This window comes from Chrysemys picta, chromosome 7 (assembly GCF_011386835.1).
Source record: "Chrysemys picta bellii isolate R12L10 chromosome 7, ASM1138683v2, whole genome shotgun sequence".
In the NCBI taxonomy this organism is placed as follows: domain Eukaryota; kingdom Metazoa; phylum Chordata; order Testudines; family Emydidae; genus Chrysemys; species Chrysemys picta.
In genome coordinates this window covers 15,798,477-15,870,565 of record NC_088797.1, presented here as the reverse complement: position 1 = coordinate 15,870,565, position 72,089 = coordinate 15,798,477, and the positions used below count along the sequence as shown (strand labels likewise).

Here is a 72,089-nt window from a genome sequence, read left to right as displayed (position 1 = left end):
ATTTGACAAAGTTTTCCTTATATTGGCTGTATAAATTATTCACAAACCACTCCCACTATTTGATATTCTACAGATCCCAAAAGTGGGAAAAAATGGCAAAGTATTTTATGTGGATATTAACTCGGTCTTGTAACTGATCATCTAGGTTATGAGTGAGTTGGCTACACATATTTGATGTTAAACATGAGAAGATTTGGGGGAGATAGTGTGGTCTAGAGGTTAGGATGTCAGAGACCTAGGATCTATTCCCAGATTGCCACTGATTTAGGTGAAGTGATCTGACAAGGACCCACACAACTCAGTTTCCCCCCCACCCTATGTTGAAGTCAGTGGCATTAATCAGACATAGGACAGTGGTAATTTAGCTCAGAAGCTGATCCTTAGATTCTAAAGTTACCAAAACTATGGTCCGATGCTCTGGCATGCCTGCCAGTTATGAACAGCAAAGTTTCAAATTGCAAAGTCAAATTAATCAAAAGATTTAGAAAGAAGAATCATCATTCTGTGGGGTTTTTTCAATCCCTCAACCTGTCAAATTAGATATAGCCAATAATGATGCTGGTCACAATGACACATTCACGAAGAATGACATTTTATCATTTAAATGAATGATGACACACTGCATTCCTTTCTCCTGAACATCATACATTCAGTTTTAACCTACAATCACATCGGCAGTAAATATTTCTGTCTTTCTTCCTTTAATGGAAGCTGTTACAACTTAGAAACCTGGCAGAAGTTGACTCCATGTGAAGTAAACAACAACAACAAAAGAAATACTAAATTACTGCAGTTTATAACAGCCACTAGGAAAGTGAAAATCCCTAGTCCTATTTGCATTAGCATTAAGAAGAGGATGGCGCAATACAATTTGCTGATTAGGGGTTTAACACCTACTGCAGGGCTCTATCAAGTTCTTAAATACATGCCATATATCTGACATCATGGTATTTTATGCAAAGGCAATGATTAAATTGGCTCCCTGATGTAAATCACCATGCTAGTAAGTTTTGCCATTAGGAAACCTAGTCACAAATCAGTAGCCACACCCGGATTACGAGGACAGTGCAATTCTCCCCCCAAAAAGTGATAATATTGAGGAGAAAGAGAAGAACCATGGAACTCCAATTATGTATCTTGCCTCATCCTACAAGACCGATTCACGTGTGCATTGAATAAGGTAGGGCTACCTTATTTTATATCCACCTTTGGGTATCATGCAGAACAAAGCAGGGATCTTCCTTCATCTGTACACACTTAGCAACTGACTCAATTTAGAGAGAAACAATGCATGGAAATATAGTGTGCAGAATGTTCATTAGCCTAAAGGGAATTTCTGAAGTATTTTAAAGTGATCATGGGCTCTATTTCTTCTTCATTGTTTTTTATTGGTTCCCTTTTCAGGGGGGCCAAACAATTCCTATTGGTAAACTCCTCCGTTGCCAGGGGACTGTGCCATTATTACATTTCTGGATAGCCGAGAAATTAATGTGGCATTTAAGTGCACCAGAAATGAAGTATCTTGTATAGTAACTCCATCTTTCTTGTTTAAGTAACCATTGCCCAGCTAAGGGTCATATGCCCTGATTTCAGATGGCCTCAGATGACCTGGCAGCCAAAGCCTTTAAGTTAATGTATTTGGAGGAGTTTGGAGAGGAGTGGTACTAGTGACTAATATTGCATCTGTTCCTCTGGTAACAGACATAAAACCACAAAAATTTAATGATTTTTCTACATCGTGTATGGAAAATAAGACAAGTTCAACAACTTTTGGATCAGCTGGGGAAAATTAGCTTAGAGAGACCTGTCTTTGGAAGTAGTCCTTCAATTAAAAAGTTAATGAGACTAGTGTTTAGTAATCATTATTCATTTTGTGTACTGCAGTAGGGCCTACACTGTCATACTTGTTACCAGGATACCATTGCACCAAGCATTTGACAAACACATAGGAAGTTTCTGGCCCAAAGAGTTTACAATTTAATTTAATAGAAGCTGTGCTCAAGTCTGTCATACTAACAACAGGAGGTAGAATGAAGGTCACAAGTTCATGTGGCTACATGGGACAGCACACCGCTAGATTGTTATGATTAATTAAAAATAAGTGGGGTTTTGGTTTATTTTTGCCCCAGTCATTTCTGTTTCATTGTAGGTGGCATAGCGAAGTAAGTCTATCCAGAAGTGAGAGCAGAGGACAAAGAAGGTGTTCTGCTATTGACTCAGTGAGACAAAGAGGACAAAAAATGAAACTCTGAAGTGTGATACACCTCTACCCCGATAGAACGCTGTCCTCTGGAGCCAAAAAATTCTTACCGCGTTATAGGTGAAACCACGTTATATCGAACTTGCTTTGATCCACTGGAGTGTACGCCCCCCCCCCCCCCCCCCGGAGCACTGCTTTACCGCGTTATATCCGAATTCGTGTTATATTGGGTCGCGTTATATCGGGGTAGAGGTGTACTTGGTTTAGGATTGAAAGTGTTAGCACCTGTTAAGCGATGGGCTGGGGAACACTAGCTATTAGTTAATGCGGAGACGATTAATGTGCTGTGCCTTTTAGTGTAGCTGAAAAATGATAATTCAAAAACTGACATCTTCACCCATGAAAGTGTTTTCAAAATTATAGGGCTACTAGGCCCTGGGCTGTAGTCTAGCACCTGCAATAATCCTTCTGAATTTTGTGAGTGGCATGGAGAAAGGGGGATTAAAGGAACTATCTACCATCAGAACTATGCAGGATAGCAGTTCCCTTATCATGTTTGCCTGCTTAAAGACAAACAGCAGCAAAACCATAATTGATCCCAGATGTTGCAGTCAAGTTCTCAGTCCTATCCAGTAACGCATATTGTGGCCTGATTCTCCACGCCTTGTACGTTGTGTAGTCACTCAGACCTGTGCAAAATGAGTGCAGAGGGGGCATGAAGTGATACTATTGATTCAAAAGGATATTTTCAATGGTGCAATATGAGCATAAAGTGCTTCCAAATAAAAAAACAGTAGTAATTTGCAGAGGTGCAAGGCATTGGAGAGTCAAATCTTTTATGTATTCTGTGGGGAGTTTCTGCTTCATGAGTTGAGACCATTATCAGATGAAAGCAGCAGAGAATAGGAATCCAGCCAATTGTGTAACATTCCCTCTCAAAATTCCCATTGATATTGATAGAGCCAGGATAATTTGACCCACTACTTTTTTTTAATAAAACTGAAGTAAAGTTCAAAGCAGAAAGGCATTCTAAATTTAAAAAAAAAAACATTCATTTAAAAAATGTTGAAATAAAACGTTTCTATATTTTGGGTAGGGACAGTTGGGGGACTGAAACTATTCAGTGAATTCAACCCAAATTTGTAAATTTCTTCAGTTAGTCAACCCAAATCTGCATTTTTCAGTGAAAAAAAAAAAAGTATTTGACCAAAAATTTCACCCAGCTCTAGTTCCTATGCATGGCTGCATGCACAGAGATTTGTAACTAATAGAAAAAAGTGATTTTTTTCATAAAGAGTTCAGGTAGGTTCTCATGGAATTTCACCGTTTTGGAATCAGATAAGCATTCATGAGTTAAAAGACAACAGAAACATACTAATACTAGACATTAGTTTGCCTATTAAAAACATTCAGTTAGAACAAAAGAATCAACATCTCTGAAATTTAGATAAGAGAAAAACCAAAGGACATGGAAATCTTTAAAATCGGACAATCTTTAGTTTCAGCATCCATACTTCACTATATAGTGAGCTTAAGATCTAAGCAGAATTTTTTTTTTTAAATGGGACCACTCAGTGGTCTAGGAAGTAATACTGGAGGTTCATATGAATCACTACTGAAGAAGTGCTCTAGCATTTTGGTAGGGAGTGCTGTGTTGTTGAAGATATAAATTCTTTATGAAGGAAAATTATACTTTATGAAGGAAAATTATACACGCTGTTATAACTGGACACTGAGAAGGTCCAGGAATCAGGTTAGGGAGGGTTTACAATAGTATCCCACTCAAGATCTGTAAATAATTCCAGAGTAACTGAAGGTTTCTGCCAAAACTATCAGAATTGACATTTAAGTGGTCATCAATAGGCTTCAGAGACAACACCAATACAGGTGAAGGGTGCAGTTCACTCCTTTTAAAGCTAATGGGTCAGGTTTTCAGCTTTAGCACACACAATGTAGCCTAACTCAGCATGTGCACATGAGCGCACATCAAGTTTTTTTTAAATGAACAGTTACAAGCAAACATGTCCAACAGCGTACACCTAAGTTAACCAAAAAGAAACAACGGGGGAGATTTTCAAACTCAGAAGGTTACCTTTACAACAGTTTGTGTTTGAAATTTGTTTCAGTGAAATTCTTCAGATAAGTCCCAATGTCATTTATCACTGATATCGTCTCTCTCTCATTCCTGGGTATATCAAGACAAACTCATTTGGATTACGAAGCAATATTAATTAAACTAAGAGCAGGTAGCATGTAAAATGTCCTAGGGACTGGATAGGTCTATACATCAAGAATTAATAACTGTATATGCAATACTGAGTGATATATTTTAATGTAACTACTGCATTACTTTGTCGGTTCTATATGTCCCCCTAAATCAAGGTCCGTATAATAATTGGTCCAAACATGAGAAACTAACTCTCCTCAAATTCATAATTCAGAAATTGTCTAGACATTTGAAATTTAGGACTCAACTTAGTAAATATGCAGCCTCGTGAGTTTCTGGAGCTCTGATTTTACAGCTCAGATATTTATATACTGTGAAATTTGGTTTATCTGTGATAGAGTGGAAAACTCCTGAATTTCTTTGACTGGCAGTTTTATGCCACCTAGGGGGTGAAGCCAATGGTAGAAAAATTATCTCGATTCCAAATTATCGCTGAGATTTGCAGTCCTGGTGTGCTAAAATCAAACCGTCAAATATGCTTCACTAAGTCAAATTCAATGCTCAAAGGTGGAAAGTAAAAATAAATATGCAGTCCCCTAGTTGGAAAGAAACTAGTGAGGCATACAACAAACACAATACATCCAAAAGCTGTTTGACAAGCTGGAAGAAAGTAAGTTGGCATTGTGTAAAAGGTACAAATTAATTCCTGGATTATTATCAGTCTTCTGGATCATGGCTCTAAGATTAGAAAAAATAAATAGATGTAGTTTGGGTAGACACTTTGTATTTTCTCAGTGCTCTCCATAAAACATTTTATGGCTGCCCCTGCTATTTGGGTAGTTATCAGTGGGCAGCTGGTGCATGTAGACATACTGCATGATAGAGGTGAAGCAATGTCATTCATAATTTATGACTAAAGTATTATCTCTTCTAAGGAACCTACAAGATATGAGAAAGGAGAGTAAATTAAATTTCTTAAATGTCACTTGATTTTTGTATTGGCATCTTAAATATTCACTAGTCTTTTCTCAAAGAGTTTAAGTAATTTTCTTTACAGACCACAATACTTTCCTTGACCATTTTTGATTACTGGGGATACTTTTTACATGAATAAAAGATTATTTATGATTCATTGACTCTTGCTGCTAATTCCTAATGGTAGGACACTGTATATGCAACGCTTTTAAGCTTTGCAATCTACACCATGCCTGGTCCGTTGAATGTTGGGCTTTGAGAATATTTGGATCCAGACCTAGACTGCACAGTTTAGACCCATATCCAGTTTATTTTATATACATACACATACACACACACACACACACACACACACACACTCTACACGTTGTCCCACATTGGCCCTTTAGGGCCAGATGCAAATTCCATTGAAGTCAGTGTGACTCTTTTCATTGACTTTAATAGGCTCTGGATCAGGGCCTTAGAATGTAAGCTCTTTGGATCAGGGATGTTACATGTATGGCATTCTTATTCCTGACCCTGTGCTGTACATAAAACATTCCTTTGTCATTATTTAGGACAGCTCCACCCAAAGGTCTCAATCAGGACTGGTACTTCTCTGTGCCTGGGCACTGTACAAACATTCTCAATGACAGTTCCTGTCCTGAAGTGCTCATAGTGTAAAAGGACGGAACACAAAGGGATACAACATGGAAGCAAAGGGGTGCAGCATACAAAGTGACCAAGTTGGCAATGAGGACCATTCCTTTTGTTGCCTGCCCAGAACTGGGCCCCGAGATGGCAAACAAGGTTCGTTGCCCGGAGTGCTTGGCACCAATAAAGACACCGAGGGGAGAAAGCAAGCCAAGTTTATTTCAGAGCTCTGAAATGGCACTAGGAGACCAGCATGTCTCAAATCAAGTGCAGCACATACAAATACAATTTTCCCTTTTATAATCCAAGCCGTTTCTGTGCAAGCCTTTGTCTATTTCACCCTTACCCCTCCCTTCCAGACAACAGTTACAGCAGGTACACAGTGTGCATGTTAGAAACTTTCCCTTCACCTGCTTATCTCTTGGCCTTGCAAGGCCTGTGCAGCAGTCTTCCCCTGTCTTATCTCTACAAGTTTTGCTAGTGTGAACAAAACTACAGCTGTCTGCTAGAAAAGCTGACCCTTACATTTGTGCTTCAGCATGTAAGCAGTTAACACAGAAGTAGGTGAGAGTTCACAAGATGGAGTCACTGTGGCTCACAGACCCAGAGCAGAAGAGCTTCATCGGCACTTTTGGCCTTCCACTCTCCCGAGTTACCTGGTAGCTATGCCTAGTGACACCAACACTTTATTACAAGGACAGGAAATGGTAAATGGGATGAGTAAAGAGGTACAACAGCTGGGGGGAGAGGAGGAGAAAAGGATGACTAGAAAAACTACCAGCAGAGAGATTGTGAGGAAGAGAGAGGTGGTCAGGGTAAATGACCAAGGAAGCAGATAGAAAATGCATAAGGCTCCAATTATGAACAGCAGCCTGTCACCACCTCTGGCATTCTGAGGCATTGTAGGTCTAGAGGGGAGGGTCAGGTGGACCTTTCCCTGCTCCTGGCTGTTGCTGGGGAAGTGGCTACTGCTCCTGGGGAGTTGACTCCACCTCCAGCAGGTCCTTCCCTGCCCTTGGATAAATGTTTACATCTGCTTCGGTGCAGCTAACTATGGTGCCATGGAGACCAGATTATGACTTGAATTAGGTTTTAGTTTAGATTCATTAAGTCTTGGGCTCCCCACTTTTTGAAAGGCAGATTTGCTTCAATGTGAGTTTTTGCCTGAATAAGAGCACTAGGATTCATCCTGTAGAACAGAATACAACACAACCAGTAAAAAGAGCCAATGTGCATCCTGGTGGAAGTGAATGGAAAGTGCGCCAAAAGACAATAACTAACAAAAGGCCTCCAAATAATCTGATATTTAAAAACCCTGTTACATAAATACAAGGCCTAGTGGAAGGAAATGTATTCACAGCCATTAACTCATTTTGATTACCTTTTTCACAATTCATCAGTGGCTCTGTTTTGGTTTTCTATGTCCGAGTTACATACAGTCATCAATACCGTGGAAATAACTAACGTAGCCATAATTCAGAAAAACCCTTAGAACTCTTGTTGAGGAAATGGCCTTCACAGTAGATCAAGTTTGCAAAAGGAGACTAATTTTTTCAACAAAAGAAAAGTGGCCAATCCTCCACTACCGCCCCACCCCCACCTTCCTTTTATTTCCCTTGTTAAAATGATAAAGGATGTGTGTGTCCAAATACAGACTTCTCCTGCACAACCACCCATTTCCTTTGGCTAGATACTGCAGTAAAATCCCAGTCCTGTCTATATGCTGAGCTTCTACAGTATATTTTTTGTAGAGATATATTGTTAAAGATTATAATTTAGAGACCCTCCCTCATAAGGGACCATATTATGAACATAGGAATTTGCAGATGTGCCCTGACGGTAGGGGTTGGGAACATTGCATGCCTATTACAATTTTATTCCTTTCTCTTTCACTGGTTTGTTATTTAATGAACCCCAAGACTATTACAATTTTCTATAAAAAAATGCAGTAGCAGAAGCTGGAACCTAAAGGTATTAAAACCACCAACATGATACTGTCACAGGATATACTCACCGCTAACGGTGCCACCTGCTCTGGGAATTAGCTTTGCCAGCCATTGTACTCCTCCGCCCAGCAGCATCTTCCCCTGTGCTGTCTCACCCTGCGGCCCTCTCACTCCAGGGACTGCAGTCTCCTCTTTGCAGCTTAGCCCTCCAACCAGGTCACTAATGTCCTGCCCTTTCAGGGAAATCAAAGTCCTTCCAGACCCACTGTCTGCCTGGTGTCTCCAATGCTGTTGTCGCTCCCTGGTGTCTGGTAGGGGAACCCAGGCATGCCCTGTACACTTCCATAGCTCCCTATAACAAGCAGCCAAGGCCTCTGCATGGTCCTATCCCTTTTTGCTGTTTCCCTGAGCTTCTTCCTACTTATCTGGCTTCCCCTCTTTCTGGGTTTGTCAGCTTTCCAAATCCCTCCACTCAGGAAGTGGCTGCAGCCTTTTCCAACAACAGCCCCCATCTCAGGAGGCAGCTATCTGCCCTGCTTGTTCCTGCACTGGTGATACTGACCTTAATTAGCTGCCCCCAGCCTAATTACCTGATTGGGCCCAGCTGGCTTAATTCAGCTCTTGCAGGACTAGTGTGGGGAGTCCACCCCATTACCAGTACATTTAGCCAATTCTGTGCAGCACATTTTTGAGAATCCTGGGGAGGATACCAGTTTTTTGACTTAAGTTTGCATGGAATCTAATTATTTTAAAGGAAGTGACTGCAAGAGTTTAGGATAAGCAGTACATTTTTAGATGCTCTGATAGAGATGCATATTACACAGACTGACTGATTCACCCTACTGAAGTTCATGTTCTATTAGATTCCATTCTGGTGTTGCTTTTTAAATGTGCCATTTGTGCTTCAGAGCATGGTTACTTTATGAAACACTAATCTGTTTTTATTCCTACAAAGACAACAAACAACAACAGTCCGGAATGCTCTAAGAGTTAGCATGCTACTGTGGTTCTGAAGCAGAGCTCAAGGTTAAGCTCGCTAAACAGGAAGGCTGAGTTTTACATAGTCTAATGCCATAATTGAGTAGGGTTGCCAGGCATCTGGTTTTCGACCAGAACACCCGGTCAAAAAGGGACCCTAGCAGCTCCGGTTAGCACCGCTGACTGGGCTGTTAAAAGTCTGGCCGGCGGCGCAGCGGGGCTAAGGCAGGCTCCCTGCCTACCCTGGCTCTGCGCAGCTTCTGGAAGTGGCTGGCATGTCCCTGCAGCCCCTAGGTGCACGTGTGATCAGGGAAGCTCCCAGGGAAACTTGGACCTCTGGAGCTCAGAGCATGAGCCTCTAGAGCTTGAGCCAAAAGAACAAGTCCCCTAGCTGGGTGCTGTAGCAGATTCGTATCCTCTGTGGATCAGGCATCGGACGGGGGAAAACACAACACACACAATGAGCAGTGGAATATGAGAACACCTGCAGGCAATTTGCATCCCACAATGCAGAGGATTTAAATCCAGCTACAGTAGCCACACAAGCTGATCTGGGACGAGTGAGATATTATACAGAGAAGCAACATAAGGCTTAGATCAGGGGTCAGCAACCTACGGCACACATGCCAAACACGGCACACAAGCCGATTTTGAGTAGCACGCAGCTCCCTGCCGCGGTCCCGGCCCCCAGCCCCACTCAGGCCCCCCGCCCACCGCTCTCCCCTGCGGGGGCAGGAGACAGAAGCTTGGTTCTGCAGCAGCCAAGCTTCCCCCCTCCCCCTCTTCTTCCCCCAGCAGTGCTTTCCTGCCCCGCCTCCTCTCCATCCCTGCGCCAATCAGCTGATGGCCCTAGCGAGGTGGAGGGGGAGGGGGAAGAGTGGCAGCGTGCACACAGCTCCGTAGAGGAGACAGATAGAGTTAGGGACGGAGCCTGGGGGAAGGGGGTGGAACAGGGCATATCCCTCCCAGCCCCCTGCCATGAGCCGCTCAGGGCAGGGGGCTGGGAGCACCCCCACGAGCCGAGCACCCCAGCCCTCTGCCCTGAACCCCCCGCACCCCAACACACCCCCAGCCTTCTGCCCTGCACCCCCACAGCCTTATCTCTGCCCTGAACCCCCCAACACACACCCAGCCTTCTGCCCTGCACCCCCACAGCCCCATCAATCTGCCCTGCACCCCCCATACACCCAGCCCTCTGCCCTGAACCTCCCACACCCCAACACACACCCAGACTTCTGCCCTGAACCCCCCCACACCCCAACACACACCCGGCCTTCTGCCCTGCACCCCCACACATCCCCAGCCCTCTGCCCTGATCCCTGAACCCCCACACACACCCCAGCCTTCTGCCCTGAACCCCCTCCCCCAGCCCTCTTCCCTGACCCCTGAAACACCACCGCCCCCAGGTCTGGGGTCCCGGCCATAGGCCCTGTCAGCCCGCTGCCGGCCTAGGTGACTAGAACCCCAGCCTGGCAGCGAGCTGAACAGGCTGGTGGCATAAGATCAGCATTTTAATTTAATTTTAAATGACGCTTCTTAAACATTTTGAAAACCTTGTTTACTTTACATACAATAGTGTAGTTATATAATATAGACTTATAGAAAGAGACCTTCTAAAAATGTTAAAATATATTACCGGCACGTGAAACCTTAAATTAGAGTGAATAAATGAAGACTGGGCACACCACTTCTGAAAGGTTGCCTACCCCTGGCTTAGATAGTGGGAAAAGCCATATGTGGGTTGATTTCAGCCACAGGAGATTATACATAGTGCCTGCTCAGACACATCTCTTCTATCATAGGCAAAACGGAGAGGACCTTTGACTACTAAAAATGGCTTTTAATTAAACATTAAGACAATGCTGCATTTTATAGCAAGATGAATGATGATGTGAAGAGGGGAAAGCAGCTTTGTACTGACATGCAGAGGTGACAACCAAACGTTATTTATAATGAGAACCTGTCCAACGTATAGTTGTACAGTGTTAGGGTATTTTATAACTGGAAATTCTGAAAAGCAACGCACCGTGATTTAAGCATTCGGAAGCTAATAAAATTGCATTTGTCCCTATGGATTAATTTGCCGGCAACTTTACAATGGTTCAGACAGAGTTGATTTCCTCCCCGCCTCTTTTGTTGTGCTTTTGTTGTTACATATTCAATTGAAGAACTTTCCGGGCGGGACTTTCATTTTAATTAAAATGAGGAAATAGCTGTCTGTTCTTGAGCTGGACTTGGGTTGGCAAAAGAGAATCAGTGCACACTATAAAGGAAAAACAAACTACATATAGAGACATGAGAATATATTGCCACATCCCCAACTGAGGTTTACTCCATGGAAAGCACTCAGACCATAGTGACAAGTGGCAGGATAAAACCCTAAGATTGCACCTCTAGTCCCAATCCAGTGTTACTATGTTAGTAGTAAATTCTCCCTTGACTCAAGAACATATTTTGCAGAAACCAGTAACAATAGTAGAATAAACCTTAATTTAAGAGAATTACCTTAGTGCTTATATTACAAAGAGAGAGAGGCAGTGAGGTGCCACCAACAGATAGTGATATAGCATGGGAAGCTCCAGCCATTCAGCAATTTCATAATGACACGTGTTAGTCAATATTATTTTCTGGTTGCTTTGTTAGTAATGCTTAGCACTTACATAGCATGTTCTGTCCAGAGATCTCAGCACGCTTGACAAGCATCGTTCTTCATTGTTTACAAATGGGGCACAGACAAGTGAAGTGACTCGCTCAAGGTCACCCAGCGAGGCAGTGGCACAGCCAGGAATAGAACCCCCCACACACATCTAACTCCTGGTAAGTCACTCCCTTGTAAGGCAGATAAATTGCCCTGATGATAATTAGCTTTCATTTTGCACATTTCACCTTCAAAGCAGTGTACCGATATGGAATTTTCACAATACCCATGTGTGGTTTGAAGCATTAATAGCTTTGTTCTACAGATGGGGAAACAGGCACAGAAAGGGTTAACAACTTCTCCATGTCCACAGTGAGAATTAGAATCAGAATTAGAGTTCTAGTTTCTGGCTCCTGATACCATGCCTCTCTAAGGAACCATAACAATGATTTTTTCCCCCTTGCTATATTTCTCACAGATCCCTCTAGTTTATTTTCACTGGCATATTATGGCTTTCAACTCACTCTTTAAAAATTCTCAACTCTATTTCCAATCACAGCCAGGTAACAGAATAGCAGGCTTTGTCACGGGCTCCTTTTAATGCTAACGTTTGCCATTCATCTCCATTGCAATGACATGCCTGCCTTTTTTGTGTGCATGCACGCAAAAGATGTCCAGTCACTAATCAAAAGAGCTGCATGAACAAGAAGGGGAGGGGGGCAAGGGAGAAATCTTTTCGTTCGTTTTAATTAATTGTCAACTCAAAAAGCATACACTCTGAACACCTCACCTCCTGAACCCAGCCTTTGGGAATTGTTAGGAACTCTACTCTATCCAGAAAGCTACAGAGAAATACATGAATTTACGTAAAATAGCAAAAGAAATTTTAAACACCAGGGGTAAATCTGACTTACTGGATAGGAGGGTGAAATGTTTTCCTTCTCTGTCCCGTTTTAATCCTGGTCAGACAGCTTTGCAGTCGTGCATCCCTCTCCTGGCCTATTAAAACTGAAAAATAAATTGACCAAACGTTTCAATTCCTCACCCCCTTTTTATTCCCTCCATCAAAATGAAATGAATTAGGATGATGTCTAGGATTGTTGTTTTTTCTTGGGTACGTACGTATGTACGTACACACAGGAGCACCGCCAGCTTTTCTGCCGCCCTAGGCGGCGGAAGGTCCCGCCCCGAAATGCCGCCCCCCACAGAGGCAGTGGAAGGTCCCGCCGCTGAAATACTGCCGTGGTCACCGCCCCCCAAATTGTAGCACCCTAGGCGACTGCCTAGGTCGCCTAATGGGTTGCGCCGGCCCTGCATACATACACACAAAAATACAGTTCTCATTAACCTCTGAGGAGAGGACAGGAAGCAATGAGCTTAAGTTGCACAAAGGGAGGTTTAAGTTGGACATTAGGAAAAAGAATCATAGAAATATAGGAGCCCTATCCATAGGAACCCTAACCCTAGCCCCAAGCCCCCTACCCATAGGAACCCTGACACGAGGGTGGGAAGTCCTACCTATAGGAACCCTAACCTTAGCCCCAAGCCCCCTACCGATAGGAACCCTGACACGAGGGTGGGGAGCCCTACCCATAGGAACCCTAACCCTAGCCCCAAGCCCCCTACCCATAGGAACCCTGACACGAGGGTGGGGAGCCCTACCCATAGGAACCCTAACCCTAGCCCCCAGCCCCCTACCCATAGGAACCTGACACGAGGGTGGGGAGCCCTACCTATAGGAACCCTAAATCTAGCCCAAGTCCCCTAACCTAGGGCGGGGAGCCCTATCTATAAGAACCCTAACCCTAGGGGGGGAGCGCTACCCATAGGAACCCTAACCTTAAGGTGGGGTACCCTACTCACAGGAACCCTAACCCTAGCCAGAAATCCCTTACCCACAGGAAACCTAACATTAGGGCAGGGAGTCCTACCCATAGCTACCCTAACACTAGGGTACTTACAGATAGGGATTCCCGCCACAGGATTATGGTACCTATGGGTAGGGGACTTGGGTCTAGAGTTAGGGTTCCTATACGTAGGGTTCTCTGCCCTAGGTAAGAGTTACTATGGGTAGCAGACTTCGGGCTAGGGTTAGGATACTTATGGGTAGAGTTCCCCACCCTACGGTTAGGGTACCGATGGGTGGGATTCACCATCCTAGGATTAGGGTTCCTATAGTAAGGCAACTTGGGGCTAAGGTTAGGGTTCTTTTGGGCAGGGCTCCCCGCCCTAGGGTTAGGGTTCCAATGGCTAGGGCTCCCAGTCCTATAGCTAGGATACCTATGGATATGGGGCTTGTGGTTAGGGTTAGGGTTGCCATAGGTATGGCTCACCCACCATAGGGTTAGGGTACCTATCTGTAGGGAACTTGGGGCTAGGGTTAGGGTTCCTATGGGTAGGTCTCCTTGCCCTAATGTTAGGGTTCCTCTCGGTAGGGCTTCCCACCCTAGGGTCAGGGTTCCTCTGGGTAGGGCTCCCTGCACTATGGTTAGGGTACTATGGGTAGGGAACTTGGGGCTAAAGTTATGGGTCCTATACGTAGGGCTCTCTGCTCTAGAGTTAGCGTTCCTATAGGTAGTGGACTTGGACAAGGGTTAGGATTCTTATAGGTAGAGCTCCCCACCCTAGGGTTAGGGTACCTATTGGTGGTATTTGGCATCCGAAGGTTCCTATACTTAGGGCATTTGGGACTAAGGTTAGGGTTCTCTTGGGTAGGTGGTCCAGCCCTAGGGTTAGACATACTATGGCTAGGGGTCCAAGCCCTAAAGTTAAGGTACCTATGGGTAGGACTTTCCACTGAAGGGTTAGGGTCCCTATAGGTATGGTGCTTGAGGTTAGGGTTAGGGATCCCATGGGTAGGGCTCCCCCCCATAGGGTAAGGGTACCTATGGATAAGGCACCCAGCATTAGGGTTAAGGTACCTATGTATTACTTGTATATATGCACAGAATCAACTGTTTGGCCCCCAGTTAAGTTCAGTCAGAATGGAATTGCAAAAACTAGTGATGGGCAAACTAAAAGTGGTTTGGAGGTTTGGTTCAGATGCTTCTGTAACCTATGGGGATCCAAATAGGACCGTATCATCCTCCAATCCTTGATGCAGTCCCTATAGATCTCGTTACAAGCCTTGACCCTCCCCACTTCCACTGCTGCTTCCCAACCTCTATTAATGGGAACCCAGCAGATCAAGTGACCTCAATATATAGCTTCACAATGTCCAGAACATGCCAAGCATAGAACTTGATAAGAAACTCCAGATAGTGTAAATTTAGTCATGAGCACCTTATGACTGTAGTTTAAGGCTCTGCCAGGATTTTGTTTTCTAAGCCTATTGCTTGAAGAGAAAAAAAATTGTTTCCATCTGAAACTATGTCTGGCCTAGTTTTTGAGAATGTCTAGCGCCCGTACCTCATTGTTTAATTCTTATCTTCACAAGGTTTTCAATTAAGATTCCCAAAGATTCACAAATTGTATTTTTCTTTATAAAACAGTTAGTTTGTATTTTAAAATATTTCATTTATCAAAACTTATTTACTGAGATTTGTGCTCTAAGTATCAGCTGTGTATCTACTTCAGGGCGGTTCAATCTTAATACATGTTTAAAAAATAATCATTAACTTTCATTAGGTAATTAGAATTTAAGGACATAGAATAGTGACTGCTTGGTATTTAATCAACCATTAATTATTTAAAATATATCCAGTGCATCCTATTAGCTATGTAATCTGTATGCACTCACTTATGAGAGCTTAATTAGTTGATCATTTAATTTAAATCATTAACCCCTTTCAGCTGTTACTACTTTATATATTTAGCATAAAAAAACACTCCAGAAAATATCTGCTTACCTGGCTTATCACAGTAGTTCCTGAGCACATAAACATTAATGAATTCATATTCATAACATCCCTGTGAGGAAAAAAAAATATCATCCCTATTTTACAGATGGGTAACTGAGGCACATACTAATTGACTTCCAAGGAATTCCATAACAGAGGTGGGAACTGAACCCCATCTTCCTGAGTTATTTGTGTATGAAAAGAGCCACTCTGTGGTCACTATGTCTGCTGCGTAGTGCCCAGGGAGCACTGCTCCTCTAAGGGTATGTCTACACTACGAAATTAGTTCGATTTAATAGAAATTTTAGAAATCGTTTGATACTGTCGTTTGTGTGTGTCCCCACGAAGCGCATTAAGTCGGCGGAGTGCGTCTACAGTACCGAGGCTAGCGTCGACTTTCGGGGCATTGCACTGTGGTAGCTATCCCACAGTTCCCGCAGTCTCCGCCTCCCCATTGGAATTCTGGGTTGCACTCCCAATGCCTGATGGGGCAAAAACATTGTCGCAGGTGGTTCTGGGTACATGTCATCAGCCCCCCTCCGTCCCTCCGTGAAAGCAACAGCAAAAAAACGTTTCTCGCCTTTTTTCCTGGGTTACCCGTGCAGACAACATACCATGGCAAGGATGGAGCCCCGCTCAGCTCACTGTCACCGTACATCTCCTGGGTGCTGCTGACAGACGCGGTACTGCAGTGCTACACAGCAGTAGCTCCTTGCCTTTGCAAGTTGGCAAAGACGGTTACCGGTCATACTGTACCGTCTGCTGCTGTCTCCTGGTTGCTCTAGGCTGGCCTTGGTGAGATCGGTCGGGGGCACCTGGGCAGACATGGGTGCTCCTGGCCAGCCTCGGTGAGGTCGGTCAGGGGCACCTGGACAAAAATGGGAGTGACTCCAGGTCATTCCCTTCTTTACATTTTGTCTAATGGAGATTCTGTCCTGGCTGGAATATTAGGCAAGCCTACTAAAGAACCAGAGGGGCAAATGGCCGCTGTGGGTCAGAGCCCCAGATATCCCGCAGAAATGATGAGCTGCATGCCATTCTAGGGGGTACCCCTACAACTACCCCACTCGTTGCTTCCCTCCTCCCCCACCCCTCCCGGGCTACCGTGGCAGTTATCCCCCCATTTGTGTGACGAATTAATAAAGAATGCATGAATTTGAATCGTAGAGCAAATCATAGAATATCAGGGTTGGAAGGGACCTCAGAAGGTCATCTAGTCCAACCCCCTGCTCAAAGCAGGACCAATCCCCAACAACACTGACTTTATTTCTTCTGCAAGCAGAGATCAAAGGGGGGAGGGGAGGGGAGGGCGGTTGGCTTACAGGGAAGTACCATGAAACACCATGCTGCACTTGCTCAGCCTATAGTTGGACTGCTCCTTACTACTGTCCAGGCTTCATGAGCCATGGAAGCAAGGGGTAGGTGCAACCGCACAGTGCTGCCGACTGGGAGAGCAGCCTGAGGCAGAAGCCTCCAGCTGGCATGATATTCCAGGCAGAACTGAATCTCCACTACACAAAACTTAAAGAAGAGAATGACCTGAAGTCATTCCCATCCCAGGCCAGCCAGGAGCACCCACAGGACGATGATAACGGCTACCAGTCATACTGCACCGTCTGCCGTCCGCAAGGCAAGGCAAGGGGATGCTGCTGAGTAGCACTGCAGTACCGCATCTGCCAGCAGCACCCAGGAGACATACAATGACAATGAAAAAAGGCAAGAAACGATTTTTTGCCGTTGCTTTCACTGAAGGGGGGGGAGGGTTTGACAACATGTACCCAGAACCACCCGCAACAATGTTTTTGACGCATCTGGCATTGGGAGTTCAACCCAGAATTCAAATGGTTGGTGGAGTCTGCAGGTACTGTGGGATAGTTATAGTCATCAGTCGCCCCTTCCTCACTGAGAGCAACGGCTGAGAATCGTTTTGCGCCTTTTTTCCACGCAGACACCATAGCACGGCAAGCAGGGAGCCCGCTCAGATCGCCACGGCAGTTATGAGCACTGTAAACAGCATGTGCATTCTCCTGCAGTATATGCAGCACCAGGACCTGCAAAGGCAGATGAGGAGGTGACGGCAGCGCAGTCACAAGAGTGATGAGGACATGGACACAGACTTCTCTAAAAGCACGGGCCACAGCAATTTGTCCATCCTGGTGACAATGGGGCAGGCTCATGCCATGGAACACCGATTCTGGGCCCGGGAAACAAGCACAGACTGGTGGGACCGCATAGTGTTGCAGGTCTGGGACGATTCCCAGTGGCTGCGAAACTTTCGTATGCGTAAGGGAACTTTGTGACTTGCTTTCTCCTTCCCTGAAGGGCAAGAATACCAAGATGAGAGCTGCCCTCACAGTTCACAAGCGAGTGGCGATAGCTCTCTGGAAGCTTGCAACACCAGACAGCTACCGGTCAGTCAGGAATCAATTTGGAGTGGGCAAATCTACTGTGGGGGCTGCTGTGATCCAAGTAGCCAAAGCGATCTTTGGCCTGCTGCTATCAAGGGTAGTGACTCTGGGAAATGTGCTGGCCATAGTGGGTGGCTTTGCTGCAATGGGATTCCCTAACTGTGGTGGGGCGGTAGACGGAACGCATATCCCTATTTTGGGACCGGAGCACCAAGGCAGCGAGTACATAAACCACAAGGGGTACTTTTCAATGGTGCTGCAAGCACTTGTGGATCACAAAGGACGTTTCACCAATATCAACATGCGATGGCTGGGAAAGGTACATGATGCTCGCATCTTTAGGAACTCTGGTCTGTGTCAATGGCTGGAGCAAGGGACTTACTTTCCAGACCAGAAAATAACCGTTGGGGATGTTGAAATGCCTATACTTATCCTTGGGGACCCAGCCTACCCCTTAATGCCATGGCTCATGAAGCCATACATAGGCAGCCTGGACAGTAGTCAGGAGCTGTTCAACTATAGGCTGAGCAAGTGCAGAATGGTGGTAGAATGTGCCTTTGGACGTTTAAAAGCACACTGGTGCAATTTACTGACTCGGTTAGACCTCAGCGAAACCAATATTCCCATCGTCATTAGTGCTTGCTGTGTGCTCCACAATATCTGTGAGAGTAAGGGGGAGACGTTTATGGCGGGATGGGAGATTGAGGCTAATCACCTGGCCACTAATTATGTGCAGCCAGACACCAGGGCAATTAGAAGAGCACAGCAGTGTGTGGTGCACATCAGAGAAGCGTTGAAAACCAGTTTCATGACTGGTCAGGGGGCTACGGTGTGAAAGTTCTGTTTGTTTCTCCTTGATAAAAACCTACCCCCTGGGTTCACTCTACTTCCCTGTAAATAAACCGCCCTCCCCTTCCCTCCTTAGATAACCACTTGAAGAGGCAATAAAGTTATTGTTGTTCAAAATTCATGCATTCTTTATTACTTTGTCAAACAAATGGGGGGATAACTGCCAAGGTAGCCCGGGAGAGGTGGGGGAGGAGGGAAGCAATGGGTGGAGTGGTGGAGGAGGGAAAGACAAGGCCACACTGCACTTCAAAACTTATTGAATGCCAGCTTTCTGTTGCTTGGGCAGTCCTCTGGGGTGGAGTGGTTGGGTGCCCGGAGGCTCCCCCACCACATCTTCTTGGGGAGGAGGGCGGTTGGTCACACAGGGGCTGCAGCGGCGGTCTGTGTTCCTCCTGCTGCCTGTCCTGCTCAACAATACGCTGGAGAATATGAGTTTGATCCTTGAGTAGCCTGAGCATTGCTTCCTGCTTCCTTTCATCACTCCTGTCTTCGTGTTCATTCTGTGCTTTCCTGCACTCTGACATTGTCTGCCTCCATGCATTTTGCTGGGCTCTTTCAGTGTGGGGGGACTGCATGAGCTCAGAGAATATGTCATTGCGAGTGCGTTTTTTTCGCCTTCTAATCTTTGCTAGCCTCTGGGATGGAGACGATACAGCGAGCGTTGAAACATTTGCAGCTGTAGGAAGAAAAAAAATGGAGAGTAGTATTTAAAAAGACACATTTTAGAGAACAATGGGTACACTCTTCCACGGTGAACCAAGCTGTTAACATTACATAGCATGTGTGCTTTCTTTACAAGGCTGCATTTTGACGCTTATATTGAAGGCCTGCTGGTTTGGTGTGAGAGATCACACACGCAGGGCCACCGGGCAACAGAATTTGGCTTACAGGCAGCCATGGTAAGCCACAGTCTTTTGGCTTCTTTAACCTTCATAACATGTGGGAATGGTTTCAAACAGCAGCGCCTTCATTTCCCATACCAAGCATCCGTTGGGTTGGCCATTTAAAATGGGTTGGTCATTTAAAAGGAGGGGCTGTGGTTTTCGGTTTAACATGCAGCACAAACCCAATTAAAGCCCTCCACTCCACCCTCTTCTCTGGGATGATCGCTTCACCCCTCCCCCGACCGTGTGGGGCACAGCGGGGATGATTTCTGTTTAGCCACAGGCAAACAGCCCAGCAGGAACGGCCACCTCTGAATGTCCCCTTATAAAATTCCCCTATTTCAACCAGGTGACCATGAATGATATCACTCTCCTGAGGATAACACAGAGAGATAAAGAACAGATGTTGCTTGAATGCCAGCAAACACCGGGACCATACGCTGCCGTGCTTTGTTATGCAATGATTCCAGACTACATGCTACTGGCCTGCAGTGGTAATGGAGGATGGAATAAGGGGGCCCTCCCCAGAAACCTTTTGCAAAGGCTTTGGGAGTACATCCATGAGAGCTTCACTGAGATGTCCCTGGAGGATTTCCGCTCCACCCCCATACACGTTAACAGACTTTTCCAGTAACTGTACGGGCCACGAATGCATCCCAAGTCTTCAGGGCAAATTAATCATTAAACACACTTGCTTTTAAACCATGTACAATATTTACAAAGGTACACTCACCAGAGGTGCTTTCACTGCCTTCAAGGTCCGTGAGCCCACCTTGGTTGGGTTGGAAGAGTATTAGGTCCAGGGTGATTAACAGTTCCTAGCTGTCCGGTAAAACGTTTTCTCCGCTTCCTTGCTGTGCGCTAACTTCAATTCCTCCTCTTCCTCATCCCCTAAATCTGCATCCCTGTTGCATGAGAGTCCATTGATGGAGTCAAAGCACAGGGGTGGGGTAGTTGTAGGGGCACCCCCTAGAATGGCATGCAGCTCATCATAGAAGCGGCATGTCTGGGGCTCTGCCCCGGAGCGGCCGTTTGCCTCTCTGGGTTTTTGGTAGGCTTGCCACAGCTCCTTAAGTTTAAGTGGCACTGCTGCAGGTCCCTGTTATGGCCCCTGTCCTTCATGCCCTTTGAGATTTTTTCAAATATTCCGGCATTTCATCTTTTGGAATGGAGTTCAGATAGCACAGATTCATCTTCCCATACAGCGATCAGATCCAGTACCTCCCGTTCGGTCCATGCTGGAGCTCTTTTGCGATTCTGGGACTCCATGGTCACCTGTGCTGATCAGCTCTCCACGCTGGGCAAACAGGAAATGAAATTCAAAAGTTCACAGGGCTTTTCCAGTCTACCTAGCCAGTGCATCGGAGTTGAGAGTGGTGTCCAGAGCGGTCACAATGGAGCCACAATGGTCGAATTGCATCCACACTACCCCAAATTTGACCCAGCAAGGTTGATTTCAGCGCTAATCCCCTCATCAGGTAGGAGTTCTGAAATCAATTTTAAGAGCCCTTTAAGTCGATAGAAATGGCTTCGTCATGTGGACGGGTGCAGGGTTAAATCATTCTAATGCTGCTAAATTCGACCTAAACTCGTAATGTAGACCAAGGCTAAGAAAATAGTCAAGTCACTTCTTACTGCTTTTCAAATGCATCTGTTTGACAGCAGAATGATCTCACTTCATTATAGGGCAGGGATTCTCAAACTGGGGGTCGGGACCCCTCAGGGGGTCACAAGGTTATTACATGGGGAGTCGCGAGCTGTCAGCCTCCACCCCAAAGCCTGCTTTTCCTCCAGCATTTATAATGGCGTTAAATATATTAAAATGTGGTTTTAATTTATAAGGGGGGGGACACACTCAGAGGCTTGCTATGTGAAAGGGGTCATCAGTACAAAAGTTTGAGAACCACTGTTATAGGGTGACCAGATGTCTCAATTTGGTAGGGACTGTCCCGATATTTGTCTTATATAAGTGCCTATATTACCCCTCTCACCCTGTCCCGATTTTTCACACTTGCTATCTGGTCACCCTACTTCATTAATAGAGTCTTAGATTTACAGGCCAGAAAGGACCATTGTGATCATCTAGTCTGATTGCCAACATAGTACAGGCTAAAGAATTCCCTGTAGTCCTTGTCCCTTGTAAACCACTCTAATTGCATCTGCTGATTATATCTATGGCAGTATAACACCAGAAGAAAGAACTCTGAAATTGGCAAATCCCAGACCATTATGGGTTTTCTATAACTAAAGCACTTATGGCCAAGTATTCTTTCCATGCAACTGCAAAATTTGCATTGCAACCATTTTTTTATTTCTTCATATTTATATTTTAGAAGGGCCTCTCCTTTGCATCAGGCATTCAAAAAGTTTAAGTCACACACAGTAAACAGTTAAAAAAATCTGCAGTACTTTATAAACATATGTATAAAATGTTTATGCACACTCGAGAATCAAGTAAGGGCTTGAAAAAACACCTACTTGCATGCACAAATGTGGGGGTTTAATCATACAAGTCAACACACTTACAAACTTTTGCCCTGATCCTGGAGTGAGATCCACTAAGCAAGACATTTTCATTTTGCAGGGACAAAGCCTCTATGGATACTACTACCGAGCCCCCTGAAAAACTATCCTTTTAATTAAAAGTGGGGAAAGTCATCTGGGATGAAACATCAAATTCATTTCTTAAGATCATTGGATACCTACTGAATCAAACTTAATAAAAATGCATTTAATTAATAAAATATAGCATATATCAGGCTATTAGTATTAAAATAATGTTTATAAGAATATTACATTTTTGTCTTTCCTGTTACTCCTGCTGTTAAATCCTGGTTAGTGATTCTTATAGAGTGGGATTACAGTGGAAGGAATATTGTTTGAGCAGAAAAGAGTCCTTAAACCAAACTAGTCAGAGACAGAGCTTCAGCTGGTGTAGATCAGTGTAGTGCCATTGACATTAATGTATCGGCAGAGGATCAGACCTCAAGAGGAGCATTGTTAACATTAGAGAGGAGAGGTATTAGGTATTGTGGGCTGGGGACGGGGAAGAAAGTTCATCAGCATTCTTCACAAGCTAACAAGAAACAATTTAGTAACTATACTGTAAAACTTTGCAAAGGTGTCTCCAGTCTGTAGATAATTATTTTAAATTAACTACAGCTGAAGTTCCTGAAACTGACTAATTGATTATTTGTGAGCTGTGAAGGTAATGAACTCTACAAATTTGTATGCATTTCACCAGCCTGCTGAAAACAATGCTTTGTCTATTTCATTGACCTGCATGCTCTCTCTCTCTTTGGCTATACAGAATTGCTGTTAAACATTTCAAAGTGATATGGACAGAAAAACAGCACTGTATGTTCTGAATGGAAAGTCTGCAGCATGTAAAAGCCATAGGATGCCATATTAACTTGAAACAGAGATCAGTGATATGCAATTGTTTTAAGCCAAATTCAGCAAGTCTTACTTGTGTAAGCAGCCCCTACTACATAGGACTGGGTCCTGAACCAGAGGAGTGGATAGAAGTGCCATTACCATTGGCTTTAACTGTTGTAAGACTGGGCCTATGCAGTTCAACTTATCTATCTGTATTGTAGCAGCACTTATGAGTCACAATTGTGTATCAAGGCCCTGTTGGGCTAGGTGCTGTACAAACAGAACAAAAATGGCCACTGCCCCATATAGCTTAGAGCAGGGGTCGGCAACCTTTCAGAAGTGGTGTGCCGAGTCTTCATTTATTCACTCTAACTTAAGGTTTCGCATGCCAGTAATACATTTTAACGTTTTTAGAAGGTCTCTTTTTATAAGTCTATAATATATAACTAAACTATTGTTGTATGTAAAGTAAATAAGGTTTTCAAAATGTTTAAGAAGCTTCATTTAAAATTAAATTAAAATGCAGAGCCCCCCGGAGCAGTGGCCACGACCCAGGCCATGTGAGTGCCACTGAAAATCAGCTCGCGTGCCGCCTTTGGCACGCATGCCATAGGTTGCCTACCCCTGGCTTAGAGTCTATGTAGTGGGAGTTGAATGGTGGACAGGCTTTGTAACCCAAATTCCCAGAGGGATTTAGGCACTAATGTAATCCCCAAAATCCCTTTATTCAGCTGCCACCTAAACCTAGTAGACACCCAAACTACGTTGGTGCCCAAATTTCCACTGTTAAAGTCCCCCAGGTGCCTAATTTATGTCTCTGGACTTGAGACTTCACCTATCTTGCCTGTTGGGCCTGATCCCCCAAAAATGGCCTGGGAAGGGGAGACGATCTCCCATATAACCTGATGAGGATAAGGGATTTGAAAAAGGGTTTTGCATCTCCACCTTAACCACTGCACAAGGGTGTCACTCTCATTCTGTCTCTGTCCCCGATCACATTTAATTATTTCTACAAAAAGGAATGGCTTTAACAGGAGAGACTCTCACATCAGAATAGCCCATAGTCCTGAAGTAGGGGCACTCACATGAAAGATTGGAAACCCATGTTCAAATCCCTTCTCGTCATCAAGCAGAGGAGAGAACTGAACTGTGGTCTCTCAGATTGAGTGCCTAACCCCTGGGTTCAAGGTTATAAGGGTGATCTCCTCACCTCTGGCTGCATTGTGTGGAGTTAGGCACTCACCACAGCTGTTCTTATGAGAAATGACTTAGGCATCTGCTTTGTGCTATGTTAGGTGGTTTCCCATGTAACATGCTGGGTTTTGTGGTTGCCATACTAAGGTGCCTGTAACACTGCACCTCATATTCGTCATAGTGCTATTATGATATGATTATAGCATAATTATGATGCATTTTATGCTGCAAGACGGGTCATGTGAGGTGTCATTGGAAAAGTTATGATTTTCTGAATAAGACTGTCCTATTTGTATGCATGTATCATTTTTGAATCTGAAGTTATAAATACTGACTATGTATCTGTACTTCAGTTGTAGTTACACCTGGGTAACGCCCACTAGACATGATGCTTTCAGTCTAGATAGCTGGTTGGGAAGGGCCTATTCAGGGCAATGAGGCATTAGGGAAAACAATGGGCCTTAGGAGAAGCTTAACTCCCACACAGTGAGCCTTCGTGAGAACACTCCAGACAGCCTGTAAGTAATGCTGCTATGACTCTACAAGGGCATGTGACCAGGCTACATGATTCTGGACTCCATCTTGGGATGCCAGTATTTTTCCACAACTGGCCTGGGAATCAAGTTTTGAAATCAAGGGTTCCCACCTTATGCTAAAGCTATATAAGCCAGGTAGTGACATCATCTGTTGTTCTTCACTCCCCATCCAAGAAGACTCCTGGAAACACCTGAGGAACAAAGACTGAACTGGGGGACGTGCTGGACCCAGGCTAAAGGGATTTCTAGCCTGGGTATGAAAGACCTGGGGATTCCAAGCTGTAAAGCAAATGCAGCTTGTCCCTTAAAAATCTGCAGCCTGCTTGTATCCTCAGCCAAGGTGAGAATTTGCTAATTCATATCCTATCTTTCTAGTATCTTAGTAAATAAACAAAAATGCAAATTAAGTCTATGTAATCTGCTTTGATCTGTTTGCTATCACTTAAAATTATCTTTTCTAGTTAATAAACTTGTTTTTGCTTAATCTAAACCAGTGAGTTTTTAAGTGAAGTGTGTGGGAATCTAAGCTCAGAGGGGCTGTTGCATATTCCTTTCCACATTGAAGGGGAGGTAAACTGGATAATAAATTCATACTGGTTGGGATTTGGACCAGGGCAGGACAGTAGAGCCCTTGGAAACTGGTGGTTATTTTGGCTGTAGCCTTTTTACTGTCTAGCCAGAGAGCCTACATGTAACTGCAGCTGGATGTATCCCTATTTATGTGAATGCTGGTGGAAGTGTAGGATCGGGAGCAGGTCTTCAGCTTGTCACAGCAGCACAGTGAGAGGGAGCCTAGCCGGGTAGGTCAAAGGGCTTGCTGGTATCCCACTTCCAGGTGGCAACCTGACTGGGGAATCCATCACAGTGCCTCTCTTTCCTCTGCAATGTGTAGGCATCTTGGGTACCTACTTGTGGATTCAACTAGGCAGTAGGGTGCCTAAATGAATTATTCACGGGTGCAACACCCGAGTAGCTTTGTGGAGCTAGGCCCAACTTCCTAGCCCCTGTGCCACCGTGTATACCTGCTTTTATACATGTACAATTAATATTTCATTATTCATAAATCAATAGTAACTTGAATGTTAGCATTAATTCTACCTAATCGTTTTGGAAAGAAACAACTATGCCTGCAATATGTGAAAATGCCACACTCAAATTTGTGCATTTTGCATTTTATTTTTCTTCAGTGAAAGGACCAGAAGACAAACTCTGGGAGTATGTGGCAAAGAACAAATGTCCTGGTTATCATTTGAGGGAAACAAATATAAGAGTAAGTTGAGAACCTTAAGGTGAACCTCCCCACTGTGGAACAGTTCCTCATTGTCTAAATAAAACAGAGGGATAGAGGAAAGGCATGTTGTTGAATCATTAACTGTGACATGTTCCTACTTGCATACCTTGGATTTGAAATTACATATAGTAACACACTACTAAGCTTTTTAATTTTAGGGCTAGATTTTGATACTTTTACTCACACTGAAAAGCACATTAGAATTTGGCCTATTGACTTCAGCCATTTGAAATACTCAACTTTCACTGAACATAGCTAACTCATTCTAATAGGTGAAAAATTTATCTTCCAGGGATATGATAATTCCATTTTCCAGTCCATCTACTATGTTCCTCATCTAGTCGCTTGAATTCAAAGGGAGCTTTGCATGAGTAAGATCTTCAGGATTTAGTCTGTAATTTTTACAGTTACAACAGTAGGCAGACATCTGCAACAGAAGACCTTCAAGGGTAAAGTCAACAAAGGCTACCGAGGTCAAAGTGTATGCAGGTCAGAGAGCAGCTTTCTCCCCACCTTCTCTTCCCGCCTCTCTTTGTGGACCATAATTAAACTTGATCTAGGTTTTAAAGCTTGTAGAGACTTTGATAAAACAAAGAAATAGATTCTGAAAATAAGAGAGGGGGAGTCCTCTGAGTTCAGTGCATATTCCAATCTCTTCGGTCTCTAAATCTGAGCACACCATTAGATTTTCATAATTCCTCCCACTTGATTACAAAAAAAAAAAAAAAAAAAAAAAAAAAAAAGGTCAGAAGAGGTGGCGGAATCACAGGGATGAATTAAATTGTCAACAAACCCCTCAGATTAGATGTTTGTTTATTTTATAAATAGAAAGAGGGGCTAAGACTAGATCATACACTGATAAAGCTAATAAAAAGTTTGGTAGAATAAAAATTTAAACTGCTCTACTGCTCCATCAAGGATGAAACGCCTAACCCACTGCAATCAATGGCCAAACTGTCACTGACTTCAATGCAGCAAGGATTCTGGTCTGTGTGAAACCTCAAAGCATCACTCTCCAGAGCACAGTGTGCATGCCCAGTGACAGATACTGAATGGATTTTTACAGCAAAAATTTAGATGCTAAGGGATTTTGGGCATTGGGCATCTCCCGAGTTAGGAGGCAGCTGAGCAGAGGGTTTAGTGATTTCAGTGGTGCCTAAATTTTGGACTTTGGCACCTAAAGTGGGAGTTAGGTGCCTACATCCTTTTGTAGGATCTAGGCCTTTACCTCTATTGAGAGGGAATCACCTTGAGGAATAAAATTGCACATAGAGCAAAAATTGAACAACAAAGGAGAACAAACTACCCGCTAGACCTGCAACACGCTGCCAGATAAGTATACATTTTGATATTCTTGTTTATTTGTTTACATAGGGCAGATAATTAGGATTCTAAAATTCTGGAGTAAGACCATCAACTCACTTCATGTGGGCCTCCGAATAGTTATTAAAGAATAGACTCAGTCAGTCACTTCTGATCTGAATGGGACATAGCCCAGTAACCCTGGGCTGAAAAGAGCAGCATTCCACTACCAATCCGTATTTATATTATATAAGCACCTACAGTACTCTAATGAGATTGGGGCATGTTTGTACCAGGCGTCTTCAGAGACTGTCTTCATCCCAAAGAATCTGTTCTTTAACTAGACAAGACAAAGTAGAATTATCCCCATTTTACAGATCAGGGACTGAGGCACAAAGAGATCAAGTGATTTGCTGAAGGTCACACACAGAGTCCGTGGAAGTGTTGGAAACTGAACTTCAATCTCTTGAGTACCAGTCTAGTGCTTTAACCACAAGGTCCCTTCTCTGAGCCTAATTTATCAGGATCATCATCAAAATTAGAAAGCTGAAAATTTAAATGAAGTTACATTTTGCATTTTCCACTTCACTCTATTGAGTTTTTTGGAATTATTTGTGTGTATAAAGTTACTCACATGCAGTGGTGTTTGCAGATTTGCGTTCCTAATGAGATATACTTCAATATACAGGCCCACCAGAAGTAATAACAATAATCTGACCATCTTTTATTACAGTGTGCTTGCAGTATCCATGAATCTTAAAAATAAAGCAAAACTAGGGAAAAACCTTGAGTGAATTTGGAGCTGAAAATGATCTGTTTTGGTCTGCTGGCTTGCAAATGGTTTTCTTGATGAAACTTATGAGTCCACTGGAGACAGCTGCAGATCGATGAGCTGAGCATAAGATAAACCTGCTGCATGAGTTTATAGTTAATTGCACATCATCTTTTTGTCTCGCCATAAAACATTTCACGCCCACCTTGCACAGTAAAGGTAACATAAGTGTCGTAAACCATGTGTCTCCTGTGCTTTCTTTTTGCATTATTCAATTGGTCTTGTTGTTAGAATGCTGTTGAGACAAGACAAATTTGCTAAACCAGAGCTAAAGCATACCACGTCTTTTTTCAGATGATCTCCTCCATCGTCTAATAAGGAGAAATGCCTCAGAGTTATTTGCATACAAATAGCTTTATTTCTCACACAGTCACACTAACTCACACATCTGGTAGCTAGCACACACAGCATATGACTGATCAATTTGCATAGTGTGAAATACACCCATATGCAGAGAGCTCATACACAAGACGTACACCTTCAATGGGAGTTTCGGGAGCCTGGTCCCTAGCAAGAGCTTAAAGTTATTATTGAACTAACTTACGTCCTGTCACCTACGCAGAAGGAGCTGGAAAGTCCATAACTGAAGCCTCATTGTTTACCCTGTGCTTTCACAGCCCCTCTCTGGCAGAGGAGCTCCTGTTCTTGCCATGGTCCTCAGAAGTTCCACTCAGGAAGGATGTGTGGTTTCCACAGCACAAAGAGGGCACCACACAGAAAAGTCAGTACGGATGTCTCACCACTTCTCTAGCCATGGATCCTGCTCTGAACACAGCAGCTTCCATGGAATCTAGGGGAAGGGAAAAATTATGCCACAGATGCAGCCCTCCATCAACCCTGGCCCCAAGCAGAGAACTAATAAGTATTTGCCCCTCTTCAGCCACAGAGGCAAAGTGCATGATCTGGGCTATGTAAATAGGGAGGAGAAAGGAGACAGTGAATGTGAACTGTGACACAGTGGCCCTATCGACAGCCTCACATATGATACCTTATAGCTAGAGCAGGGATGCTACAGCATCTGTAGCTAAATCTGTATTTAATTCCTGATGGCCTTATGGGGGCAAAATAGTGCAAGAGCTGGTCATTTCAAGGTATTTCCATTCCATCCAGTGAAAAGGCTGGAGCTCATCTTATTTTGGTCCCATATACAGTTCACAGTGGGCTGTATGATCATGATTGTGGTAACATGATACCATCTTGTAATGTCTCAGGAGCTAACACTTCTAGCTACATCATCAAACACCACTCTGGCCTGGCATAAATTTGGATGCCACTTTCCAGTAGCTGGAAAGACAAGAGTACTCTTCATCACTATTTTAAACCATGTCTATTTCAAGCTTGGAGGCCACAATCAAAAGTGACAATTCTCATAATAAATAAATAATTTAAACTAAAAAAGTTTTAAAAGCGACACAATAGAGGAATGCACAGGAATATCAGAGGAAGAGATGAGTTACTGAAAGGAATGAAAAATTGGAAAGCACCCAGGCAAAATAGGTTTCATGGATGAAACACCTAACAACTCTCCATGACTGATTACTTGAAGAACTTAATAAATGCTTCAAGAATGGATGTCCAAGATGGATGGTGACAGGGAAAACTGTCCTCATACAAAAAAATAGAGAAGGCTGCAGTGATCCTATGAGTTAAAGGCTGATCATTTTTTTTTTTTTTTACCAACCATATGGAAACTTCTAACGTAATTTGTTGCCAAGAAGTTCTGGATAGTGCTAGCTCAATGGAATGTTGCCTCATAAGCAAAATGACTGCACAGTAAAACACAAGAGGGACAAAAGATCACTTCAGGCTGAACTGGAAGATCACAGAAGATGAAAAAAAAGCAAATTTAGAGATGGTGTGGATGACTACCCAAAAGCATATGACAGCATCCCACATTTGTGGATGCACAAAACACTGAAAATGTACATCCAAAGATCATTTCCTTTCTGCAGCAATCAATGGTTAACTAGAACAGTTGACTCTACCTTAAAGGGACTGTCATTGAGGTCCAAATCAAAAGTGGAACCTTTCAAGGAGATTCCTTATCACCAGTGCTGTTCATGGTAGCGATGCGGTCACTGACATGGATGCTTCATGAGGTAAATTGTAGTTACCAGATCAGCAGAGAGCAACGAGCAATTAACCATTTGTTATACGTGGATAATCTGAAACAATCTGTATGGTCACAAAAGGAGATACAGAGATTGATGGTGTGAAGACAAAATTTGGTGAAGACATAATGTTGTGGGTTGGCTTGGCTAGAACAAGATAAATGTGTGTTGATATCTGTTAAGAGGGACAAACTGATACAATCAGATGGCATACAACTTAACCAAGGTACTAAGCTCTCTCTCTCAGCATGGATCCTACAATGAACATGGAATCAGGGAACCGTTAGAACAACAATATAAAGAAGTAAAAGAAGAAATGAGGAAAGACTATTACAGATTAGTAAGAACTACTCTAAGGACAAAGCACAACTCAAAGAAATTGTTCCAAACCATTAATATATGGGCAGTACCAATAATATGGTACACTGCCAGAGCAGAAAAAAGAAGAAAAAAATGAAATCCACACAAGAAAGCTCAAGACAATAAATGGCATAATGAATACCATTCAAAATGTGTACAGGATGTCTATTCAACAATGTGATGGAGGAAAAGGTCTGCTATCTGTAGAGAAAGCAATTGACAATGAAGTCCATAACATCAAAATATACAAGAGTGTAATAGGGTCAGTATCCATCTCTTGTGAGCGCCCCCTTTTCTCTGGCCGATATACCTGCAATCACAGTCTTTTTTGGGTGGCACCCGCCTCTCACACATAGCCCCCTTTCGTTGGTTGGGTGTGAGCCTGCTTTTGGGTTTAATTCTTATATCTTATATAAATCTTATATAAGAGGCACCCACCTCTTGCAAGCACCCCTCTCTCCCCAGCTGCTGATGGTTCTCTTGGTGGGTCTTCAGTGACTCAGCCCTCTGGCTGAGCCACATACACTGTCCCCCCTTCCAGTGTATACAGTCCAAGTTCTTATCTCGGCCCTGGTATGGGGCCGTGGCTCTAAGGCTTCTACCAGAGGCACTGCCTTCTTTAACCACCCAGAGGGGGCCCATCTCAGTACCCACAGCTGGTGGTGTTTCAGCAGGCCTCCCTGGGCGCAGTCTCCAACCAGACCAGTGGGTGCCATCTTGGTACCCTCGCTGGCCTGGCTAGATTCTGTGCTCAGTCCCCCTGGGCTTCAGCCTGCCCGCACTGACCTTCCGTTGGTCCTGCTGCTCTTCCTGCCAGCCAGGCACCTGTCTTCATCCGCCTTCCCTGGGCTTCAGTCTTGTCTGCAGTGAATTCTCCACAGTAGCTGTCCACAGTACTGCTGCTATTCCAGTCACCCAGTCTTCACTCCTCAAACTCCACACAGCAACTGAACTTCTCTGATCTGCTGCCTGTCTTATATAGGGCCCTTGTGGCCCTGGATTGGCTGCTCCATCAGCCCCTCTGATTGGCCACTCCTCTGCAGCCACTCTTGGCTTCCTGGAGGACTTCTCTCTGCTCTATTCTTGAGTAGGGTGATGCAGGGCCACGAGGTCTCCAGCAGGGGCCCTCTGGACCTAGTCCACCCTATCACAGTGAGTAAGAGCCAGAGTAAGATATCATCTGGTTGTGACAACAAACAATGGCCGAACATGCACCCCAAGCCAAGAAAGCAAAAAATAAATGATAAAGCATATAGTCAAATAAAGACTTGAAAGATTTACACAGAAATCAATGCATGGACAGTGGTAGAGAGATAGATCAAGCCCATTAGTGATCAAAGGTTAACAAACACCTGGCTTGAAGATAACCAAAAAAAGAAACAGCGACTCTCATTATGACTGCACTAGAGCAGTCCTTAAGGCTTAATTACTTTCTAAAGAAAAATGACCAAGAGAACTGCTCTCTGAACTACAGAATGTGTTCCGAAAAGGAAGAGACAGTGGAGCATGTACTGAGTGCCTGTAGGAGCCTGGCTGGGAGAGAATATATAAACAGACACAATGAGGTCACCGAGTGTCTGCATTGGAGTCTCTCTGGCAAGTACAGAATTAAACAAACAAACTATGCAGAATTATGACCACCTAACTGAAAGCTCTCCAGAGGACCAAGTGGCTAAGATTTTATGGTGTCTGGCAATCACCACAGACCAAACAGTCCAAACAAATGGGCTGGACATAGGTGTTGTAGAAAAGATGACAAGACCATGTGTAGTGGGGTTCACCTGGGGGCTGGCAGGGTGTGGCTCAGCAGTCTCCCAGAGTCTTGGGATGGCCTTGCTGGGCAGTCTTCCAGTTGGCCAGAGGAGGAGGAGGAGGAAAGGGTAGGGGGACCCAGGTCCTCATTCTCCACCAGGGCCCAGCCCAGGGCTCAAGGGGGAAGTGGTGAAGAGAGTCTCAGTGCCCTCTTAGCTGATATATCAGGCCAGCCACCCCCAGGCCTCTTCCTACCTTCCTATTCTCCCTTCAGTTTGGGACATACCAGCACTCTGCTTCCCTCTCAGCAAAGGGCTGCTCTCACAGTCTCAACAATTAAGGTAACTTGCTGGGGCTTCCCAACTCACTGTCAATGTCCAATTTCAGAGAGAAGGTGGGCGAAAAAGGGTGAGGCCTCTGGCCTCCCAGTCAGGTCTTAGCTACAATCCAGGCCCATCCCCTGTAGATCACCCTGTCCCAAAATCTAAAGCCTAGCTGCCTTCCTACAGACAGTCACACTCACTCACCCACCCCACCCCAATTTGACTGACAGAGTCCTCTTACATCAGACCTCCATTTGGAGCATGCTCTGCAGCTGCTGAGGGGCAGGGCCTTCTTGGCCCAATACTGCTCCACCATTCCTTTAGCCTTAATAGGGGGTCTGTAAACTCTATCACACCATGTTCATTAATATGGCCATACCAAGCAAACAGAAAAATAAAAAACCAAGATAGCGAAGTGAGAAGAACTCTGCCACAAGCTCTGGAACAATTATGGAGAACTGAAATAAAGACAATGCCATGGATCCCTGGAGCTCTTGGAGGAATCCCAAAGGGTATGGATGAACAGCCCAAGTACACGTTAGGAGTACAAAATATCACAATTATTGACCTCCAGAGCACAGTGCTCTTAGACGCTGTGAGAATTTAAAGGAAAGTCAAAGGAGGACAAGTGCATTTGAGCACCTAAAATGCAGGAGGGTTCAATATCTTCAACAACGACTTAGATATTGGCATAGAAAGTACGCTTATTAAGTTTGCGGATGATACCAAACTGGGAGGGATTGCAACTACTTTGGAGGACAGGGTCATAATTCAAAATGATCTGGACAAATTGGAGAAATGGTCTGAGTTAAACAGGATGAAGTTTAACAAAGACAAATGCAAAGTGCTCCACTTAGGAAGGAAAAATCAATTTCACACATACAGAATGGGAAAAGACTGTCTAGGTAGGAGTACGGCAGAAAGGGATCTAGGGGTTATAGTGGACCACAAGCTAAATATGAGTCAACAGTGTGATGCTGTTGCAAAAACAGCATGCGGGCAGGGGACTGGACTCGATGACCTCTCGAGGTCCCTTCCAGTCCTATAATCTATGAATCTATGAATACTGCTGATGCTTAGCTGACTACTTCAGGGACAGAATTCAGATAAAGTGTTTAGCAGGATTTCCCCAGGAACAGCCAAGCTGAAGCAATCAGACACACACTGTGGGAATGAGCAAAGTGAGTCTAATGGGCAGATAAAGGAGTTATCCCAAGTGTTCTTTACAGTATACAGCCTTAAATTCCAGAATTTAAATCTCTAGCAAATAGCTGCTCGCTGTTCTTCCCCATTGCAACAATTCACTTACTCTTTCAAAGGGTCCTTTACCAACACCGACAACAAAAATAATGGAAACCAAGAAAAATTGTGCTCATTCTTCTTGAAAAGCTTCTGAAAGCAATGTCTGTTGAGCTAATTACTGAATAAAAACTAAAAAAGTTTCTTTATTCAAGAGAGGAACAAAACTACCTTCTAACACTTAACCAATAGCTCACCTTGTTGAATTAACAGCAAAATGTAAATATAGGTCCCCATGAAATTAATATCACAGTCCATATTAATGGCCTCTCACTGCTGCATAAAAAAAAAAAAAAACCCAGAGGGGTTCCCCCCTCATCTCTTTCAGATGGCTGTCACTGTATGGGGAATTTGTTTTAATACAAGGAGCTCTTTTTGGTTGTTAAAAAATTAGCTGGTCAAAACAAAATTTGAATACTGGCATATTAATTTCTAAAAGGTGACAGTTGTGTGAGTTCTGTGATGTAGTGATATCACTGCACAATAACTAACTCTACTGTTATACTGAATAACACAGGGAAATAGTTCTGCTTCAGTGAGTACTTAGTACCGTAATTATACTTCCTCTTTTCAAAATGCAGTGCTTATTTTAAAATGGATAAAGTGTATTTTACATATTTGAGTTGTAAACACCTCTGTGTATTTGGGAAATGAATGCTTTTAATATTGCTGCTTCTACATTTTAAGAAGGAGAAAAGCTTTACCTCTGGCAGAATTGCTAGGGGATAGCGACAGGGAATTTTCAGTTCTCAGTAATAAAATAAAATGGATTTTATCCTAAAATTATAGAAAAACAGTTTAGTAACATACAATCCTATGAGAGTATAAATAATGCACCTTAATGGTTGAGGATAACCCTAACTGTACTGCTGAACTCATTGAAGAATTTTTGACCTCCCATTCTGCCAATCAAAAAAAGTTTATTCTCTTTCTTTTTCTTCTTCTCTATTCCCACAATTGTAATCCTGACACATCAAGTGATGGGGGATCAGTGCTAAAATGGGAAACGAGTCTTTTATGGTAGCTGGCTTCTCCCGCGACCCGGATTCTTGGGACGCAGCCCAGAGCACAGTGTATTTGGGCCAGGTGATCTATTCTTGCTCCCCTAGCACTGGAGATGGACTTGTGCAGTGTGAGCATGTGGATCTTTCATAGAGGACAATTTCTTTCTGTCATGAAATTGCTTCCAAAGTCATGATGCCCTCTAAAAATGCAGAGCCCAATCCAGCCTGCATCTAAAGCCATACTGGGTTTCTACATAAACAAGCAACATGTCAGGTAAACTACAGTCTAGAGACACAGGAAACACAGAATCTGCTCTTCAATGTGCAGCAGATATTTGATGAGTTGAGACCTTTATGAAATTGTGAATGGCAGTGAATGGAATGACAGTTCCATATTAAATTACTCTTTCAATTCAATGCTATAAAAATAGGTACTTCTAAATGAGATTATATTTTGTGCAGAAGGCAGCACCTGGTTGCACACAAGGTTATTGTGTTGTAAAGTTTAGCATCCTATTGAAATAGAGATACGGTTACAGGAGCCTGCATGAGCAATATTTCTTCAGAACCAATATATTCTTTTTGCATCACTTGTTCCATGAAAGAGAAAACAAACACTGAACTCACCAGCTTCCCAATTCATCTACCTCGACCACATTATATATTTTTAAAGGAATATGGTCACCTGCTTCTAATTTTTCCTCTTCATAGATTCATAGATTCTAGGACTGGAAGGGACCTCGAGAGGTCATCGAGTCCTGTCCCCTGCCCTCATGGCAGGACCAAATACTGTCTAGACCATCCCTGATAGACATTTATCTAACCTACTCTTAAATATCTCCAGAGATGGAGATTCCACAACCTCCTTAGGCAATTTATTCCAGTGTTTAACCACCCTGACAGTTAGGAACTTTTTCCTAATGTCCAACCTAAACCTCCCTTGCTGCAGTTTATGCCCATTGCTTCTTGTTCTATCCTTAGAGGCTAAGGTGAACAAGTTTTCTCCCTCCTCCTTATGACACTCTTTTAGATACCTGAAAACTGCTATCATGTCCCCTCTCATTCTTCTCTTTTCCAAACTAAACAAACCCAATTCTTTCAGCCTTCCTTCATAGGTCATGTTCTCAAGACCTTTAATCATTCTTGTTGCTCTTCTTTGGACCCCTTTCAATTTCTCCACATCTTTCTTGAAATGCGGTGCCCAGAACTGGACACAATACTCCAGTTGAGGCCTAACCAGCGCAGAGTAGAGCGGAAGAATGACTTCTCGTGTCTTGCTCACAACACACCTGTTAATACATCCCAGAATCATGTTTGCTTTTTTTGCAACAGCATCACACTGTTGACTCATATTTAGTTTGTGTTATGTTAATTTGTCCACTATAACCCCTAGATCCCTTTCTGCCGTACTCCTTCCTAGACTCCATTCTGTATGTGTGAAACTGATTTTTCCTTCCTAAGTGGAGCACTTTGCATTTGTCCTTGTTAAACTTCATCCTGTTTACCTCAGCCCATTTCTCCAATTTGTCCAGATCATTTTGAATTATGACCCTGTCCTCCAAAGCAGTTGCAATCCCTCCTAGTTTGGTATCATCTGCAAACTTAATAAGCGTACTTTCTATGCCAATATCTAAGTCGTTAATGAAGATATTGAACAGAGCTGGTCCCAAAACAGACCCCTGCAGAACCCCACTTGTTATGCCTTTCCAGCAGGATTGGGAACCATTAATAACAAGTCTCTGAGTATGGTTATCCAGCCAGTTATGCACCCACCTTATAGTAGCCCCATCAAAGTTGTATTTGCCTAGTTTGTCGATAGGAATATCATGCGAGACCGTATCAAATGCCTTACTAAAGTCTAGGTATACCACATCCACAGCTTCTCCCTTATCCACAAGACTCGTTATGCTATCAAAGAAAGCTATCAGATTGGTTTGACACTATTTGTTCTTTACAAATCCATGCTGGCTATTCCCTATCACCTTACCACCTTCCAAGTGTTTGCAGATGATTTCCTTAATTACTTGCTCCATTATCTTCCCTGGCACAGAAGTTAAACTAACTGGTCTGTAGTTTGCTAGGTTGTTTTTATTTCCCTTTTTATAGATGGGCACTATATTTGCCCTTTTCCAGTCTTCTGGAATCTCTCCCGTCTCCCATGATTTTCCAGTATTTGTCATCTGAGAATCTCTAAAATCCTCATTCATTTAATAGTTTTCTATTGAGAAAACTCTTTTACCTTATTTAGGGAGAGTAGTTTTGAAGCTAGTGTGGTTTCATTTATTTATAATCTTTGCTGTGCACTAGGAATTTAATGATATCAGCAGGAATATGCACAGATCCAGGACCAGCAAGTTTGATACCACTACGTACCCAGTTTAATAGCCCATACAGTCAGGGTACCGATTCCTGCAATGTGACAGGGATATTAAGGTTTTGTAACCCTAACTCATGTCACGTCATTGGTTCCCAGAAATAAAGCCTAGAAGCCCTTTACCAGCTCTTCTCTGTGTCACCCTTTTATTAGAACCAATACATAACGGTGCAGTAAGCCTCACAAATCTATTTGGCTCTGGTCCAGCCAATCATTAAAGCATAAATAATTTAAGTCACTAGATCAGCTTCAAGTTATGCACATGCTTAAGTGCCTTGCTGGATTATGGTTTTAGGAATGGGAGAAATGGTTTGGCTAAAATAAGGTCTGACCTGAACTTCTAGCCTCAAATTAAAATCAAACCTGAATGCAGATAATACTGAAAACAATTCTAACTATTTCAGCCTTTCATGTACTTCTGATCTCCAGCTGGGACTAGAAGAGCCAAAACATGGAGGAAAAAAAGTTGTTGACATGGTACAATATTTCTGGCTTGATTTGAACCAAGTAATATTGGACATTTCTATCAGTGTAAGAATTCTGTCCCAATTTACAGCAACTAGGCAGCTTGAGTAAGGTTTGCATAAGCTCATGAACAAAACCCTATGTATTGGAGGAAGGCACATCCCTAACTTGATTTTTATTTTCCCCCAAGAACAATACAAACATACAGGGCAATTTAGATTCTGAAGAACCTTGGTTTCCAGATCATCAGAATTGTACAGAAGGTCAAATTGTGGAGCTCAGCAAATTGCTGCCTTATCACTGCTCCATCCTTGTGAGCCAAACATTTAAACATATATGAAGGACAGAAAAATTACCAAGAAATCCAGAAAAGGAAAATATTAAAATAGAGTAGCTGCCAGTCATATTAGTATAAAAGTAGTTATCAGTGGGAGTTTTGCATGAGTAAAATGGTGGGATCAAGCCACAAAAGGAAAGCTTATTTTCATACGGTGGGATCAGCACTTTCTCGCTGTACATACACAACATTACATGTGACTGAATGGGTCAATACAGTTGCCGTAACTATACTGTAGTAAGGTGGTCATGCTTGTGGAACTCTCCCATGTGCGGTTAGCATTAGCAGTACAGTAGAACTTCAGAGTTACGAACTAACCAGTCAACCACACACTTCATTTGGAACTGGAAATACGCAATCAAGCAGAATAAAAAGCAAATACAGTACAGTACTGTGTAAAACGTAAACTACTAAACAAATAAAGAGAAAGCAGTATTTTTCTTCTGCATAGTAAAGTTTCAAAGCAGTATTAAGTCAATGTTCAGTTGTAAACTTTTGAAAGAACAACTAATGTTTTGTTCAGAGTTATGAACAACCTATTTCCAAGGTGTTCATAACTCTGAGTTTCTACTGTATTAGCTTCTAAAAGTACTTTATTACGATACTGTACAAAGAGAGTCAGGTATAACTGGATGTTGTTTGGAACATAATACAATACAATGTAACAATTATATTGCATGAGCAACCACCAACTTGATGCATGACAATATATTCTACGTACTATTTACTGACCTGTGCTGCTGACATGGAGTGGCATATGAGTCATCTTTAGAAGTCTGATCAACATGCTTTCAAAGATACTGTAAAAACATAGAAAAAAAATTCTGCTTACATACTGCATGTATGCAAGTATGCAATGCCAAGTTACCCCTATGTTATCTGTTAACTTTGGACGTGAGAGAGAAGTTACCCGCTCACTTGCCCTACCAGATGTGCAGGGAAGATACAAATCTACATTCCTGACACAAAGACATACATCACTGGAAGTATAATGGGTCTATAAAACAGCTGTTACTGCATCCAACCAACCATGGCAGATGTGTGATAGACTCAACATTCAGATAGCCTTGATAAGTATCCAAACCTTTGGGAATTAATGTGAACCAAAAAGTTACACATTCTTAGCTTTATGAACTCTGCCATCATTATTCGGAACCAAACAAACTGAAATTTCACGGAATCAGGATGACAAAAGGAAGGGATGTTGCCTCTCCTTGCATTTTATATTGTAAATTTATTTGATAAATAAGGTAATTTTCTATGTTTCAGTGGGTTTGATCACAATGCCAACTAGTCAATTATATAAGACACAATATTTTCCAAAGATCGAGTTCCAGTCTAAAATTAGTGTTTGTTCAAAGAAATTCTGTATTATATTAATGTACACCAACATTAAATAGAGTAGGACCTTTCAAATAGTCGTCTTGTTATGTGTAATACTTTTGTGGACACATTTTCAAATGACACACACACACACCGATAAATTATGTGTCCTAAGTAAAATGTCAAAGCAATGACTTGAAAAGCCCCTTTTTATCGGCTCACCCTCAAATCCATTTTTATACATTTCTAGTGTCTGACAGAGAAACAATCAATACCTTGGCATTAACACATCGAGGAATTTGTAACTTTCTTGACTTCCCTTCAGCTCAAAAATTGTGATGCATGCATGACTCACAGATGGCTGCTGCGGCACTCGCACAAATATGAAATCCTCTAAGGCCAAACAGAATAAAGACACAATGTGAAACCTAAAGCTTGAGGAGGGACTCTTCAGAGTACGGTGTGTGTATATATATATATATATATATATACACACACACACACACACACACGGCCAGGTCCTCAGCTGGTGTAAACTGCCAGTATAGCTCAACTGAAGTCAAAGCAATTGCAATGATTTATGTGAGCTGAGGATGCAGTCCACATTTCATAATAGACTTTTAACAAAGAAAATTAAGAGCCAGATTCTGGTCTCAGTTACACTAGAAGATACTAGAATTATTCCAGATGCAACTCAGAGTAAACGAGAGCAAAATTGAGCTCTCAGAGCTCAAATCTATCTGCATTGCACCAGCTTATGTCAATAAGACCCAAGTTACCACCTCCATATGGCTCAATGCTCACTCTGTACGGAAAACCCAGAACTGGTAAGTGCAGCCCCCAAAATTGGAGTGGCCAATCTGGACTAGGATGGTTGGGCTATGCCCATTATTATTAATGATTTGTATTATTGAAGTGCCTAGGACCCTTAGCCATGGACCAGAACCTCATTATGTTATGCGCTGTATGCACACAGAACAAAAAGACAGTCCCTGCCCCCAGGGGTTTACGCTTATTCAGCCTTCATCAGAATAGACAGCAGAAAACCCAAGGGAGAGGCAGTGGTGATGAATCTCTGTAATTCACTGCATCTTTGTTTTATTATTGTATTGTTTTGGAAACACAGGAATTGCCCAAATGCATCAGACCTGAAGTCCAGTCCATGTAGTCCAGTATCCTGCCACTGAGAGTGGCCAGTACCAGATGCTTCAGAGAAAGTTGCAAGAAATCCTGCAGAATGAAATAATGGGATAACCTGTCCTCAGGGAAAGTTACTTACAAGGTGGGCAATTCAAAACTGATAAAATGAAATACTTTTCCCCCTACAATTTGAAATTAGTCTGTGGAACTTGTTGTCACAGGAAGTTGTTGAGACCAAAACTTAGCAAGATTCAAAAATAGGAATTGGACATTTATATGGATATCAAGAATATCCAGAGTTATCATAATCAATGCTAAGAACATTTTTTGAAAGGATCTTATACCTCATGCTTTAGGGTTTACACCAATCTTTAACTACTAGAGACTAGGGTGAAGCATAATGTGGAGAGAGAGATTATCCCAAATCCCCGTACACCTTCCTCTGGAGCATCTGGTGCTGATCACTGCTGAAGACAGGATAGTGGGCACAAAGGACGTTGTGTCACATCTAGTGTGGCAGTTCATATGTTCCTTCTATTCCAATAGTTTTAACCTTCTAGTATGATGGTTTATAGCCCTTCCAAAATTCTTGGGTTGTTTTTTGTTGTTGTTTGTGCTTGTCCTATTGTAATAACTATAATAATTTTATGTGGCTTCAGGTATGTGAGGAACGAAATCAGTCTGGGAAGCATTGGAGAGAAAAATATTTCCATAACATTTGACAGGCTTTTCCATTTGATAGTATAATATAGACTTAATTTTGGAAGCCTCTTGTATTTTTTATTTAGTCACTGTATCTGCCAAGAAACCAGCAAAATATTAATAAGGAAATTCATTGTAGGGGAGCACTAAACAGCCAAATGACACATGATACTTAAAACTCATTAAATAAATTGCCTACATTTCGGGCAGTATATGAAGAGACCTCAAGAGTACTCCATGTTTCCTGCTGTTAGAATCAAGTGAGGTTGAGGTGATAAATGTACATCATTTGCCTGGCTAATACTGTAATTCAAAACTGCCAAGTTTGTTTAAACTCTTATGCACCATCATGTATATGTAAACAATAGGATTAATATGCTTGAAAGCAACATGGTTTCTGAATTAATGGTTAGGTTGCTAATAGAAGCACAGCTTCAAAAACGTCAAGCTTACAGTCTTATTTTCAGCAAAATAATATGATACAAATTGAGCCTTACTTATTACGGTTTTAGGTAATGTTCCAAATAAGAGCCCTCATATGATAAAATAAACGGTTTTAATATAATGTAAAATAGAGAAAGGAGTTCAGTCAAGATGAAAATTCCAGAGGGAACAACACAGGCCTTTTCCCCCTACTCCCTCTACCTATACTTTTCTGCTGAAGAGGTCTTCTGGTTTCAGTGCAAGCCCTAGTGCTGTAATGGACTACTGGATATAATGCCCAAAGAATACTCCAATCAGGAGTGGCGAGGACTATAAGCTGAAATAAAAACATTTTAAAATGCTAGTTAAACTCTAATTTTAATGCACTTAATACAAAAATATAGTTAAAGGAAGTCACTTAAGACAATTATAACAAAAATAAAAGCCTTATTCTCAATTGCCCTGCATCTGGTTAGTCATTTACACCCCTGAAGAGTGGGCATAGAATTCTCTCTTTCTGACTTGGTAGCATTTAGTATCTACTTTATACTGGTGGCAACGACTATGCAAGATGTATGGCAATGGAGAATCAGGCCCTATTTATTGCTGGCTAGCCCAGGGGTCAAGAGGTCCCTCAGTGACTGGTCTTATCACCATTTGAATTCACCATATACAAGTTCAGGCTTTTCCCAAACTTTCCAGGCTGGCAGTGTAGTGCATCACAAGCAACATAGCAAAGATAGTTTATTGAAGTCCCTTTATCATTTTAATAATTGGATGTCTATATTAGACATCTTATATTGGTCTAATGGATTGCCTCAGGTCTGGTTTCAAAGTACATTGAGGGCTCTGGATAAATCTGTGTAAAGACCCCCTCGTCAGACCCAGGGAAATTCACTAAGATTTGAGGGGTATATTATCGGATAGAAACTTTCTCTTCCTCCACTCCCAAAAGTGCAACTATAACGACCATCATCCTTGCTGTCACGTGCACTCAGACTTGAGACATCCTGAGCTAAGAACAGAAGTCTCTACCACATAAACTAAAGGAATCAGCCTGTGGTTGAGAGCTATAGCAGACTCAGATCCCCTGTGGATCAAGCACAGAGGGGAACTCATAATGCTCAGCAAACCACATGTTACCTAACACCATAAAAAAAAAATAGCTCACAAGTTATTTGTCCTGTCATGAATGCATAAACAAGAGTTTACTTTTCTGTTTCTCTTGTCTGCCCAGGATGTTGTTGGAAATGTATTTAACCTTATTGGGACTCCCCAACCTTAAATATTTTAAATAAAGGACCAGATGTTCAACTGGTATAAATCTGTTGAGTCCTACAAACTTCAGTGGAGCCACATTTGTTTACACCAGCTGAGGATCTGACCTGCAGATTTTAAATTAGTTTTCCTTTAGGCCAGAGAATACTTTAAATTCTCTTAACCTAACAAGCTTTTTTGAAGGGCCTGACTTCTGTAGCCTCGGGCTCCTTTTCAAGACATAAGAAAATTGATGTTTCTCGACCACAGTATTGTACATAGGGAGAAGCACCACTTATTTGCCCTTCAGACGTTAGAAAGAGAGAGCTTGATCCTGCCCCCCAAAATGCATTGATCTGAAAGCAGGATTCAGCCCCCAAGGTGGAAAGTGACCTTGCTGCTGGATTTACAGCTAGAATTGACAGGATAGCATTTGGAGAATGGATTAAATCTTGGTGACATTTCTGCACAGAATATAAAGGGAACCACTTGTAACCAAAGGAAAGAAGGTCAGATACTTTGGCAAGAAACCAATAATTAACCCTGAGAGAAAGGGAGAGAATTACATAGTATATGTACAATAGATATTATAAAATAGGAAAATACTATAAAGGAAGGTTCACAGAATTTTGCCTGTTGTTCACTAGACCCATCCTACAAAATTGGATTGCAGTTTTTACTGTCAATCCCATCATACAGTACATTCAGGCTTGAAAGCACAAGGTAAAAGTGATGAACAGCAAAGGGACCATAGGAGAATCCACCCCTTCATTGGGGGGAAAGATAGCTCAGTGGTTTGAGCATTGGCCTGCTAAACCCAGGGTTTTGAATTCAGTCCTTGAGGGGGCCACTTAGGGATCTGGGGCAAAATCAGTACTTGGTCCTGCTAGTGAAGGCAGGGGGCTGGACTCAATGACCTTTCAAGGTCCCTTCCAGTTCTAGGAGATACGATATCTCCATTAATTTGATTTGAATTTAATGAGTGTGCAGTACAGCTATCACATTGCTTTTGCTTAATAAGAGGGGAGGCAAAAAGAGGAGCCTGTAATGAAGCACATTATTTGTATGCTGTGAATCTTACAGGGGAATAAAGCTGAAGTTTTCTTTTTCTTTTTTCCCCCCCACTATTCTTAACTCAATAAACACAGTATTTAAAAAAAAATTAGAACAGAAGCCTCAAGAGAATACCATTCTCTACTATTTAGGGCATGACCCATATCCAGGATCTGATTCATAAATCTGGATTTAAAAAAAAAAAAGAGAGAAAGAATATAACTTTTGGAGGCCCAATCCTACATCCACTGAAGTCAACTGATGCTCTGCCACTGACGTGAGTACAGGGTTACACCCTTCTATTTTAAATACTGAATTTATTTAAATATACTGAATGTTCTCAGTCAGAAAAGTTTCATATCAATTTTTAACAGATTGCATGAGACCCCTGTTTCATCCCAGGCACCACCCCCATTCCAACCCTTCCCCTAAGGCCCCACCCTCGCTCCACCTCTTCCCGCCCCTGCTCCCTCCCACCCTGTGCCACCACCTGTTCCTTCCCTGGCTCCCCGTCCTGCACAGTGCCTCCTGCACACCGCTGAACAGCTGATTACCAGCAAGCAGGCAGCACTGCGGAGAGGGGAAGGAGCTGATGGGCAGGGCTGCCAGTGGGTGCTTAGCACCCATAATTTTTTTTCCACTGGTGCTTCAGACCCAGAGCAACCACAGAGTCAGTGCCTATGCACCCAAAATGAGTGGACAGTGTTGAAAATTAGATCCTAGGTCTTCACCAAGAGATTGAGGTTGGCATTTTCATCAGTAATAAGGATTTGGGGACTGACAAAAATAGGATTTAGGGATTCCTTTTTTAGTTCCCTAACTGGGTCCCAATTCTTCAAAGACTTATGCATGTGCTTAATCTGGTGCACAATGCATAAAGTAAGCCACACTCATATATCTTTGGAGAATCAGCGACTTTATCGATGCTATTTTATTTTTTTGAATGTAAGAAATGGCATCCAAAGAGGCTTCTGGGCAATCAGCATTTTGAAAATTGAGTCATTTATTTAGCAGCCTAACTTTTCATTCCTATTTTTGAAAATCTTGGTCTAGAATTTTAATGAAACTTGAATTTTAGGGAAGAAGGGACTTGGAAAAATGTATCTGACAACAAAAAGTTAATTTGAGAGATTCTCTCCGAATATTTGATGTCCCATTATCAACACTTTGTCCCAACAACACAAACAGCATAACCCCACCAGTAAAGTGTCTAGGACCACATTCTCAAAGGCTAGCACAAGAGTCACACCGTCACACGGCTTGGATCCATGAATAAACCTACAACTGCACATGTAAACTGACTAACTGGGATACACAAACACATAAGCTAAGCAGACAGCCTTAGGTACACTAAAGCAGCCGGACAGGTAGAGAAATATGCTTTTGAGGACCTCACACCCAATTGAAGTGTAAACCGCTCCTACTGCATCTCCGTCAGTGGATAAGCAGTTGCATAACTTCCTCTGGATTTCTACTTTGAAGCACCACGAGCTTAATGCTGCTAGGGTGACCAGACAACAAATGTGAAAAATCGGGACAGGGGGTGGGGGTAATAGGAGCCTATATAAGAAAAAGACCCCAAAATCGGGACTGTCCCTATAAAATCAGGACATCTGGTCACCCTAAATGCTGCAGACCAGATATTCACAGCCCCATTTAGTTTTTGATTTACTTTCAGTTTCCATGGCAATTCGGTCCTATAAAACTGCACATTTCTGTTCTTGGTAGGAGATCTTCTATTTGTCATGTAAATGAGTAACCTGCTTGGCCCCTTCAAATATTAGGTGGAGTTGTAAGTGCACAGCTGAGAGGCTAAATATATTTATTGCATTTTAAAGTGTTGGTGCATTTTAATAACAATGACATTCCAATTTAGCATTTTATTTGCTATATCAATTCTAAAAGTCCTCTCTTATTAGGTGGTATGGGTCTTTAAGTACTCCTGTTCTGAAGTACTAAAAGTCAATACAAGTAATAAATTAAATGCACAAGTGTCATTTTTCCTTTAGTCCAGCTCCATAAATCCCTCTGAAACACTTACAATATTGAAACACTGTGCTAATGGCTTCCACTGGTGACATTGTAAAAAAATAAAATAAAAGAGCTATTACACCACTATTAGTAATTGAGTGAACCTAAACACATACAACAGAACCATATTGAATTTTTAAGTAGTCTGTAACACAAAATATTATAGCTCTTTTGGTTTCAAAATACTGTGGATTACATGCTAACATGCATGAATGGGCATTATATTTGACCCTGGACCACATCTCTTGATGCTCTAACGTGATGACTTTGCCAAGAAATTTGAACAAATACATGGTGAAAAGATATTATTAGCCATACAATGTTATTGTTAGTAACAGACAAAAAAACATATTTAAAAAAATGCTTGACGAGATCCCTTTGCAAAGTATTAGTACCTGGTAAAATGTTGTTCATATTGTAGATCATTTTGAAACTATTAGAGCTCAAATTAGGGTTGTATCATGATTTAGTAAGTGTTTATTTTCCCCTATGAAGTAAAATACACTGTAGTTCAGATGTATCATTTTCACTGCTGTAGTTGTTATGAGAAGCCTCTGATTTTTATTGCTAATAGCGTAGATACAATATGGGAGGTATGAACAGCAGCCACAAAGATATCTTGTTTTTAGGAAATAGAATGACATGCTCTTTCTCACACAATAAATAGATTCATATGCCCTGATTTTTTTTTAAAAAAAGATATAAAATACATACACACACACACACACACACACACAAAATTGCATGCCTAACTGACACAGACAATTACAATACTTCCATACACAACTTGGATAGTATGAAAATAACCATTCATTTGCATGTGCAGTTATGCCACTTGCATGTTCAAATACAGTAAATTCTCAACCATTTACACAACCGTTTTTGTCCATAACTAAAAAAATCAGGTCTAGGTTTCTCTACTATAATCAAAAGTCAATTCATGCACAAAAAAAGTTAATTTGATGTGGTCATAAATAAAGCATTGATATTGCCTGGATCATTCTACCTTCCCTCTCCCCATCCCCACCCCAAATAACATGCCAAAATTCCCATAGTGTGAAAAAGAGGAAGAACTTGCTGTATGGTCTGAGAGTCTATGTTCTCTGCTAGTATTTTCTCTTGGGCAAGTACTATTAATATCTAGTATTGAGTTGACATCTGAGAAATAATTTTCTCTCTACAATTAAGTTGTCCTTCTCTTGGGACAGTCAAGCTTGGGGTTTATTGGAGCATTTCTTTTTCAGTAAATTCATTAGAAATTTGATTTACTACATCTCTCAGAAAACCCAAATAAATAGATAGAGCCTTAAGCATTCTAGTCTAGAACAATGTCCAACATCTGCTGTTTAGAATAGTTCAATAGGTGGTGGAAAATCCCTTAATCTATTCATCGTTCATTTAAAGTTTGCCTTTTGAGAGCTAAAGTGCAGTAATACTCTGAAAAAAGGGTAAAAATAGCATCCTGGAGTTCGTCCACCTTAACTGAGTCTTGGAGTTTGTTCATATTACAAGCAAAAGGTTTTTCTCACTGGTATCACGATCAACTTAACTGGAAATCAAGTTTTGGGTTCTTTGTGCATAGTGATCAGAATATAAATTCACTTATTTTGGTGATGCATCAACTGGTATTGAATCTCATTTCCTTTGTCTGCCCATATATTTATATTCTGCTTATCAGCACGCCAGAAATCAGAGCCTCCCTTCCCCCCCGCGAGCTGTCTATGGACATGACCCTCCATATGTGGAAATGAGGATCAGCAACCGCTACAGCAGTGTCACTCCAGTCTTCCCCAGATCCCATACAATGCATTCTGGGAGTTAAATGCTATGCAGGCCTAGAGGTGATGCATATAGGGTGGGCTGGTGCAGGGAAGGAGTGAGCGGGCGGGCGGAGGTAGGGCTTTGGAGAAATACTCATGCCCAGCAAAGATTAATAGACAGGCAATACAGGAACTGGGTGGAGGAGTGGGAGGGGGAGGTCCAGAGACAGTTGCACTGCCAGGGATTGGGGACCAAAGCCACCAGGATCTGAGAGTGAATGCGGTCACAGGGCCTCTGAATAGATTGCTCTGGCTTCCCACTGAATGCAGGCAGATCTTGGTGGTTGCTTGGAGACTGACCAATTTTAGGGGCAGTCTCCAGAGGTTATTTCTGAAGGAGTGGGGAATCTGGGCCAAGATGGGCACCTGCTTCACTGAGTAGCCATGAGGTCAGCTTACTGTCATTTCGTCGTCTCAGGCCTGCCCTCCCCTCCCTGTTTTGTCTAAAATGCTCACATGTTGGGTCTTATTTGAATTTATGTGGGGCACCTATTGGAGAAGGGACTGTGTCTTTAAATGTGTCCTCACCTCACTAGGGAATGGACTTTTGCTTGATTGTTTTCATGTAACTTTTGGGACAGGTGCCTAAAGCAGTGCTTTTTTGCACATATTATTCAAAATGGCTATATAGATAAAGAACACGGGTTCTCAAACTAGGGGACGGGACCCCTCAGGGGGTCACAAGCTGTCAGCCTCCACCCGAAGCCCTGCTTTGCATGCAGCATTTATAATGGTATAAAATATATTAAAAAGTGTTTTTAATTTATAAGAGGAGGTCGCACTCAGGGCCTTGCTATATGAAAGGGGTCACCAGTACAAAAGTTTGAAAATCACTAAAGAATATCCTATGGGGCTCAATCCTGTTAGGCTCTGAGCATTCTAAACCCTGATCCAGTCAAGTATCTGTTTAACCAGGAATGGGAGTAATCCTACTAAACAAGCACAATGAAACTGCTCACATGCTTCAGTGTTTTGCTTGATCAGGATCCCAAGTGCTCAGCACCTTGCAGAAGCAAACTCTGGAAGAAAAATAACTCTTCTTAAATCAGTTGTTAATGTTTAGATTTGATTAAAAATCCAGACATGTTCAATACTCAGTAGCAATTCAGAGGGAGCAAGAACGCTATTATTTCAAGCCTGGAAAAGGCAAAGGACTAACTGGCATAGCTCAATCACATAATGAATTAAATATGGAACAGAGTCTGATGAATGAGTACTCTGCAATTTCTCTCATGTCATTTATAAAGCTGCCTGCCACCTCTGCATTGCTACAGCAAATTTGACTACAAACTAAATGTAGATGGAGGTGGCATTGATAGAGAGAAATGAACTGTCTGTGCATGTGAGACCCAAATGAACTTGCTACTGTGAGAGAAGACAATTACCAGAGCAGCCACATGACATACATTCCCTTCTCTGTAGTTCATAAAAACCTCAACCCCCAGGTTATCCAGCACTGTTAGTCAACTTTATGGCAGTTGGCAAATATTAATTGGTGGGGGATAATGTTTGGTGTTCCTAGTTATAGTACTTTAGCGGCCATTTATCACAGAAATAGCCCATTGTGTCACCGTAGCATAGCTACAGCTTTAATTTGATCAATGAACTCATGTATTAGGCTTTGTAGGAAATAAAAAGCTTTCTGTCCGTTTGGATTCCTGAGGCATGGAGCTTGTTGATTTTTAGCATTCATTTCTACTAATGGATTACAAACGTGTTTAACAAGGTATTAAAGATGTCAATAAGGGACTGCATTATGGTTGATAGCAGCAGAGGGAGGGGCCATTTCAATAAAGAATGAAGTCAGATATGTATTAAAGAACTGGAGGTTATGCTGCCACCTTGTGACAACATCACAAAGCTGTGTGCATTTAAAGTCTGACCTTTAATGGAACCTTGTCCTGATTGCTGGGGATTTTCATTATACCAATGTCAGCCATTCCTATTTTTGGAAACTTAAATGTGTTTCCCTGACTCAAGTATTGTATTAAGAAGTTGGCTAGAGAGCAAAAGCGCCAAATTCATCCCATTGCCTTCAATAGAGTGACACCAGGCATGAATGTCCCCTAAAATATGTAACTCAAATACCTTTAACCATAAGGATTATCAGCAAAGTAAAGGAAAATGTATTTATAAACAGCTCTCAGACAAAATGTGTCTTGTAAAGCAGTAAAGGCTAGCTGTGGACTTGCTTCCTTTTGTTCAGTTGCAAATTCTTAAGGCCAAGGACAGATGGTAGGTCCTAATGTACCATTTGAAAGTTGAAATGTGTATACTAGTGTAAATGGGGCCTGCTTCCTTTGTAAATGTAAAATGTCCAGTTCACGCAGCACTGGATGGAAGGCCGGGACTATATTTTCCAATACTCTGTCTAGGTTCGACACTCTACTGAAAGGTCAGAACATCATCGCGCAGATGAAAGGGTGCTCCTGCCGCACAGTATGGTGCTCTAGGAGTGGGGCTTGTATAAATTGAGGTACAGGCGGTTTCTAGCACAAACTTGAATCAAACACTCTAATCTGAAACGGCACCCTGCAGGTCTGGGAGTGCAACACTAGCATTCAAAGCATCTATTGTGGATTCCCTCTGACAATTTTTACCCGGTGCTGGCAAGAGCTCTCAAACATTCTTTATTCAATGACCCCATCACCAACCCTTTTACCTCAATGGGGTTGCATGGGAATCATCAAGGATCCTCCGGTTAAACAAAATCAATGGCTTGTTTGAAGACTTGGTAAAAATGTAAAAAAGCAACAGAGGGTCCTGCAGCACCTTTGAGACTAACAGAAATATTGGGAGCATAAGCTTTCGTGGGTAAGAACCTCACTTCTTCAGATGCAAGAAGTGAGGTTCTTACCCACGAAAGCTTATGCTCCCAATACTTCTGTTAGTCTCAAAGGTGCCACAGGACCCTCTGTTGCTTTTTACAGATTCAGACTAACACGGCTACCCCTCTGATACTTGGTAAAAATGTGTAACTGTAGATACCTCTATAATTAATACCACCACTCATGATGATCACAAGAAAAATTAAATTTATTCAAAATTACCTATTACATCTTCATTAGTGCCCAAAGTTTTTTCCTTGATTAATAGGAGCAAAGTAAATAGCAAAGGAATTAAAAATGATCTGTCATTTAAAACCTTGACAAAATTTCTAGGAAAAAAAAAACAGAATGAAAATTAACTTTGCCCAAGGTATAGGATATTTGCAAGCTCTTGATTTTTTTTCCAATCTGGTTTAAAATGTATTTAATTATCTATAGAAGAAGCTGGGAAGGAATTAAGGAACAACTTTCAGGAGTGCAGTTACAAGATAACACAGCATTTTCTACTGTACTTCTTAATAGGAAGTTATTTTATAAAGGCCTTCTGTGGAAAATATTTCACCCACCCTCTCCCATAAAAAGAGACTTTCCTTTTTCCTTCATGGAGAAACAAGGAGGGGAAATCTCATTGACGTTCATCTGAACTGAAACGCTATTCAGCCTCCTCCCTCTCCGATCATGGCCTCACCCAACAAATTGTGCGTACAGATTTAGGTGGTAGAATAGTCTCCCCCAGAAAAGTCCTAGAAGCCCTATGGCTTAAAAAACATTCAGAATTAGAGTAAACAAGACATTAGAAAATGTTGTAGATCACAATCCTGCATCAAGGAGATAGACAAGTTGATCTGAGGGCTTGTCTACACTTATCAGAGAATTGATACGTGGTGATCTATGTATCAGCGGTCAATTTAGCGGGTCTAGTGAAGTCAGTTGCATGCATCTCTGATGATGGAGGTCATGGTTTATTTTATTTAGGATCTATGTATCAGCGGTCGGTTTAGCGGGTCTAGTGAAGACCCGCTAAATCAACTGCAGACCGCTCTCCCATCAACTCCTGTACTCCACTGTATCGACATCACATAGTGTGGACCCCACAGTAAGTAGATCTAAGCTATGTCGCCTTGAGTTACACTAGTCACATAACTCAAATTGCATAACTTAGATCGACTTTTCCCTGTAGTCGAGACAAGGCCTAAGAGGTCATTTGGGTCTCATTACCACGATTGTGTTATCTGGAAGCAGTAAAATTATTTGATATAAAATGCTGCCATATTAGGATATGGCCTTACGTTTAACTGTGTAAATTTATGAAACAAAAATTTTAAAAAAAAACCCTTGATTAAAGCAATATGGTCCAGTTTTATCTCACAGAAAGGAGGTAACTGGGAAATCCATCACACTGCCACCGTGTCTACTTAATTATACAATACAGTACCACATATGAGGAACACAAAATCAGTGAATTTGAAAAGCATGACTGAATAGCCAACTGTAAAGAGATAGTTGATATCTTTGTTGCTGGAAAAAGGTAAAGTAGGTATTGGTGGTTGTTATAGAGTTTTTCTATATATATCATGAACAGCAAATCATGATAGCATCTGAGCAATAACATTGCCATGACCTCCAACATCAGAGATGCATGCAACCGAACGGACAATGGCAGCACTTTTTGTTTTCTTACATTAATAGGTATGTTCAAGGCTTTCTGTCATCACTCTCTACAGTAATTTATTCCGTAAGCTGGTTTACTCAATAGTTGGACTATTGTTAATGGAGTTATATTGATTTACCATGGTGTTTGCAGATTTAATTTTAAAGTTATTATAGTATGTAGTGAATCATGAGGTTAGAAGCTGAAGGCCATATCCTCAGGTTCTGTAAGTTAGCCTAGCTCCACTGGTTTCACTGGAGCTCAAGTGATTTACAACACATGAGGATCTGACCCTTAATGTTCTTTCAGTACCAGAGAAATTCATATATAGCTCTTAAGATAATATGGCATGGTCTATAGTGTGAAAAGAAGTCAATTTTACAAGAGACAATATAGATACAACTGGGATAAATCACGTAATCCAAACAAGGGCAAGTCTTGGATAGACACCCCAATAAACTCCAATCTCGCGCTCAGACAGAAGTGACCGAGTTATACTACACAACTCTGGGGTGGCTGGGGTCCTTTGCCTCCATGCTGCTGCCCACGCTGCTGCAAAAGCAATCCCTACAGGAGCTAGAATTGCACACAATATGCCAGATAATAGCACCACCCTACACTATCTTTCTTGTTTCACATGTGTTCCCTTTCGTTATATAAGCGCACACGCCTAGAGAAGGAATATTGTTGGGGGTTTTTTCTTGAATGTGGTTTCCCTGGGGTATGATACTACATACAATCCCAGGGTTTAATCATTCTACTACATTTTACTTGCTCTGATGCTGCTCTGCTATATCAGACTGGAAACAAGAACCTTCTTTTCTGATTGCTCACAATAGGAGGGTTGTTACTCGATACATGTGTGTTCAGGCTGTATGCAGATACTTTATCACTGTATGGAGTATTTGCATTCTCTGCAACTCACTGTGATTGTCAAACAGAAAGCTTCAAGCTGAAAAACACCAGCTCAAGGCAGCACCCCAGCGTGCAAGGGGCACCAGGTCCACGAGGGACACAGGGCTGGGCGAAAGCAGGACACCAGCCTGCAGAGGGCACTCTGATGGCTGGAGAGCTAATTCCCCAAGACAACCAGCAGAAGGCGCCACAGGGGTGAATCCCACACGCTTACAGTGTTCTATTGTCTAACAGAACACTAACTCAATACTATGACCAATTTGGAACATCCAAACAGAGGGCAACTATATGTGCATACGTAGCCAAGAAAATGCATATGCAATTAAATATGGGCACTGCACACAGGATTTCCATTAGTAAACATGGAAGTAAGTGTCCATGCTCTGCTTCCATATCTGTGGTTAAGAGTCACTGCCCTCCACATCCTATTCCATCTATAGGCCTACATTAGATTAAAAGTAAATTCAGCTGCTGTGCCAGATGACCTGTAGGAATTGGACAGTGGTGGATTAGGCTGAATAAAAGAATAAGAGGATCAAGCAAGCTTTCCCTCATTTGGAAGAGGCCCAACAAGACCCAAGTTACGGTGAGAACAGGATGTATAGGTCACTCTCAAAAGAGTTAATCAGGTTTCACTAGCTACAAGGTAACGCTTTCCTGCCAACAGGATTCCAACTGATCAGTCATTGAGAACTGGCCCCCATGACAAAATGCTTCTAATACGATATCTTGCTTCAGACATGCTTTAGGATGGGCAGTCTCTCTGAACTGGTCCCTACAGGTCCACATTCTAATTAAAAAAAAAACATTGCTTAAACCCCTCCCCGATACAATAGCAGTGAGGAAAGCTAGTCCATACGCTTCTTGCATTAAGAATATTTCTTACAAAGGGATAGCAGAACTAGATATACTATTTCAACCAGAGCTAGTTGAAACTTTCCAAAAAATTACAATTTTGATATTTCAAATTTTAAAATTCAAATACTTTGACATTTTTTCAGAATGTTTATTTTTAAACATGTTGATTTTTTTCTCCCATTTTTCAAAAAGCTCTAATTACTATTCTGTACTCTAAGGGATATAATCTAACCTCTTTGGCATGAGTTTTTATTGCTCTTGAAGTTCTGTGCATGAAACAAGAGTCAGATACAGTAAGGAAATTTCCAATAAATGTTACAAAAGTCATGTGTACATAATGCAGTGAAACAGAAGAGCTATCAGTACTGTGAAAATGTAGACCTTATGGGGAAGCACCATTGCCGAGGAAGTTGTGGAATCTCCATCACTGGAGATTTTTTAAGAGCAGGTTACACCTGCCAGGACTAGTCTAGATAATATTTAATCCTGTCATGAGCGCTGGGGTTCTAGGACTAGACTTCTCAATGTCCCTTCCAGTCCTACGATCCTATGATTAACTCCAAAAGGCTTTGGATCAGGCCCTGATTCCCCTCTGTAGTTTATACATTTTGTGAAAGAATTGTTTTTCAGAATCTAATGCACTGACCCATGGTTGCATATACACTAAACATCCATGAAGATTAGAACTTCCAATCTCTAGCTCTAAAATACAGCTGTCACTCTTGAGTGAGCTAAAGCATCAACTTTAATATATCAGCTATGGAATTCTTTGGATAGCAGAAAGTATTAGTCAAACAGCATTCTATGAATTTCACTGGTAATTACTGAATTATATATTCATCTAGTCCCACAAAAAAGTATTTTGCAAAATAAGTTTTGGACAAAACTTGAAATTCATCAACAATCATCCGCTACTCCTACAGCAGCTCTAGTCAGGCAGCATTGTAGGTTGCATCTGTTAACATTTAAGTGGCTATGATGCATTCCTACCAGGAAAAGGCAGTGTACAAACTCATTACCAGGCTATTACGATGAGACAGTTCAGTTCTACTTAGGACTTGTCTACCCTTGGATAATTTACCAAAATTGCTCTTACAAAGTGGATTAAACTAACTCAGAAAAGGCACTCTTATTCCAGAATCAGAAGTCCAAATGGGGACTTCTACCAAAACAACTTCTGGAACAGCGTCGTCGTTGCTGTGTTGGTCCCAGGGTATAAGAGACACAAGGTGAGGTAATATCTTTTATTGGACCAACTTCTGTTGGTGAAAGAGAGAAGCTTTTGAGCAACACACAGCTCTGTGAGAGACCCAAAGAACAGCTCTATGTAGCTCTAAGTCTTGCCTCTTTCACCAACAGAAGGTGGTCCAATAAAAGATATTACCTCATCGACCTTGTGTCTAATATTCTGAAACAGGTATTCCAGTAAATTTCCAAGTGTGGACAAATTCTTGATTCCGAGTTAAATCTGCTCTTTATAATTTGTTACTTAGTATCAAGGGCCTGATCTAACTCCTACTGAAGTCAATAGAGAGACTCCCATTAACATCAATGGAAGTTAGATTGGGTCTTAAATTAAGATGCGATATAGCAACAATCTATTGGTCTACTACACAGCTCAAGTCCTCAAAAAATATCAGCTCTCACAAGTATATGTAGAAGACATTTAGGTAAAATTAGGCTGAATGTAGAACATTTGTCGTCATCTACAAACAGCCAGTTTCCTGAGATCCAAACCATTGAGAGCAATAGGAGTCTATTCATTTACTTCAGTGGGCTTTAGAACAGGCCCAATGTGCACAGAATGTATGCATACTTCTCTGGTTTAATATTAATTTCATTTTCTCCTCAACACTATTGACGTATTTTATTCATCTCCTGATGTGCCGTAAGCATACTTATCAGCAACATAGCATTAAATCGACTGAACCACAGAGAAGTAGGTAAATAAACACTGCCTTTTATTTTTTTCAAGTTAGGTAAATCAAGTTACTTTGAAGTAGGCATTCGTTTTTGCCATTCTAGCGATTAAAAAAGTAATTTTTTTTTTATATAAATTCATTTTGCCATCAGTGTATGTATCTGTTCAGACTAAGATGTCAGTCTGCGTAGCGTACAAAATGCACTGCAACTTGGATGTTTTCCAGAGAGGGGAGCAATTTATTCATGAAGTGATTTGCAGCTTGAGAAAAGGGGTTTTTTTTAAGTTGTACTTTTCTTAAGGGTAACCTCTAGGTCTGTTAAAAAGATGAAGATATTCCTACCCAAATCTGAGGAGGCATTGGAGTTTGTTGAGCACTTAAAATATCTCACTGAAAGTCAATAGAGTTAGGCACTAAAATTCCTTTAAGGGCCCCAAGCACCTTAAACACTTAAGCTCTTTTGAAAATTTTACCCTTAAACCTCATTCCTGAAGTAGTATGAACTGTCATCTTAACTGGATATAGCTTTATTTAGGTTCTGGTTGATTCATAATTACAGAGTGAATCATTCTGGGTACAATTACAATTAGCCAATCAAGTCAACAGTCGTTTCCAACAAATTATGACCTTGATGTGTATTTATGCAGATGAAAAAAGACAAATTATGGGATGGTTACTGGAGAGGCAAGAAAGCTTTCAGTAAGTGTTTACAGATAATTACTAACTGATGTACCTTGCGTAAGTGTAAAACTATCTTTATTTAAATGATAAAGCCTTGTGCAATTGTAAAAAAAAAAGAATATTTAAGATGACATTATTCCTCTGAACACTAAATTTATACTATTTAATGACAAGCAAGAAGTTGTTAGCATATACTTTTCCTACAATGTTCACCAGAACAGGGTGGGGGGGGGGGTGTAATTAGCTCAAGACCTTTCATATTTGCAATTTTTTCCTGGATTTCACTTGTGCCATTTAGTAGTAGTAGTAATGTTGCTGGGTAATAATAGGCAATATTAACTACCCAGACATCTGTTGGAAAACCGATATGGCAAAACGCAAAATTTCCAATAAATTCTTGGAATATACGGAGGACAACTCTTTGTTTGAGAAAGTGGAGGAAGTAACTGGGGGGTGGAGCCATTTTAAATTTTATTCTGACTAACTTGGAGAAATTTCTTGTAAAGATGAAGATGGAAGCTAATTTGGCTAAAAGTGATCATACAATGATTATTTCAAGTTCCGAAGGAAGGAAAGGAGTGAGAGCAGCAGAATAAGAATAATGGACTTCAAAAAAGCAAATTTCAGCAAACTCTGAGAACTGGTAGGTAAGGTCTTATGGGAAGAAAATGAAAGTGATGAAATTTAGGAGGGCAGTTTCTCAAAATGACAATATTAAAGGCACAATACCAAACTATCCCAATCTGAAGGAAAGATAGGAAGAATAGCAAGAAGCCAATATAGATCCATAAGGAGCTCTTTAATGACCTGAAAAATCAGAAAGGAATCCTACAAAACAGAGGGCTACATATGAATAGCACAACCATACAGGGACAATATCAAAGGCTAAGGAGAAAATGAATTTCACCTAGCAAGGGACAGAGGCAATAAGAGGTTCTTTAAATACATTAGGTGCAAGAGAAGGACAAAGGAAAGTAGGTGCTCTACTTAGTAGGGAAGGAGAGCTAATAACTGATGACATCAAGAAGGCTGCAGTGTTTAATGTCTATTTTGCATCAAAATTCACCGAAAAGGTTAATGGTGACCAGATACTCAACAATGGGAGAAGGCACGCAAGCCAAAATAAAGAAAATGTACATCAATTAGCAGAGTCTGATGAAATTCACTCTAAGGTTCTTATGGAACAAGATGAAGCGATCTCAGAACCACTAGCAATTATCTTTGGGAACTCATGGAGGTTGAGTGAGATCCCAGAGGACTAGAGAAGGGCAAACATACTACCTATCTTTAAAAAGGGGGATGAAGACAACCCAGGAAATTATAGACCACTCAGCCTAACTTTGCAACTTGGAAGGCTACTGGAACAAACTATGAAACAATTAATTTGTAAGCACCTAGAGGACAACAGGATTATAAGAAATAGCCAGCATGGATTTGCATGAATAAATCAGCTAAACCAATCTAATTTCCTTCTTTGATAGGGTTACTGGCCGATTAGTAATGATAAACCCTCAGCTGGAGTACTGTGTCTAATCTGGGTGCCTCACTTTAGGAAAGATGGAAAAATTGGAGAGAGTCCAGAGAACAACAACAACAACAAAATTAGAAAAACCTGACAGGGTGGGAGTAGCCTAAGGCTGACTCACCATGATAATTGATTAGGACTGCGCAATTAACCGATTAGCTGGGAGATTCCGCTCCAGTGCTGAGAACAGTTAAAAGGGGGACAAGAAGTGGGGAGGAGGAGGCTGAAAGAAAGGGCAAAGCAGCCCAGGATCTCAGAGATTGGACCTCTCATCCCACCCTGTGTGTAGGAAGTATACTGAAGCTTGGGGAAAGCTTTATGGTGATAGGGCATGAAGCTGCATAAGACATTGCAAATGAAGTGCACTGTGGTGAATGTACATAAGAGTGTAAGACTTGAAGAGAAATCCGGGACTAGGGAGCATACCCTGTTATGTTGACCTTTGACAAAGGTTAGAAACCTAGGTATGTTTAGTCTTGAGAAAAGATGACAGGGGGGGGGAACCTGATAAGTTCGTCAAATATGGTAAGGGCTGTTATAAAACAGGCCATGATCAATTGTTCTCCATGACCACTAAAGGTAGGACAAGAAGTTATGGATTTAATCTGTAGCAAGGAAGATTTATTTTCCTAATATCGTATCTAACTATGAGGGTAGGGAAAAGCTCTGGAATAGGCTTCCAAGGGAGGTTTGGGAATCCTCACCACTGGAGATTTTTAAGAACAAGTTGGTCAAACACCTGTCAGGGATGGACTAGGTTTACTCAGGCCTGCCTCCATGCAGGGAACGACACTTGACAACCTCGAGGTCCCTTCCAGCCCTACATGTCTATCATCTACTTTGAGAAAGTTCAGGTGAAGCAAGAGGAGTAATAAAATCAAATACAGGAATGAACCTGAGGAAGCGGCTAGCTGGGAGAGACATGGTTTGGTCACTAAGGTGGAGTAAAGACACTGCTGTTTCCATCTTCTTTGTACATATGTAGAGATTATGCCTGTACTGCATATACTCCTATGCATGCACCATTTCTAAATTTCAGTGATCCATTGCATTGTAAACCCTTATTTTAAGATAGGGTGGGGATAGGGTGGGGTTGGTTTTGTTTGTTTGGTGTGTTAAGGCTGAAATGAAGCACATGGAGAACAAAGTCCAAGAGTAAATTGTTTTGACATTATGTAATCTGAAGATCAAATTACTTTTATTTGCAAGAAAAAAGTCTAGAAATGTACTTGGTTTGAGGCATTCTGTGCTCTTTCATTTAAAGTAGTAAAAGATCTGCAAAAAGGTATTTATAATCTATACTTTTAAAGATATAAAAAATATGGAGCTCTTCTGCATGTAAAGCATTAAGAATCCATTTTATGGAAAGTATATTATAATCATGCTTCCCAGTCTTGGCTAATTCTTTATATATCCACTGATAGGTTATCTAGCCCAAAGGAGCCTTGTAGCCTAAAACATGTCATTGCTACTGTTTGCCAATTTTAGCTCTGTTCTTTAAGTATATGATCCATTGATATAGTGTAGAGAAAGCACCAGTGTTTGATGTAGTACAGCCTTTAGTGACAGCAGAAAAGAAAAATTGTCCCACTAGTGCCATTTTGCTGATGCAGATGGAGGGTATTGCTGTAGTATGTTACAAAGCTAGCAATTCAGCTGAAGTATTCATGGTTATACAAGATGCACAGAAACTAAACCACTTTCAAATTCCAACTATGATTCTTAAAAGTTGTCATCTTAGGGAAGGTCAAAAAATAACCATATTATATGTACAACTGGATAAGTGCTTGGCCAATATCTAATTTGCATGTTCCATCCCAGTAATGTGGGCATACATTAAGAAAAAAATTGATATGCATTTTATATACATAATTGTGCACACACTTTTAAAAAAAATAGGGTCAAGTGTTGGCCCACTGATTTCAATGAGGACAGGATTCTACCCCAGGTACCTAATTTCTCTGCACCCTCCTCTAGAAAGGGTGAACCACCTAACGCACAAATGTTTCACAGCCATTTCATGGATTGAATTAGTTTTGCCCAAGTAGCTACCTCTACTGCATCCTCTAAGCTGATGGCACTGGGGGGAGGGGAGAGAGGATCTCAAGTAACAGGCGGTAGTGCTTTCAGAATTAGCAAATCTGAGTTTTAGTCCAATTGCTGCCCTGAAGCAGGTGGACAGGAAGGAGCAGGAAGTGGGTGAAGCCAAGACAAGATCCTACCCCTCCTCACTGGCCCCACCCCCATCCAGCAGACGGTGGTTAGGAAGGAGTTGCAATTCGCTGCTGGTATCGGCTACTCCTCTGTCACAAGCTAGGATTGATAAGCATCTGGGGCTACTTCTGGAGTGTGTCAGGTTAGGTGCCACCCTTTATTCATGATTGTGCCTAAAGTACCAATCTAATCTTAAATATTTAATAAATATCTTTAATGCCCAATTACTTGCAATGACTTTTTTTTCAGCTGAGAAGAGGGAGGGCAGCATACTATGCAACAACATTATTATATGCAGTCAATGTCATTCCAACGTGCCTAACTTTCCTCTCCCTTAACTGTTTTTAACATTGAAATCATTGACTGTTCTCATCTAGGCATATCTGAGTTCCACACCAAATCTGCGCCTTTGTGCCTGGGAACCAAAACAGATCAGTTCTCTATATTTTGTTTCCCAAGTGTTACGGTATTTCAAAGACAATAGGGCCCTGGAAACCATTTGAACTTGTGGGGAAAGATTAAGGTGGGTTTTTTTTTTATTTAAAATTCACTTTATGGACAGAAAATATTGTCCTGAAGGAATAGAAGGAGCTATTTATTTAAATAACATCGGTTCTCTACGATTTTAAACCTTTGCCTTTGAGCAAGTGGACTGCATAAAGTTATTACTGAAATCTCTTCAAATAGACCATCTGTGTTTTCTGCTGTCCAAACAGTTACAAGTTATTCTCTGTAGTCCAAAAGAACCTGTCTTTGATATGTTGCTTTGCTTGTATTTTTCATGTTTCTCTGCCTAACACACACAAGTATTTTCTTCTTTAAAATAGTTAATCTAAAGGGTCCCAATTTAAGAAAGCACTTAAAAATATGCTTAAATCCCTCTTTATTCAAGACATCATTTAAGCACATGCCTAACTATAATCATTTGTTAGGATACCTCCTACATAACAGGCTATAGAATCTCACCCACCGATTCATGTATTGAGCGTAAATAAATTCAAATGTAAGTTTAAGGATACATCTTTTGGAAAGATATTCAGTCTAACTGTCCAAGCAATGGAGAAGTTGCTAATCCATTCCAATGGTTATTACCCTCACTGTTAAATTAGCTTCTTGTTTAATTATACAAATAAGATGCCAATTATTTCATAGCTTTAAGACCAATTTCAATGAATTTTTCTGATAAAAAAAAAAGCTATCAGTTACATAGAAGATCCTCCAGTTCTAGAGTTAATACACTCACATATGCTTCTGTAAGAGTCCTTCTCACTGGACTGCACAGCAATTGTTTCATTCTAAAGGCACAGTAGAGGTGTAGTAGTTTAAAGTGATAAGTGATGTAGTTTCAGACTCTGGTGGTGGTAGTTTTGCTATCTCATTTATCAGACTCATCATAAGCTTCCTTCTTTTAGACTGAATTTTGTATCCCCAATTTCAAGCAAGTTATTTTATGCTGAAAACAAGAACTAAACAAAACCCATGTTCATGTTTTGAGGAATAATTTATTTGAAAGACAAAGCCAAGAAAAGAAGAGTGAGGGTAGATACTGTTTCTGTTATCTGTGGCAAATGGAATAGAATAAATCTGTATGATCACTACTTTGGGTAGCTTACAGATGCAGCTTTTTACATTTAGTGACTGCACACATACATTTTAATATTTGCCCATCAGTCTAGTTTACATGTTTAACCAATTTTCATATAACAAATGTATGGTAAGAGCAACGAAAAGAAATTGCTTAATAACCAAGCCCTGCTTCAGTGGCTTAAGGAAGCAAAGTCATTTTTTTTTAAACTGCCTGAAAAAGCCATCTATTGATCATAGGCACAAAATTGCAGGTGGTTAAAAAAAAATAAAATCAAAGGATGGTTCAGGTCTTCAGCCGGTGTAGTTAGAATAGCTGCACTGAATTCAGTGGAATTGCACAGCTTTACATCAGTGGAGATCTGGACCACTGGGCTGAAGCCCACCCTGATGACATCTGCAATTGCCACAGTCATGGCAGCTGCTGCAAGGCTGATCCATTTTTGAATTCTTCTACCAGCACGTGGGAAACACACCACTCTCTCTGCAACACCCAACACCATGCAAGAGGAGGAGAGAACCAGGGACCAGGTCACTGGTGCACTCAGTGGGAGCTCTAGAACCACTGTGGGCCAGTTATATTCCGGCTAATGCTTCTCTGCCCAGTGCCAGGCCAGCGTCTGAAGAGGCGATATTTGGAGAGAGCTTGAAGCCCTGTTCTCATCCACAGCAGCATGGGTAGACTGGTTCTCCCAGCTATGAAGCAAGCTACAGGAGACTTCCACTCACCAGGGAAGCCAGGCCACCTCAGGAAATAAAGGGGACCCAATTCCTTCAAAATGACCACCCAGACCATCATATTCCAGCTGACTATCCACCCCTGAACTAGAGACCACCGGATATCATCAGTGCTGTCAGCAAAAGCTGCATCATAACCCATCTACTCCTGCAAGAAACAGCTCCCAAGAGGGCAGGGGGAGCTATCTAGGGCAGCCTCACAGATAATGAGGAAGGGGTAGCATGATAGTTCTAGGGATATTGGGCCAGAGCACAGGGATGGGAAAGACTGATAGATATGGGACTGGGGAAAAGATGACATTAATGGATTTTTCAGGGGCGGGGGAAGAGGAGGAGGGGAATAATTCTTGCCAGAGTATGTTGCTTGCGTCACTGTCTCAGGCAGAACATTTAAGGTAGGCTCTCGTCAGAATTTTGGCAGCACATCTCCGCAGTGGAGCTGCAGTCAGAGCTCTACTGGTGGTAGGAAAAAGCCACGGAGATCTAAAATAAGTAATGAAGAAAGCTTCCTTTAACAATTCTACCAGACATTGTTCACTGCCTGAAGTGGGGGAATAAGTCATTCAGCAATCCTGTGTTATTTAATCTCATTTAAAAATCTGAAACAGTATGTATCCCTATCAGTTATGGGAAACGTGAACTCTGACTATGAAGGGAACAGTTTTATGTAGATGGGCCACTGTAAAATTGCTGTATCACTTAGGCATGTAAGGTGAACAATATACATGGCAATAGGCTTCAGTGAATGCAGAACGATGCGGATAGCGAAGCTGAGAACCTCTTCAAAGGCATATCTTGACACAAATTCGCTGAAGCAGCATGTTTTCTTTTAGAACATAGGAAGGAAGTGAAAGGGTGCACCCAAAATGGGTCAAATCTTATTCAACCCCAGAATTTAGTATGATGGGAGATTAGCACACAAGCAATATCCACGTACCTAGAAATAACTTGGAACAGATATCACTTGAAATAGAACCAGCCCTGACAAAGAATGGTGAAGATACTTGAAGTAAGTAGTCAGTCACCTAGCTAGTGAGTGAGAAAAAGATGGACGTGCATCTGTCTGAAAATCATAGAATCATACACATCTGTCCTCTTCTCATTTGCAATTCAGCTGCATGTGGATGGGAAGGTTTGCTGGAAATACAAAAATGGTCAATAAAACGTGACAGAGGAATTAGAGGGTGAGTTAGTTACACACTTTCTAGATGCAGAACAGATTGAACCCCAGTCACAAAATAATGCCTCAGTCCCATCATGAGCTCCATCCAGGGAGAGTCAAACCCATATGAGCCTTAGTCAGGGAGCCAGCAGAAGTCCAGATAAATCGCAACAGAAACGGAGCCCCGTGAAAACTGTGTGGCAGCTATTGCTTCAGCTTTCAAAAGGCTGTTCGATCTTGATCATTTTTTTTCCTAATAACTTTCAATAATGGTACAAAAGTTTTATGGAAGCAAATACCATTACAAACACTGTTGCAGACTTCAACAGTACAGTAGAAAACAAGTCACAAAAGAACAATCCAGTGGGGGCGGGAGGGAAAAGAGTTGGCACTAAAAAAGATAACAGGTGTATTAATGACAGGCCATTTGAACAGATGCATATTTTGCCTGTAGGGCTGTTCCCAAAGAAAGTACCTGGCATAGCTCAGACTTAACACCCACCTGCCTTTTCCAGAGGGAGAATGTGCTATTGACTATTTGAACCTTGTGCCATGTGCATTGTTCAGGGTAACTGATATATGACAGACGATATGGAGAAGACTGGCTGTCAAAAAGCAGATATTTATCTGACTCTTAGTTATTGCTGATACATCTGGATATTCTTCGTTACCTTACATTACAGCTTCTGCTCGCAGTTAATTCTGGTTTCAATAGCATTCCTTATGGCAGTATTTGACCCTTAATGCTAGAACTGCATAGATATGTGAACTTGTGCTAATGATATGGTTCTTTTTTTGCTCTGGGCCATTTATAAACATCCTCACAATTGAGAGAGAGGAGAAAAATGGGTTTAAAAATCAATATTGCATTATTTGGCCAATTTCCTGTTTGAGGCCGCGACAAAAAACAAACAGATAGTGCGCACAGACTTTTTTCAGAGACATGAAAGTAAACTGATAACCAGAGAATATTTGGATGATTAAAATGAGAGAACTCAAGGAGCATAACATACTTAAGCATCAGATTATACTCAATGAAAAGTGAGACCCTTATTTGCCTTGGGGGGGGGGGGGGGGGGGGGAAAGATACCAAAAAACTTAAAACGTTACTGACATAGCTGCTGTAAATTCTGAAGGTGACATTGAATCAAACAAATGGTCCATAATTACTCCCTGAAACATCGTTAATAGTCTTTATGGTTGCGCAAACCTTAAGGTTATTTAGCAATGGTCTCAAAGGCTCTCGATTCCTACTTAGAAAGACTTTTCTTCATAATGGCCTGGATCATCCTCACCACCCTGATCTGCACTGAAGGGAGCCTCCGTGCATGGCTCTCCTCTCTTCAAATGTCAAAGCAATTTCAGCCAACTTCACCGCACCATCCCCATTGCTCTAGCTGGAAAGTAACAGAATTTTTGTGCTGTACTCCTCCACCAGGGACCAGATGAATACCACAGCTAGGAACAATGCCTGATAGCCTGCATCCAACTCCGTATCAGAATGCTAGGGGCACTTCTGATCAGATGGACCTGGCCTCTCCTGGAATCTATGTGTATACTTGGGAGCCACCAGTTTTGTGGCAATTATTCTAAGGGTCACCTCCAATAGTGGGGAGATACTTCCTGTAGGGATCCCCATCCTTTGAAAAAAGAAGAACAGGAGGACTTGTGGCACCTTAGAGACTAACAAATTTATTAGAGCATAAGCTTTCGTGGACTACAGCCCACATTTCCATGGGAGGAGATGCTCTGCTATTAGTGGCCCAGACTAATTTTAGGGTGTGTGTCAGTTGTGCTAATTTGCACAGGACAGAATAAAGGTTTTCCCCACCACCATGTATTCATTACAGTGGTGTTCTACCACTGCCCCTCATCTCTAAACACAGGCAAACTGTTTCTTGCTGAATCTTTGGGTTAGGACAGTCTTCATCACTGTGGTAGTTAAGCATGCTATCTCTCTCCCTAAAATACTGCAGTCATGATTAATTCATAATATCTAGGTCAAAACTCTCCTCTCAGAGCCACATGGCAAGTATCAGTATGGTCACTCTTAAATTATATTCTCCCTACTTGATGCTTCGGAAGGAGAATTTAACAGAAGTCAGAACAGAATTTGGCCCCAAAGTTTCACACTGGACCATGGGCACCTTGATATATACCATCATGTTTGCACGCTATTAAACTTATTCACACACCATAACAGGAAAGCGGCAATGTGCATAGCCCAGCTGAGATCAGAACAGAGTCCACTATACACATGCCAATTGAGCAGGAAGGAGGATTTCTTATTTAACTTTGATCACTTGAAGTGAGACTTACAGATGCTATCAAGCAGTTTAAAGGCTGTGGAGTAATGAAATCTAAGATGATCTTTCACAGTTGCAGCTTTTCATAAATCTCTGTATCCCCGGGACAAACAGTCATCCCTCTCCCCAATCTATTTTTAAAATAAAATCCACTTGCCTACTTTCTCTCCTGAGTAGACCAGGGGTCGGCAACGTTTGGCACGTGGCTCGCCAGGGTAAGCACCCTGGCGGGCCAGGCCAGTTTATTTACCTGCTGACGCGGCAGGTAAAGTCGATCGCGGCCCCCACTGACTGCGGTTCGCCGTCCCAAGCCAATGGGGGCGGCGGGAAGCCGCAGCCAGCACATCCCTCGCCCGCGCCACTTTCCGCCGCTCCCATTGGCCCGGGACGGCAAATCGCGGCCAGTGGGGGCTGCAATCAGCCAAACCTGCTGCGTCAGCAGGTAAATAAACTGGCCCGGCCCGCCAGGGTGCTTACCCTGGCGAGCCACGTGCCAAACGTTGCCGACCCCTGGAGTAGACTATAGCACTTAGTGAGTGTCTGTCGGTCAGAAATGAGTTGGGCTATTAGTCTCTAAAACAAATCTGAATCTATTGATTTACATGAATTTGGAGCTAGGTATAATAAACAACTCCAGAATAGTTTGTTCATCCCTTGTTTAAAATGTCCCCTTCTGCACCCAAAACAGGAGACCTCGCTCATGTTCATCTGATATTGTTTCCATTTTTTGTACTCTAAAAAGGAGAAGGACCCTCAGAAATATACGTTGTCATCCAGAGTCCCTAATTAAGCCCTGACCCAGAAAAGCACTGAAACACTTGCTTAACTTTAAGAGTGCAAATCATCCCAATTGACTTCAATGGACCTCTACAGATTTACACCCGCTGAGGATTTATCCAAAATACCTTTAGATAATTCCACCAGTTTTATTAAGTGAGGGTGACATGAATGAACTGCAGTGAAGTGGCTACAGGAACAAGAGACAGACCCAATCTACAAAGTTCAGATGTGGAGCCAGACTCCAACTACTCCACATTGAAAGGGTGTTTAAGATCTATATAGTTTTGCTCTGAGATCATCTCTCAGCTACTGGTCCATTGATTTTAGAAGGACATCTAGAGCACTCAGTACAGCTGAAACACTCATACCCAAGGTGTCCCATCTTGAGTACCCAAGAACAGAGTCATCCAAAATCAGTGGCCACTTTTGAAAATGTTGGCTATTTTAGGGGATGGGGGAGTATGTTTTGCTAAAATGGATATCAGAGAATGTCTTCAAAGTATGGGGAAAATTAGAATCGCCATGATCCCAATTTGAGAAATTATTGTGAGAAACTATTGAAAAACTGCTTTGAGAAAAAGAAATAGATCTAAACAAAAGACAGAAGGCACTTTGATAAAACACCTGAGAAAAAGAGATGGTGAGAGATAAATTGAAAGACATGAAGACAGTGACTTCATATAGATCCCTTTTTAATGAATAAGCAACAACAAAACAAAGAACCCAGGTCTCCACATTTGTTCTGGGAGAAAGACAAGTCATTTGAGGATTTCAAGTAATACTAAACAAAGCAAGAACTTGAGCTTGCAGGGCTCATGCTGTGGTGCTAAAAATAGCAGGCTAGATGTTCCTGCTTGGGCTGGAACTGAGGGTGGGGGAGGTTGGGTCTCAGTGCCCAGGTGAGAATGACTACACTGCTGTAGTTATTCCCATCGCGCAAGTTTGAGTCTATTGATCTGAACACTGGGAGTCACTGCTACACGGTTGGATGGCGCTTTTGGGGGGAGCAGTGTAGATGTACCCAGTGTCACTTGAGTGGTGCCATTTTGCTTGCCAAGACAAGAATGGAATATTCTGACGCATCAGATAATTATGGCACATATCAACAGAGACCCTAGCAGTTATCCGAGATTACTAAATAGCTCTTTCCTCCCCACTGTCCCCTAATGGGGGATTCTGTTTTGTATATTTTTGTTTTAATTACCCTATTACTCAACTACTCAAAATTGACATGAAGGAATTGGTTCTTTGGAGTGCCCAGCTAAGATTCAGTAGTTATTTTCTGATTTTTTGATTTAGTATTTTGGAGATCCAATCTTGAATTCCTTGAGTTTGCAGGAATAAAAGAAATTGAGGATCTGGCCCCAAGAAAATCTTTAGGCAATGTCCCTAGTGTGGAAGACAGGATCTCCTGCTTGCTTGAGGTAGATTGTGAGAGATGTAGCATGTAACATAATAATGTTCGGTTATTAAGCCATATCTTTCATCCAAGGACCTCAAATCCTGGCAACACATCATCATACCCAACCAACAGATTAATAAACAGGCACAGACTGGGTAGATGGGATGCCCACAGTCTTAAAGCAAGTCAATGGCAGAACCCAAAAGTCGCTTAGAAAAAGTAACTGAGCACACCATGGTCATATCGATGTCAACCACACAACATTATAGTCAAGGTTAAATAAAAAGCAACAAGGAGTCCTGTGGCACCTTATAGACTAACAGACGTATTGGAGCATAAGCTTTTGTGGGTGAATACCCAGTTCATCAGACGCATGACGTCTAACGAAGTGGGTATTCACCCACAAAAGCTTATGCTCCAATACGTCTGTTAGTCTATAAGGTGCCACAGGACTCTTTGTTGCTTTTTACAGATCCAGACTAACATGGCTACCGCTCTGAAGGTTAAACAAGTCTCCTTTTTTCCCATACCCATGGTCTTTGGATGTTGAGACAAGAGAGTTACTAAATGAGCCATGTTCAGATATTTTCATACTATAATGCTAACAAAAGAACCTTGTTAATGTTCTCTCTATATATTTTATATCTATGACCAACACACACACACACACACACACACACACACACACACAGTCATATATTCATTCCCTGCTGGTTAAAAAAAAAAATCCTGCATAAAATATTTTTAGTCTCATTTCGCCCATAGAATACCGCTCTGAAATACCTATTTCAGAAATTCTAGCAGACTAATTTCCCACACCTCTCCAGTCCTTTGTTCATGAACTGAGGAAATGATGCTCAGCCTCACTGTTGAGAGACAGGGGAAGTCCATATCTCTCTGGGTCCTTGCTTGCTAGGTGTCAGTGTCCAGACAATTGGATCTGCCATTGTATTCCCAAGAGCTCCATTGGTACGGGGCCTAAGGCCCAGACAGCTAGGCAACACTTAGATCCATGTCTCTTTGCCTGCCCTGAGAGCAAACAGCCCTTTTCCACCCATTAAGTAACAATGCAGCACACAGGGGAAACTGAGGCATGTACAGGACTCAAAAATGTTACAAAAAATTCCCCATTTTGTCATAGTCAGCTACATGGTGAAAGATGGGCATGCAAGTTGCTTTTGGTCTGATTCTGCAGCCATGGCACAGACAATACAGCCCCTAATTCACTAGGGATGATGATTTTACAGCCAGTACTAATGAAATTTGCCTACGTAAGAGCCTGCAGGATTGGGCCCTAAACTGTAAAATAAAAAATTGCAATTTATTTTCATACAAAATCATAGTCATTTTGCTAACAAGTAAGATTGGGATTTATAGTATCTGAGCACCTTTTATCCATGAAGCTTAGATAAACTACTTGCAAAATATATTTTTCTCTTGAAAATTCAACTTAACATCACCTGATTCTTCTTCAGCATATAATTGCAGTAAGAGTCCAAGTTTTATTAGTCTGTACTAGAATTATCTACAGATACAAGCCTATGGCCTCAATTCAGCCAGCTGCTGCAGATGGGTAGGCCCCTACAGCCAGTGAAGCTCCACATGAGTACAGATTTCCATCTACATGGAGTCATTGCTCGAATCAGGTGTAGGTAGTTATACTACTGCAATTACTGTAGTACGTGAGCACCTTAAAATGTAGATTTCTGTGCTTATATGGTCCTCACCATTGCTGTATCAGAACATTTCCCAATCAATGGATTTTACCCCCACAATATCCCTGTGATGTAGGGAAGTACTATCCCCATTTTAGAGATGAGGACCCATGGCACAGGGCAAATTGGGCAATTTCCTCGGGGTGAGGCAGGATTGGGGGTCATTTCTGGAGTCTCAGTCTTTTGCCGCTAGACCAGCCTTCTCATCAATAAATCCAACCACAAGACTCAGATTCTCCCTTCATTTCCAGGTTCAAGTGGTTTTCCTGAGTTAGAGTAAAGCTATCTAAGTGACTTCTGCTTCTTGTCCTAACAGCAGTTAAGTCTGCTCATTCGCAACCCCTTTGGCAAAGAACTGCATCGCTTTTAAGGGACAACTGCTGAGAATAACTTTGTCTCCAGCTTTCATTAGAGAGTTCTATTGCCTGATGAGGTCACCTTTCTAAGGAGCACTTAAATAACATGGTCAATGGCAATAAATATTGCCTTACTTTGATATAGTATTTTTCATCCAGGAAGGTAATAAAAACACTGCCCAGGCTGCATGGATTGGTATCTCTTCACCCTCCAACAGGCTGGAACACACCAACCACACTATAGTAAGAATCCAACTTTCCTTTTTTCTATTTTTAAAGGGCGGGGGGCGGATGGGAGTACTTCTCCAAGTAGCAAGGCAATTTTAAGTCAAAAGCGGACTGTCCATACTCTAAATTGAAATAAATGCCAGGGGATGTTTAATGACCATATGTTCAGAGCCGCAATCTTTACCTGGCTAGGCAATTGATGTGTTGGCACTCCTGCTTATTATACCAAACTTATCAATTTCATGGGTACTTTGTCCTGCCTCCCCACAAGCTATTTGTTTTATCCATCTGTTGTCTCTTATCATACACCAAAGGCTTGTCTAGAAAGGGGATTGAACTAAAAAAGCTGCAAACACTTGCATCATGTGTACGCAATTCATTGTAGCACACAGACTCCACATTTATCAAACACTCTGGAGTCCTCTTTCAAAGTAAGCAAAATTTTGCTGTGAAGCAACTTAGTCTGGTCTATGATTCATGGGTTCTCAGTGCTGCTGTGTACTGCCTTAGTAGTCTTCCAACAACTATCTCACATGACTTTGCAGGTAACTGTTACTGAATTGTCTGTTTACACATGTGTCACCATCCCTCCCCCAACCCCCTGCTCTAGGGTCGAGTTGACCAATATCCCCTCCCTTGTTTAAGCTGGTGCCTATCAACTGCCCTAATACAGTTTGGGAATGCCATGTGTGTAAAGCCATCAATAACCTCCTGAGCACTGCTAAGCTTACCTAGGCCAACAATACTTTTACCACATCATCATACATCTATGGGACAATGGCCCCAACAGTTGGTCTCTCCATGCCAAATTGGTTTGCAACGATTGGTAGAATCCAGGGGTGACCAGCTTCCAGATGGCAATTGCTACCCACTTGTCTATGGATCTAGAGAACTGCATGTTGGTACATGACTGCTGTAGGTCCATTGCTAGTTCAGCACCTATCTCCAAAAAGGTTGCCTTCCCCAACCTGAAATTCTCTTACCACTGCAGTTCATTCCAGATCTGCAGAGCGATCCTCTCCTGCCAATGGTTTCCCAAGTCCAGATACGGCACTGTATGCTGTGAAGCCGTTCCAGGAACAAGCACTCTATTATCAGTTGTTTGGTATCTTCCTCATGTGTTCCAGTTGCACCACTTAAGACCCTCCTGCTGCTGTTGCTGCCACCACCACATCACCTACTCAGTGGTGCAGCAGGGGAAGTCCCAAGCCATATGCCCCTGGCTAGCCCACTCAAAAAGACTAAGGGGTGGAATCAGATGAATCACAGGATTTTTAAAATGTGAACTAGGCTGGCTTCTGCTAACTATCACACAATGCACAGTGAAAAAAAATCCAGAATGAAGCAAAGGAGCACAATACCCACAGTTTGCAGCGAACTGCCAATGTGTGAACACAAAT

General features: G+C 41.9%; 1 long non-coding RNA gene across 1 annotated transcript; it reads right to left on the bottom strand.

Moving 5' to 3' along the window:
- Positions 1–27,453: 27,453 nt before the first annotated feature.
- Positions 27,454–46,053, bottom strand: LOC135972836 (uncharacterized). The gene is made up of 3 exons (XR_010589398.1): positions 46,015–46,053; positions 38,808–38,875; positions 27,454–31,665 (listed from the first exon to the last, which is right to left on the bottom strand). It is a non-coding gene; the product is annotated as an uncharacterized LOC135972836 (long non-coding RNA).
- Positions 46,054–72,089: the final 26,036 nt, after the last annotated feature.